Source organism: Drosophila gunungcola (genome assembly GCF_025200985.1).
Source record: "Drosophila gunungcola strain Sukarami chromosome 2L unlocalized genomic scaffold, Dgunungcola_SK_2 000007F, whole genome shotgun sequence".
Taxonomy (NCBI): Eukaryota; Metazoa; Arthropoda; class Insecta; order Diptera; family Drosophilidae; genus Drosophila; species Drosophila gunungcola.
Window position 1 is genome coordinate 1140191 of NW_026453162.1, and position 72089 is coordinate 1212279.

The window sequence follows — 72089 nt, forward strand, 5'->3', positions numbered from 1 at the left end:
TGGTGAGTGGTCCGATGATAGATCCAAAAGCGATTTTGCAGATATTAGATTGCGAGAAATAAAATTTTTGTCACAGCAAAATCAATTAAATCAGGTAGTTTTCTAGGATCTGTTGGCCAGTATGTAGGACTGCCTGGTGAAACGTAGTCCAGTTTGTTGCATGTTTTGATGAGTGCATTATATAGTTGCCTTCCTTTGGGGGTAACAAGGCGGGATCCCCAGTGTGTGTGCTTGGCGTTGTAATCACCTGCTGCTATGAATCGCTCTCCAAGTGAATTTTAGAAGTCCATGAATTGGTCTTCTGAGACTGTAAAGCGGGGTGGGCAGTAGACAGCGGCAATGGCAAGGTTGCTGGTGCCCAACTGTAATTTTATCGATGTAGCTTGCAGATAATTTTTTGCAAACCGTTGGTGAAAGTGGTGTTTGATACGGTCTCTTATTAAGATGCCGGTTCCGCCATGTGCTTTACCATCTGGATGATCGGTGCCGTAGAACGTGTATCCTCGTATTTGAAAGTTATATTTGCTGGTGAGATGCGTTTCTGCTGGCAACATAACGTCGATGTGATTTTCGTTCAGAAATTGAGTTATTTCAGGTATATGCCGTGAAACACCGTTGGCGTTCCACAGAGTTATTCGGAGGCTAGGCATAATTTATTTGGACTGCTGAGCTGCAAGCATTTGTAACAAGATATTTTGGTTTTGCATTAGAGTTTGCATGGTGGTTTTCATGAAGGACATAAATTCCATCATATTTTGTTGCAAAGTTATCATCATAGTTTTCATGTTACTTTGTGGCTGTCCCATGGCCTGCTGTATGTTATCAGTTTTCGGCTCTATGTGAGCTGTGCCTGATCTTAGAGCACTGGCGTAGGAAATGCTGTTGGTGGTAATTGAAGGGCCAAATGATGACCTGGCTGCTTTTGCGAAGAAAACTTCGGGTGTCGTTTGTGATTTCATGTAAATGTTCTGGCGTGCCGTTGTCGCTCTTTGCATCCGACTTTTCATCTCCTTGTAGACTGGACAGCCTCTGTAGTTTGCTGTGTGGTTTCCTTGGCAGTTTACACACTTTTTAGTGAGAGAGTCTCCCTTGTTGGCAGGGCAGAGTTCGGAGCCGTGGCAGTTTCCACAAGCTACACAAACTGACCTGAGGGTGCAGTAAGCCCTGGTGTGTCCGTATTCCTGGCAGTTTGTGCATTGCACTGGCCCGTTCCGTTTGTGCGGCTCTTCTACTGTGATCCTACGGTGCAGAAGGTACTGCAACTTGTAGATCGGGTGCACTGCGTTTTTTTTCAAAGTTCTGCTGTCTGGCTCGACCTCGACCTTGAAAAGTGGTTGCGGCTTCTTGTTTTTGTTCATAATGTTTATAACATTTTTGGCGCAAAAACCGTTTTCTTTTAAAGCCTCTATAATTTCAGAGGGGGTCACATCGGGTTCTATTCCCTTGAGGACAACTTGTAAGCCCTTGCAACTTTTCAGCTGGTACGTGTAATAATTCTTTTTGGCATTGTTTAGGTACTTCGACACTGCTCGGAAATCATCTTCGGTTTTGGTTTGAAGTTTGGTTTCGCTTATATTCCCTTTCATAAGCGGAATAACATGAAAGTTATCCTTCCCGACAAGCTCAACTATTTTATTGACTAGGACGTTGGAGATCTTCTCCCGAATAAAGATAGGTGGGGGCTTAAGTTTCTTTGGGTCTAATTCTTCGTACTCTGTTTCAGGCTCCGCCAGAATGGAAAAATGTATTTTCATTTAATGGCCCGAGTTTTTCAGGGCCTTTGTTGGTACGGTTTATTTTGGGCATATTGCCGTCAGATTTTTTGGGGGGGTTAGCTTGCGCTTGGATATATTAATATCACTCTGGAGCGCATATACTCTACTACTCTGAGTTACTGGTTCTTTGGAACCATATTCAACCGAAGCGGTCTCGATCAAAATAAGACTACCTCTTCATTTCTTAATCTGATCCAATGAACCTCGACCATGAGCTTTTTTTTGAACTTTTCTTATTGGTTAATAGATTTTACTAGTTCTGGCCTTTGTTTTTTGGTTACAAATAATATAGCTTTTTTTTTTTCTACGTTTTATTTGTTTATTCAATCTTCTCTGGAAGAGACTTACAATAAGTATTCAAATCTTAACCTATACTGTATTATAATTGTTAATTGGTTAATGGCCCTAAGTTGGGCAGGAGTGGGCGGTCGGTGCGCTGTAAACGAGAGTGGTAACTGAGCCGCCTGAGCTGCCTGGCTAGTTGGTTTGGATGTATTGATAGACTAGCCTCGTACTTCGAGACTTTACTATCAATTTCTTCTTTAACGGGTTTTATATCCAGGTCCCTGTGGATATTTGCTCTGCGAATATACCAGGGGGCCCCAGTTATTGTTCGCAGTATCTTCGAATGTATTCGTTGGATGATTTCTATGTTGCTTTTGCTTGCGTTTCCCCAGAGTTCAGACCCGTACATCCAAGTTGGCTTTAAACAAGAGTTGTAAATAACTACTTTGAGTTCCAGTGGCAGGGGTGAGCGGGAATTGATGAGCCAGTGGAAACTGTTGGCCTTGAGTTCTAGGGAAATCTTCTTCGCATCAATATGCTTTCTCCAGGTTAGCCACTGCTACTGGGAATGACAGCCGTGTATAGGACCTACAAGATTGGTCCGAGCACACTTCCTTGGGGTACTCCAGCTTCGATTTTTTGGTACGACAGTCTTGATTTTATGAACCAGACCGTCAATCCAAACGCGGTCGAAGGCTTGAGATACGTCTAGGAATAAGGCACTGCAGTATTCCCTGCGTTCAAACGCTGTGCGTATTTCAGTTGTTATACGATTTACCTGTTCGGTAGTTCCGTGCTTTTCCGTGAAGCCGAACTGATATAGGGGGATCGCTCTGTCATTTTGGAGGTGTGTTCTGAGGTGGCACAAAAGCAGTTTTTCAAATAGCTTTGATAGGCTCGGAAGAAGGCTAATGGGCCTGTAAAACGAAGGTTGGGATTTGTCTTTGCCTGGTTTTGGTAATAACAGACTTTTTCCATTGTGTGGGAAAATAGCCCCATTTAAGAATTGAGTTGAATATGGTGGTTATGCTTTTGACTGCGCATAGAGGCAATTAAATTATCATTTTAAGTGTGAGCTTATATATTTTTTATACTTTGTGGTCGTTCTACAAACTGTGGATGTTCAGATAGACAGAGTAAAACAGGCGAGTGGTCAGATGACAGTTCCGCCAGGGTTTCAACATGTATCAGCCTGGACGGCACTTTCCTAGTTACAGCAAAATCGATAATGTCTGGTTTTTTGTTCGGATCTGCTGGCCAGTATGTGGGAGTACCTGGTGAAACAAAATCTGGCTTATGACCGGGTTTGATAATAGCGTTGTATAATTGGCGTCCTTTGGGGTTAATAGGACGAGAGCCCCAGTAGTGGTGTTTCGCATTATAGTCACCGGCAGCTATAAAACAGTTACCCAATGAGTTGTAAAAGCATAAAAAATCACTCTCTGAAATATTAAATCGTGGGGGACAATACACAGCCGATAGGGTGACTGGACCGCTGGTTATGTTGATTCGTTGGGATGTGGCCTGTATGTGGTTGTAGGCACCAGAGGGTGATGCCTAATAGGCTGTTTGATAAGGATTCCGGTCCCTCCGTGAGCTTTGCCGTCTGGGTGGTTGCTCACATAGAAGATGTAGCCAGTGAGATAGAAATGGTTTTTATTAATTAGGCGCGTTTATAGCGTTATAGCATTTTTGTATTTAATAATAAGTAAAAAAATCAAATATATAAGGATTAAAATTAATAATATAAAGATAAGTGATTTTCAGTATTATTAATTTTAATGAAAGGATTTAAAACGTTTATATTAATTAAAGAAAGTTCCGAGTTGTTTGATAACATGTAATCGGGTATTTCATAATTTTTGAAATGGTTCGTAGTTATGTAACTAAGAATTTTGTTTTCCAAATTTATATGTGTAATATTATTAATTTTGGTTGTAACATTAAGTGTAATTAAATATAATTCGTTTAAATGGGAGTTGTTAACAATGTTCTTACCATTTATAAGAACGTCACCATCTTGTGAAATGTCTGTTTTTTTTCTCTTATTTTCTAACAAGTTGATTTCTCTACATTTCATAATCGGCTAAAACAAGTTTTTTCCTTAATTAAAGTGCAATTATTATTAAAAAGTTCGTTCTTAAAGTTAGACATTTCATAAAACATATTTGCGTATTTTGCGACTTGATTGCTTAATACTAGTTTCCAATCGATTTTGGAAATCGCTCTAGCGTGATTTGTATTGCATCTGTTATTAGTTATTGGGTATTTTATTTAAAATATTAAAAGTTCTTTATGCAGTGCGATTTTAGAGACAGAGATGTCCATTAAGTCAGCGATAATTACTGGTTTTTGTTCGTGTTTTAATATTTCCTTGATGTCATCATTGTTTAAAATGTTGGTATTAAAAACGTCAATTTTCGCAAGTGAGATTAAATTTTGTAGATCAAATGTTAATAATCGTAAGCGATGTTTTCGCAGTGGTAAATCTTCATCAATACAAACATTTTTAAAGTCATTAGAAAGACCTTTTATCAGTATAACTTAAGTTAGTTACGTGGAATAAATCTGCGTATGAATCGTACGTCAATACGTCTTGTTATTTTGTTACGATTATTATTATTTGTTAGGTAAAATGTTTTTATATCTAGTTTTAAGTTTGTTTCTTTCCACGTGTTTTTTTTTCATAAACTACCTGTCCTACATTATATACTTTTTCTTTTCTGTTTTCATAAAGTGTTTCTAACATATTCACTTGTGTATTTTTTAAAATTTGAGGAATGTTATCGTGCTCTATTTTATCATATAGTACGTCAAAAGATATTTGCTTCGTTGTAGAATGCTCTGATTATATTCTTGAGCGGCTCGTATTAGTATTTCGGAATAGTCAGTTAAATTAAATTCTTCTTTAATACATCGAGCTAATTTTGTTAATGTAGAATGAGCCCTTTCAACCGGTCCGTTTGAGGTACTGCGACTCGGGTTTGCGTAATGAAAAAGATTTAAATTGGGCCGAAGTAAAGCTCGGTTCATTATCGGTCATTATTACTTTGGGTTGTGGAAATTGTTGAAGAAGTTTCATAACTACTAAAAATTTTGAGATAATACAAGTTATGAAAGTAAGACTTTGCGCGTAATATATATTAGTGTGTAAATTTTCGATATCTTTATTTGGGACTGGGGCTTCTCCAATTGGAATTTTAATTGGGTGTCTGTTATTTTTGTTTTTATTGCAAATTTTACAATTTTTTATATATTCTCTTAGTTTTGTTAGTATGTTTGGCCAATAATACAATCTAATTTTTTCATAATTTTCGTCAAGTCCCCGGTGTGCTCTTCAATATGTTTCTTCGATTAAAAGTGCTCTGTCATCAGAATTTTCCACATCTATAAAAGTCTTCTAAACTATAATGAATGCCTACAGTTAAATTAGGAGGAATATATTCCCTTAAGATTGATATTTCCGGAAGTGTCAAGTTCTATTATATGAATGGTATTTTCGAATATATTAATCGACTCATGTTTGGTATACCTTCCCGTTGGTAATTGCAATTGTTGCTTCAACTGATTGAAGATTTAAGAGTTGACGGGTTTTTTGTATAACATTGTATATATTTTGTATAAAGTATATTTATTCCCTTAAGATATATATCAAATTTCCGGAAGCGTCAAGCTCTATTATATGTCTGGTATTTTCGATTATTTTAATCGACTCATGTATTGTTTACCTCCCCGTTGCTAATAGCAATTGTTGCTTAAACTGGTTTAAGAGTTTACAGGTTTTTTGTATAACATTCTCAAAACTACTCTCTGCTGAATGCTGAGACCGATTCCTTACTGTAAGTTAAGTTGTTGATCTGAATCCTTGATAGGGCGTCTGCAACTACATTAGTTGTCCCTGGCTTATAAATGATTTTTATAGTGAAACTTTCTATGAAAGAGTACCGGCGTTTCATATTAGAATTTTTATCAGAGATTGCAAAATATAATGGTTGATGATCGGTTTGAATTTCAATTCCAATCACTCCATAAAGGTAATTTCTGAGATTTTTAAGAGCCCATTCTATAGCTAAAAGTTCTTTCTTATTAGTTGCATAAACTTGTTCTGGTTTAGATAAGGTTTTTGAAATAAAAGTAATCGCTTTACCTTTTTAAGATAAAACTTCACCAATTGCGACGTCCAAAGCGTAGGTGGTCAGGGTAAATTTTTTATTATAGTCCGGTAGAACTAGAACTAGACAAGAGCATGCACAGCGGATCCTCGACAAGGGGAAAATCAGGGTAGGATGGGTAATCGGCCGCATAAGGCAGAAAATGGAGCCCAGGCGATGCTACAAATGCATGGGAATTGGCCATATGTCTGCTAGATGCCCAGCGTCGGAGGCAACAGCCAAAAACACGCAGGAATCCTGCTTCAGATGTGGCAAGGATGGTCACAAGTACAGAACTTGTATTCAGGGCAAACCGAAATGTATCATTTGCACGAGACGAGGAATAACTGGAGGAGAGGCCGAAGACTCCTGAGTCCTGAGTACCGAAAAGCTCTGAACTGTATACAGCATGGTTAAGGTTCTACAGATTAACCTTGACCACTGCAGAGCGGCGCAGTACCTACTAACCCAGACGGCAAACGAACAACAGGTTGATGTGGCAATAATCAGCGAGCCCTATAAGGCCAAACACGAAGGCGTATGGCAACATAGTGCGGACTGTAGAGCAGCGATTTGGAGCTGCGGGCAGCCTTCTGGATACCTATTGCAAAGGGCATCCAGGGCGGGATACACCAAAGCGATGTTCAGAGGCCTAACCATCTACAGCTGCTACATTGCCCCGAGCGTACGCATTAGCGAGCAATAATTCAGGAGATCGCTGACGACGCACGCGGCAGGTCACCAATCCTCATCGCAGGTGATTTCAACGCATGGTCCACAACATGGGGCAGCGCTAGTACGGCACAGCGGGGAACCATCCTCCTTGAGGCGTTGGCTTCGTTAAATGTTTGCCTACTCAACGAAGGGAAAAGACCAACCTTTAGCAAGTCAGGCCGGGCATCGATTATCGATTTGACCTTCGCCAGCCCAGAACTAACACGTAACTGCGCATGGAGGGTGTCAGTCATCTACACTCACAGCGACTACGCGCTGATAATCACCCAGACAAGACCCAGATTGGCCTCCCCTAGCAGTCGCCTAACGTCCTACAAAGCCCATACCCTTAACACAGTGGCCCTCCTAGCACGCATGGAAGGCCTCTGCGTTACAGGAGACGCTAACACCTGCGCGAAGAACTTAGCCGATAGAGTTAAGGCGGCGTGTGATGCCTCCATGGAAAAAGCCACGAAAGGTCGTAATGGGCGTAGACCAGTTCCGTGGTGGAACGAGGAGATAGACGGAGCGAGGAGAGACTGCCTAGCGGCCCGACGCAGGTGTCAGAGAAGCAGAGGACGCGGAAACCAAGAGCTGAGCGAAGCAACCAATAGGGCCAAGAGAAAGGAGCTGAAAAACGCCATCAAAGCCAGCAAGGCCAGATGCTTCCAGGAGCTGTGCGAAGCTGCGGATGCAGAACTATTCGGGTCTGCATACAGGATGGTCATGGGTAAGCTCAACAGGCAGCCGACCCCTACTGACCACTTGCAGCTTGGCAACATAGTGGCTACTTTGTTCCCCACACAGCCGCCGCCTGGCAAGCCACCGGATTAGGCGATACCGTACTCACTAGCGAAGCCGAAGTACTGGCTGCACTAAGGAAAACCAAGACTGGAAAAGACCCTGGTCCGGATGGCATTCCCAATGCTGCGCTGCACACAATAGTGGCAGCTTACCCGGGTATATTCACGGAAATGTATAACAAGTGTCTCATCCAACGAACCTTCCCCACAGAATGGAAGCGGCAGAGATTAGTGCTCATCCCAAAACCGGGCAAGATAAACGATGACGCATCCTCATACAGGACCCTTTGTATGCTAAATACGATGGGTAAGATATTTCAGCGCATTATATGCACCCGCCTCAAAAAGGAGCTCACCGATCTCGGAGCTTTCTCGGACCACCAGTTTGGTTTCCGGAAGGAAAAAAGCACCATTGACGTGATCCGAGCGGTCACCCAACTGGCTGCTAAGGCAATTGAAGGAGAAAGGTGGATCGACTGCATCCATCTCAAGGATGATGGCCAACACCCGAGGACCAAAGCAGCACAGCAGAAGGATCATAGCCACAGTGGTGACCTCGACCATCCTGTACGCCGCGCCCATATGGACCGAGGCTATGAAGACCGCAACATAAAGTTGCCAGTGCAAAGCTGTCTACAGACGCTGCGCACTGCGCATCACCAGCAGCTTCTGCACGGTATCAGAGGAAGCCGCGCTAGTGATAGCCGGTACAACACCGATAGACCTCCTGGCGGCAGAACGAAGGACAGGAAGTACAGGAAGTATGACCCAGCGCAGCAGCACGATAGAGGCTTGGCAAAGGAGGTGGAACAGTGCGAGCACAGGACGGTGGACGCACAGGTTAATCCCCAGTCTAATCCCTTGGCTGCAGAGAAGACACGGGCAGGTAGATTTCTACCTGACACAGATGATCTCCGGGCACGGATGCTATAAAAAATACCTGTACAGGTTCAAGCACGAGCCGAACCCCTGCTGCGACCACAGCGGCACAGCAAGCATCGAAGACGCGGAGCACGCATTCTTCATCTGCCCCCTATACGCGAGGAACCAAGCCGAAGCTGAATTAAGAACCGAGCGTTTCCTGACAGTGGATAACGTAAATATTACATGTGGAAAACCAGAGGAATTGGGATGCGGTAGCTAATCCGGCCGCTGGCATCCTGAAGGACTTAAGGCGTCGAGAACAGAGTCGACGCAACTAGCAATGAGGACGAGCGGCAACCTGACCGCCATCCGTCCCGCGAAGTATAGCTTTGCGGCGGTCCCGCGGGAACGGAACTTTTCTACTTCTTCCTCTTATGTCTTTTGTATTATTTCTGTATATATTAAAGCTTTTCTTAATAAAAAAAAAAATAAAAAAACACTCAGGAGACACACACACTTACGTAGTGGCTTTTCAGAGGACGAGCTTTTCCGCGCTCTCCAATCAGACACAAATTTCCACCGGCGTAAAGGCTTAAAATAACTAAAAGTTGTATTTGTTTACTGCGGGACACCTCAGGTTGTAGGTACGGTCCACAGACACGACAGGAAGGTTCTATCCAGCCAACAAACCACACTGCTACGCTTGCTACGGGTGGCTAAGCTTGGTGGCCAGAATGTGGGATCCTCTCTCTTCCGCACCCACACAGCAACGCTCCACTCCAGAGCGCCACACGGGCGTTTTTTCGGCAAAACCGAACAACAGCGATCAGCTGATTGCAGTGTTGGATAGCGCCGAGCTAAGCAGTGAGCTTAACATTAAGCGTTCCCAATTGAGCTTTACAGCGGCTGCGAGGGATATCGATATCGGTTACCCGGGATTTTTAAAATAAAGCTTAACCCAACTGAACCACCTTCGCCACTGCCTCCAGGGGTGGATGAGCAAAAAGCCAAATTACCGGCCAATTCCCAACCCCTCAGCGATAGCGGCGCCAGCTCATACGGGGCCCTGGGGACCGAGTCGGAGCGGTATAGCTCCCATCAGGCATAAACCGGGGGAAATCCCGGTTCACCGAGGGACCTCCGACTGGTGGAGGCGATGGACAAGGATAATGGACAGGCCCTTGCAGTTGCAACGGAAATTTCAGATGATGAACCAGAAGGTGCCGCGGTCTCCTACTGGGATAGAGCAGACTTCCGAGGCTCATCCATTGTCAGCGCCCCCCAAAGTAACCGGAACAATTTTCAACATAAGCAGTAATGAGGACGATCAAACCAAGCCGAAAAGAAGTCGGGAACCAACCAGCCCTGAAGAAGCGATCGATGGACCCCATAACAAGCAGCGGGTCCAGAAAAAGATGCTCGACGAAATGAACGCGAAATTCACCGACACGAAGAGTAACGACAAGAAGGTTGTCCGTCATGTCACTCAGGCCACAAGTCGATCGTGCAGGCTATGAAAATTCTGTAAAGCGAAAAAAGTGCCACGCTGGACGAAGCTCACGCAAGGGCCCCGACCGCCTGCGCAACCCAGCAGAAAACATCAGATCAACAGATTAACCTAAATCACTGCAGAGCGGCGCAGCACCTACTAACCCAGACGGCCTCCGAACAGCAGGCTGATGTGGCAATACTCAGCGAGCCCTATAAGGCTAAACACGAAGGCGTATGGCAACATAGCTCGGACGGTAGATCAGCGATATGGAGCTGCGGGCAGCCCTCTGGGGCTGATCAGAGCGATGATCAGAGGACTGACAATCTACAGCTGCTACATTGCACCGAGCGTACGCAATAGCAATTCAGAGCAATAATGCAGGAGATCGCTGACAACACACGCGGCAGGTCTCCAATCCTCATCGCAGGTGATTTCAACGCATGGTCGACAACATGGGGCAGCGCTAGTACGACACGGCGGGGAACCATCCTTCTTGAGGCATTGGCTTCGTTAAATGTATGCCTTCTCAACAATGAGAACAGACCAACCTTTAGCAAGTCAAGTCGGGAGCATACATTTAACACAGTGGCCCTCCTAGCACACATGGAAGAAGGAGGCGTTACAGGAGACGCTAACACCTGCGCGAAGAACTCAGCCGATAGAGTTAAGGCGGCGTGCGATGCCTCTATGGAAAAAGCCGCGAAAGGTGGTAATGGGCGTAGACCTGTTCCGTGGTGGAACGAGCAGATAGACGGAGCGAGGAGAGACTGACTAGCGGCCCCAAGCAGGTGTCAGAGAAGCAGAGGACGCGGAAAGAGCTGAGCGAAGCAACCTATAGGGCCAAGAGAAAGGTGCTGAAGAACGCGACCAAAACTAGCAAGGCCAGGTGCTTCCAGGAGTTGTGCGAAGCTGCGGATGCAGAACCATTCGGGTCAGCATACAGGATTGTCATGGGTAGGCTCAACAGCAGCCGACCCCTACTGACCACTTGCAGCTTGGCCAAATAATGCCTACTTTGTTCCCCACACAGGCGCCCCCCACCTGGCAAGCTACCGGGGTAGGCGATACCGTTCTCACCAGCGAAGCCGAAGTACTGGCAGCACTAAGAAAAACCAAGGCTGGAAAAGCCCCTGGTCCCGATGGCATTCCCAATGCTGCGCTGCACACAATGGTGGCAGCGTACCCGGGACTATTCACAGAAATGTTTAACAAGTGTCTCACCCAACATACCTTACCCACAGGATGGAAGCGGCAAGGATTAGTGCTCATCCCAAAGCCGGGCAAGATGAACGACGACGCATTCTCATACAGACCCCTATGTATGCTAAATACGGTGGGAACGGTATTTGAACGCATAATATGCAGAAAAAGCTCGACGAACTCAGAGCGTTCTCAGACCACCAGTTAGGTTTCCGGAGGAAAAGAAGCACCATTGACGCGATCCGATCAACCCAACTGGTTGCTAACGCAATTGATGGTCAAAGGTGGATAGGCGGCTCAAAAGAGTAGTGCCTCGTCTGCACACTGAATGTCAAGAATGCCTTTAACTCTGACAACTGAAACCTTGCCCTGGAAGCGCTTCATCTTATGGGAATCGCGGAACTGGGAGGGTCAGGCAAGCGGCAGAGGAGGCTGCGCTGTGGGCGGAGCAGCAACAGCCACTGCATCAGCAGCAGACGCAGCAGGAGCAGCAGAAGTCGGTCACGTGGAGGCGGTCGAGGCCATCGCATGGCAACGGACAGCGCCGATGCACCCGCGCGAGACAAGTCCGAGAGAGGCGACGAAGCGGTACGCGGAGGCGGCCGGTCGCGAGGAGATTGAGAAAGCGCGCACGTCGCCCAGGAGCCCATAAAGGTCCTGGAGAAGGGGCCGTGGAAGTGGCCAGCGCCGCTGGAGACGTCGCGGGACGCGGCGCCACCCCCGAAGAAGTGGCCGGCCAAGGTGGCCGAGGAAGTACGATGGCAGCGAGGGAGGACTCGAAGGGACCGCTGGGCCCAACTTATGTTGGCCGGCGAGACGCTTTACCGTATCAATGTAGCATGGGGCTACATATGGCCACAATAATTAGGGCGAAATACACATAAACAACGCCGATTAATTTGGCATCATGGGCATAATAATGGCTGGGCGGGAAATTCAAATTCCACGCGAGGGAGAAAATTAGGGACGGGGACGCCTGGACGATAAGCGGTCGATCGATAGTTGCGATCGATGTGTATAAGAAAATACTGGTTTTCTCAATGAACGGTCACACCGATGCATCCCTGGAATCTTAAGACAACAAAAACGATAACGGCAACAACGATGGCAATGCTGGACCCACTATCGATAAATGCGATCGAGACGTGTTCAGTAGAGTGGCCAGACGACGGGAGTCGGAATATATATTTCAATCACGGGGAATTGCCTGGGCGGGAAATTCAAACGCAGGGCTGTTATGCAGCTTTGTTCTTCGTTTTTCTTATCTCGCTACATTTCTCGCGTTATCTATTCAGCTGAGCTACAGCGAAAACATGTACACAAATTTGAAGTCAAGCTTTTGGCAAGTCAGTTATACAAAATCGCTGCAACTCCGAGCACAGCTAATAAAATCAAGAAATAATTTCAATTGAACTGTAAAGAATAGTTTTTAATATCTTTCGTCTTTTTAAATCCGTCTGTTAAGAACGGGCTTTATCAATTGAATGCTCACTTAATAATGAATTTGGCTTGGCTTACAATTCATATAGCTGCACGAGCAGCGCCTCGGCCAACGCTTATGTATCTAAATATATATGTTAATGTATACGTAAATGTATATAGGCGGCGCAAGCAGCGGCCGCGCATGAGAGAGTGAGAGTGTTATGCTCACATGGTAACCGAATGGTCGGCCGCGCATGCAGACATGCCGACTCAGCATTTAGGATGTGCATAACATTGTTTTGTGGGTCGAATTGGTTTGCACTTGAAGTGCTGGGAATATTCGGACACAAGCAAATGCTACAATGTTGCAGTGATATAAGCGGTACAGTGTGTACCCTATATGTGAGCATACTACATCTCCCTCCTTTTGAAAAATAACGTAATCTATGGAGTTATTTTGTTAATTATTGTGTTAAGTATATTTATATATATATGTTTATAAGTTAGCATATTAGCAATACTTTTTTTTTTGTTATTATTATTATTATTTTTTTTTTTTTGGTTAATATGTAAATATTGGAAAACTTAGTGAAGTCGAAACTTGGAAAATTTATGCGACTATTCCTTATTATTTATTATTATAAATATTTTTTGTGTATTTGTATTCCTATATTTTTATTGTAGTAAAGTAATAATAATTTTTTTTGAAGAGAAAATTTTGATGTTATTTTATTTTTTTTTTTTATGAATGGCCATCCTAAAAAATCTATTCTATAAAAATTTTTAGTCTATTCTTATGAACTGTCTGGGTTTTGTTTTTTGCATTTAAAATTGCTATATTATTATTGGGTTCTATCTTCTTTACCATATATGGTCCTGTATATTTAAAGTCTAGTCTAGTCTGTTCTAATCTAAATTTAGATTCCTTAGCATAATCTTCTATATTATATAATGGTTCTATTCTATCTATGCTATTGAAATGTTTTGGTAAATTTGGAATTTTCCCAAAAACTAGTTCGTATGGACAATAATCATGTGCCATAGAGGGGGTTGTGTTAAAGCAGTATACGAAGTATTGTAGCCATACATCCCAATCTGTTTTATCAACTGAGATGTATGAGCGTATGAACTCGTTAAGTGTTCTGTGGCTTCGCTCCACTGTTCCGACAGTCTGGTGATGGTGTGCAGTAGAATTTATGTTTTTGATATTTAAATTTTTACATAAATCTTCAATTATTGAATTTTTATATTCTGTTCCCATGTCCGTAATGAACGTCTTCATTGGACCGTACTTCAGGATAAAATCTTCAAATATAGCTTTTGCTATTGTTTTTGCACTTGTATTTTGAATCGGTATTGCTACAAGGTATTTTGTTAAATCGCAAATTAAAGTAACTGCGTATTCATTCCCTTGTTCATTCCCTTGGACCGATCGTGTACACGATTACCCTGTCAAAAGCGGTTTGTGGTGTTTCCGTAATGGTTAATGGGGTCTTCGTATGCGTGGTTATCTTCGCTTTTTGGCATTTTAGGCATTTTCGTATGTACTCTGTAATATATCGAGACATACCTTTCCAAAAATAATGTCTTTTGACCTTGGCCAAGGTTTTAGAAATGCCAGTATGACCTCCTTGAATTGGTTCATCATGGTATGTAGACATAATTGCTTCTTTTTCTTTTTCAGAATTTATTAGGGTCACCGGGTTGAGTAGCGCTACTCTCAATGATTTTAATATTTTATTGCCCATTTTCTTGAAATTATCTATTGAAACGTATTCAAAGTTATTTTCCCACGGTGCCACTTTGAGTTGGCTGTTTTGATGTAAACCGGATTGCTTCACAAGCCTTTGGAAAAACTGACCTAGGTCAAGGACTCCATTGGTATATAAATCGCTAGCATCATATCTTGCAGTAAATTTTTTTCCATGTTTAAATAAACATAGCATATTTTTTACGTGCAAGGTCACTACTTTACGTACTTCGTCATTGTTTATGACTCTGATACGTTGGGCTTTGAAGCTTTTTCTATAGATTGCCTAGGCAAGTCTATTTCTTTTTCTCCTGCGCAGGATTTCTGTCTACTTTGATATCTTGTAGTGACTTTATGTAGATTTCCGGCTATATTTTGTAGTTCTTTGATGGTTATTCTTGATAACGCATCAGCTACGTAATTGTCTTTTCCCTTTAAATATTCAACTGTGAAGTTGTATTCTTCTAATTCTAGCCTCATACGTGTCAGTTTGGAACTTGGGTTAGTCATTGAGAACAAGTATGTTAACGGTCTGTGATCGGTTTTGATAATGAAATGTTTGCCATAAATGTATGGTCTAAAATGTAATATTGCCCAATGTATTGCAGCTAGTTCCTGCTCGGTAGTACACTTATTACTTTCTCCATTGGTAAAAGCTCTCGATGCATATGCAATGGGGAGTTGGAGTCCGCTATGGTTTTGAGTTAAAACCGCTCCACATGCTTTCTTACTTGCATCAGTAATTATACAAAATTCTTTACTAAAATCTGGATCTTGTAGCAAAGTAGGTTCCATAAGTTTTGTTTTTAAATATTCGAATGCGTTTTGGCATTCAGCTGTCCATTCAAAAGGAACATTCTTTTTACATAATCGTGTTATGTGCCGTGAATGATCGGCGAAATTTCTTATGAATCTTCTGTAGTAATTGCAGAATGCTACAAAACGTCTTGCGCTGTCTGCATCGTGTGTGACTGGATAATTCAGTATGACGTCATATTTCTTGTCATCTTGAAGTATTCCTTTATCTGTGCACTTATGACCTAGAAAAGTCACCTCATGCATAAAGAATGAACATTTTTGTGGATGTAACTTTAGGTTGTATATCCTACATTTCTCAAAAACGTCTGTTAAATTTTTAAGCATATGTTTTTCGGAGCAACCTATAACTATTAAGTCATCCATATAAAGGAATGCTTTTGAATGTTCAAGTCCAGAGAATGCAAAAGTCATCATTCTCTGAAATGAATTTGGCGCTATTTTTAAGCCAAAAGGTAATCGTGTGAAGCGATACGAGCCATTGCTCGTTGAAAAGGAAGTTATATCCTTTGAGCTTTTTTCCAGTTCTATTTGGTGAAATCCTGACATTAAATCAAGACATGAAAAGTATTTTGCGCGACCTAGTTGATCTAAAATATCATCAATTCTAGGGAGTGGAAATATATCGGACAGTAATTTTTTATTAATCTGACGATAGTCAATTACTAATCGCCACTTTTTTTCTTCGGAACCTGGAGCTGATTTTTTAGGGACAAGCAATAATGGGCTATTGTATTCTGATACTGAAGGTTCGACTATCCCGTCGGTGATTAATTTTCCGACTTGCTTTTGAATTTCGTTCACCTGACCATGTGGGCTTCTATTTTTATGTAAACGGGTTCATCATCTTTCAATCTCAGTTTTTGTTTGTAGAAATTATTTGTCCTAATTGGTTCGGATTCTAATCCGAATAGGTCATTATATTTTTTACATAAATTTGTGAGTTGAAATTTGAATTGTGGGGGAAAATTTTCTGACAATTGGGATAATACAGACTTTTCTCTATTTTCTTTGTTTCCTTCGACTACATCATAGTTCAACAGTGATTCATATGCTAAATTATTCGCACTGACCACTTTATCTTCGTTTTGTGTTGTAGCTATTGTACTTGCTATATAAATTCCGTGCTCAATTTCTTGAGTTGGAATTAATACACTGTCCTCTTTTGAATTTAATTTTATTTTTCTAATGACTTGTGATCTTGCTGGCAGAAGAATTGAGTTATGCCAGAACTGTATTCTATTGGAACATAAATTGGAAATTTTAAATTGTTTGGTCTTATTATAAGCCAATCTTCAGATGGCGAAAAATCTAAATGACAGTTGTTTTTTTAATAAAATCAATCCCTAAAATGCCATCACAAGGGACAGCTAAGTGTAAGTCTACGATATGAAAATCGTGTGGAATTATGTACTTGGTAGTCTGTATTTCAATTGATGTTAAGCCTTTGTATTTCGTAATTTCTTGGCTTATTCCCCATATATCTATTATGTTATTATCTTGTACATTTCGAAATATATCTGAATTTTCTTTTACTATAGAGATTTCGGCACCTGTGTCTACCAAAAAGACAAGTTCTTTTCCGGTAGCCACATGGGTGAATTAGACGAATATATTCTGACTGAGATTAATAGTATGAACCGTTACTTTCTCTACTGTTGAGTATTTAAAGGGGGTTGGGAATTTCCCGAAGTGTCATTGGCTACTCTAACATTGTTTGTATTGTTGTTGTTGTAGCCTCCGCTCGAGTTGCCACGGCCCCTTGAGTTTCCTCTGTAGTTGCCGCGACCATTGTTTTTGTTGGTATTGTTGTAGTAAACACAATTGTTACCACGACCACGAAAATTACCTCTATAACTTCAACGTCCGCGGTTTCCGCCGCGTTGTGAATAGTTATTGTAGTAAAGAACCGAATTTGGTTGTCCAGTTGCTTCTGTGCAACTGTTTACGAATTTTGAAATTACGTCGTTCATTGTGTTGAAGTTGCCGGCTTGCATGATAAGTTTTACCTTATCAATTGTGCAGTTTTTAGTCATTGCTTTTACTGCGTGCTGTGTGGAATAACTTCTTGCTAGTTCTAGTGTTAAGCCGTCTGTTATGTACGCACTTTCTAAAGCTTTCGTCATCTGCTCAATTTCTGATGTGTATTGATTAGCAGTTTTATTTCGTTGCTGTAAGTTCATTAGCTTTGCTGACAATACCTCTACAGTTTCGCCTTTGACGTTACTTTTTAATTTTGCAATTACTTCACCTACCGTTGTTTCGTTACCAATTAGATTTCTGGCTACGCCCTTTAGTTTTGTTTTTATTATAGAGACAGCTAGGCTTTCGTGTTCGCCTTTTATTGACTCTATTATATGCAATGCATCAATGAAGCTGGTTAAGTTTTCTGCTTTACCATCGAAAACTGGTATAAGCTTTGATGCAGTGTTAATGAAGTCGATATTTGTTTGCGCCATTTCGAAGTTGTTGTTCTTAGATATGTTTGCGCTTGAGTCTGAGTCTGAATCTGTTGTATTATCTGCGTTTGATAATAAAACGGCTGGGATAGTAAGATTATTTAAATCTTCTTCCTTAATTTTCGCGTTGAAATCTTCTTGCTCTGTTTGATCTACGCCAGTTGGCTCTTCCAATGTTGATTCTTCATCGGTTTCAACTGTTATTGCGGTATTAAGAATGGTAGGTACAGAGATATCTAAATTGAATTTTTTTTTTATCGATATTAGATTTTCTCTGAGCCTTTTCAAAAATTTTGATACCCTTGACCAATGGTCGTCATTTTATTTTCTTTTTGTCCATGTATTAATATACGCGCCTCGTTAAAACAGTTTATTACTACTTCTGCATGTTTGTTTAATGTGCTTCCTTGAATTGGTCTGTTCTGATTAAGGGATTTGTATGATTTATCGAACTCTGTTTTTATTTTATTTAATTTCGCATACAAATCGTTCCATTCCATGGCAGTATTATCTATGTTATTTTACCATAAGGATCGTGGTTTCACCGAGTATAGAATGGTAATCCACAACCTCTTTCACTGAGACGTATGACAAAGTATTTAGGATTAAACCCTTTATTTTTTTATTGCAAGCAAACAAAAGGCTGAATTCCAAATTGTACTTTTCCATATAGTTATATTGAAATTGTAATGAAGTTTTTATGCAAAGGAGAATGTTTAATGCACGCATTCTAAATTCTGGATCTTTAATAATTATTTCCTCAAGACAGCTATCCAATTCTATAGTGTTAAATGCCATAACTTTAATAAAAATAAAAAAAGTTTGTTTTCAATAGAAGGGTATTAAATTGACCATTCTATCCATTAAATTTGTTTTGTTTTTTTTTTATTTCTCATCTAGATTGTGTGCTCTACTTAAATACTTCTTCTTTAAACATTTATTGTGCAACTTGTATATTTTGGAAACAAAATTTGCGCTCATGATGAAAATGATTATTATTAACAGTACATGCACCCAATATAGGTCAATATTATTGGGTTCCACTTTGTTAATAACGTTAGTAGTGGAGTCCACTGACTTAACGTCTACAATTCCCATTTTGGGTAGATGTACTTTCAATATATAGGTATTATTGTAATTACTATGATTTTCTGCAGAGAATTTATCTATTTTATTGTTATTTATTCATTGAAAGAAATTTTAAATGGGTATACGTAAATATTCCTGTCTTTCATATATTCCTGCCTGGCTTTTAAGACCTGAGAAGCACTCAGCAAAATAACGCCATCAAACAAAAATTTGGGAATTTAATTATTCAAAACTGATTGATTAAATAATTGTCTTCTGGCATAATCGCATAAATTTTATTTTGCTAAAATTAAAGAATAAAAAATTTTGTGTTAATTTTCATATAACTGATTTACAATATTTTGCTCTATATAAACCAATATCAATTATATGTTTTTAGTATATAGCCTAACAGAGGTTAGTATTTTTCGAGCAGCGCTTTCGCGCATCGGCTCGGGTTTAGAAGTATATAATTAAAGACAACTTAGGCATTGGCATAAATGCAGCCCTTGTTGCGTTACTTTGCTTGTTTGCAAAGTATTTTGTCCAGTTCTTTAATGTTTCGTGCGTGTGCTTCCTTCTCCTGCGGGATCGTTGCTATATCCCTGTAGTCCTTCAGTAATCGTCTCTGTTGCAGGACTTTTACCCTTTTTCGACTTCTTTTTCTTTTGTGGATGGGTTTGCTGGACTCCTGTCGTGCCCTGTACTCAGCTATTGTGAGGGGCGAGGTCCATCGTTGGGACACAAGTCTAGGGCCTCTTGTAAGGGATTGGCATCGTCCACATTGGACGGCCACACTTGTTAAGCACTGGCCCTAATTAGCCAAACTCGTCGATTTACGCGATTTGGGGCCAAAATAACGAAAATTACACAGCGCGCAGATACAACAATTAAACCGTCTCACTTTCTACTCGCGCACATGTCACGGTCGCCATGTAAAGAATAGTTTTTAATATCTTTCGTCTTTTTAAATCCGTCTGTTAAGAACGGGCTTTATTAATTGAATGCTCACTTAAGAATGAATTTGGCTTGGCTTACAATTCATATAGCTGCACGAGCAGCGCCTCGGCCAACGCTTATGTATCTAAATATATATGTTAATGTATACGTAAATGTATATAGGCGGCGCAAGCAGCGGCCGCGCATGAGAGAGAGAGTGTTATGCTCACATGGTAACCGAATGATCGGCCGCGCATGCAGACATGCCGACATGCATTTAGGATGTGCATAACATTGTTGTGTGGGTCGAATTGGTTTGCACTTGAGGTGCTGGGAATATTCGGACATAAGCAAATGCTACAATGTTGCAGTGATATAAGCGGTACAGTGTGTACCCTATATGTGAGCATACTACAGAACCTATCGCGCGTTTAATTTATATTTTTAATATTTCTGTTTTCCCCATAAACATTTTGGTGACCCCGACGAGATATTCATTTAATCGGAGTCTGCATGTCGGTTTTTTACATTGTTTAAAATCGTTTAAGCAATAACTTATTTTCGCTGCCGTTTGCTGCATCTCAGTCACAAACACACAAACACTTTATGTGCGCGCTGCCGGCCGGCCGTTTGTTTTTTTTGAGCATTTTCGCGCTGTGAAAGAAGCAAAACTGTGTTGTGCTGGAATATTAAACATTAAAGAAAACGCATTTAATTGTTGTTAAACGCGTATATTGCATACATATATGTATGTTTAAATAGCCGTGTTTCTGTATGGTCACATACATTACCTTGCCAAGTCAATGTTTCTAGGCAAAAATTTCGGTAAAAAGAACAAAAACAAAGTCAAAGTGTCCGTTACGTTGTTGGCGACGCTCGGTGCATTAACATTTGCGCGGCAATAGGCATAGGGTGTTTCCTGCCCTCTGAACCCGGTCAGACAATTAAAAAAAAAATGGATAACCCAGGAGACGCGATTCAGCCTCAAAATGATGCTCCCAGTGACATCAAGTTTTACCGAGCCAAAGTGCGTTCCGTTTTGCGGCAGTTAAACGCAATGAAAGATTACTTAACTGCTGGAGCTACTGAGCAGTTTTATGAATCTGATGTCCTCGCGCGGCTGGAATGGGTGAACTCTATGAACTTGGAATTCGATTCTGCACAGACTTCGCTTGAAAAACTGGACTTTTCGAAATTAGTAAAGATACGCGGTTTGAATTTTCCGCAATCTTAATGGATTTAAAGGCGAAACTAAAACGGACCCTTGCAGCTCTGCGCAAACTGCATTTGCCGGGTTCCACAGTTGCCAATTCTACATCCTTTTATATTATAAACAATGCGAATCTTTCTTTCAGATTTAGGAAACCTCGATTGCCAAATCTAGAGATTTCTTGTTTTCAAGGATCGTACTCAGAATGGCCGGACTTTATTGCAACTTTTACCACGGTCATTGGAAATGATGACAAGCTAAGTGATATTGAAAAATTACAATATTTGAGGTCCTCTTTAGGCGGCGTGGCTTTGGAAACCATACGATCGCTCGAGCCCTCAAATGAAAATTATAAAAAGGCTTTAACTTTACTTATTAATCGATTTAATAATAAAGTTTTACACTTTTAGGCACACGTTCAGGCAATATTTGGTTTAAAAGGTGTCGAGAAGGGATCAGCTAAGGGTCTTCGGGAGCTCAGCGATTGGATGAATTCGCATCTTCGAGCAATCCGTACCCTGGCCACCACACAACAAATTCTGGATGGATTTCTCATTCATATCGTGACACACAAGCTAGATAAAAGGACTCGTGAAAAACTGGGAAGATGATTTGTCAACCTCTGAGCTATCTACCTGGGATGCTATGGAGTCGTTTTTAAAGAAGAGGTGCCGGATGATGGAAAACTTGGACCAAGCTGTGGTAATTCAAACACCACGCCATCGGGTGGGAAAAAGCATGCATAGATATAACCCAAGTGTACTGATTACGTCTGCTACTAACTCAAACCATCCAATTTGCCTATTTTGCGATGCTAGAGATCATTATTTGCCAAAATGCTCCCGATTTCTAAGCTTGAGTTCCAATCCTCGATATAAAAAATGCACCTTTGCCTCAACTGTTTACGCAAAGGCCATAGCTTGCAGCAATGTAAGTCAACTCATTGTAAACATTGTCGCATGAAGCACCATTCATTACTGCACATTATCCCATAGTCATCTATACCATCGACCTCAGATTCATCTCCATCATCCGACCCATCTATAAGCTCTCAGCCATTACCATCGACTTCATCATCACTAGTGTCATGCTCATCTCCATTATCACAACCTAATTACCATTTAACGCACTCTCCACCACAAACCGTAAACACAATGCCAATGAATTACGTGCTGCTTCCAACTGCTATAATCTACGTAAAAAATAGAGTTGGTGCATTTATGCCTTTATTACTACGCGCCTAGCTAGCCAACTTAATTTGAAACTTAGACAATCGCACACACTAATTTCTGGGATAGGGGAATCTTCCATGAACTCTGATATATTCTGGCGCAATCACGGGATGCAAGCTATCGTGCGTCATTCGCAGCTGTTGTAACCCATAGTATCACTGATTACCAGCCAAATATAAATACTATAGGATGGAGGATAGCACCTTGCCCACGCTTCAAAACACCAAGCTTGGTTGGATAGTTTCTGGAGGGAAGCCAAGTATGCTAAATCGCAAATCTGTCTTGGCTGCCATTGCCAAGGATCCTGCTGATCATGCAGATGATGACACACTTGCTGCCGTAGTAAAGCGGTTTTGGGAGATTGAAGACATTAGTTCAGAAAAACCATTGATGCTGGCCGAGGACTTACGATGCGAGCAGCTTTTCAAAGTAAATTGCATTAGGCTGGAGAATGGTCAATATTCGTTTCGCCTTTTATCCACTTTAGGATTCGAATCTTTAGGTGACTCCTACTGTCTGGCCCGTCGTCGTTTTAAAAGTTTGGAATCAAAACTAAATAAAAACCCCAATCTGAAAGCGCAGTATTCGGCATTTTTACAGGAGTACCTCAACTTAGGCCACATGTCTCTCGCATTAAGGGATCCAGAGGTGCCACAATTTTTCTTGCCTCACCATTCTGTTCAGAAGCTTGAAAGCACTACCATTAAACTTCGTGTCGTCTTTGATGGTTCTGCAAAAACTACATCTGGGATAGCTCTAAACGACTTGCTTCTAGCAGGACCAACAATTCAGCAAAAAATCTTTAATATTTTGCTTCGGCTTAGATTTTTTAAAGAAGCTCTTTGTGGAGACATCTGCAAGATGTACCGCTGCGTTCGTGTTTCGTACCCTGATGACTTTTTGCAATGTATAATTTAGCGAGAGAACTCCACAGATAAATTGAGTGTTTATAAACTAAACACAGTAACTTATGGAACCAAGTCGGCTGCCTTCTTGGCTATAAGAGCCATGCATCAGCTCTCTTCGTCATTAGGTAAAGGAGCTACTGGCGCGCGGCCACTTTCCGATCCGAAAATGGTGTTCGAATGAAGCAAGCGCTCTCGAAGGAGAGTCTGATCGCGATAAAGAGCAATTTATTAAATTCCCCGACGGATCAGCTATCGCCAAAGCTTTGGGGTTGGTCTGGGATCCATCTTCGGATAATCTTCTCTTTAACTTTGCACAAATTTTAACAAGTCAACGAGCAACAAAACGGATTGTGTTGTCAAAAATTGCGAAATTTTATGATCCGCTTGGTTTAATAGCACCCATTGTTACAAAATCCAAAATTTTTTTTGCAAAAGCTATGGAGCACTAACATGGATTGGGACGACACTGCCAGAGCCCCTTCTTTCGTCATGTGGGGAGTTGACTTCTCAGTTGTCGATCGTCCAGAACCTAAAATTTCCACTATTCGTAATGCAATCGCAGGCTTCCGTAGAGATGCACGGATTCTGTGATGCTAGCACAGCAGCTTACGGCGCGTGCTTATATTTGCGGTCGGAGGCCAATGGCAACACTGAAGCACATCTACTCTGCGCCAAGTCTAGAGTAGCTCCCTTAAAAGCTTTAACAATACCAAGATTATAACTTTCAGCAGCGTGTTTATTGGCTGAGCTTATCGTAAACGTTAGAAGAAGAATTGCTGGAGCACTCCCTTTGGGCAAATGGACCTCCGTTTCTGCTGAAAGGAGCGTCGAACTGGCCCTCCCTATTAGATGCAGTAAAGAACCTTCCGGAACGACGTTCCACGGCGCTAATTGGAACCGTTGGCACTGACATATCTATCAACTGCAAGTTTCTCAACTCATTCGACAAGTTGCAGCGTGTTTTCGCGTACATTTATCGATTCATTTCAAATTGCAGAGCCAAATCATTACCTTCAACCATCTATCTTACCGTTGACGAGATCAGCTTCGGAACCGTTCTGCTTCTAAGGAGCATTCAACAGGTTCACATAGCGGTGGAGTATGAGGTTCTTAGCCAAGGCAAGCCTTGTCCTCCGAAGAGCAAGTTGATTTCTCTGAGGCCAATACTTAGCCCTGAGGGTTTACTTCGTGTTGGTGGAAGGCTTCAAAATGCGAGCTTGGACTACGAGGCTAAGCATCCGATATTGTTACCCAAGGATCATCCGGTCACCAGAGCGATTATCGTCTATTATCATGAGAAATACTTCCACGCAGGGCCACAGGCGTTGCTTGCTGCTTTACGGCAAAGGTATTGGCCACGAAAGTTCGTGGCTAGCGTCATCAACAAATGCGTCAGATACTTTCGGATGAAGCCTGTGGCTTGGGAACACGTGATGGGTAGCCTGCCAGCAGATCGAGTTCAGCCTAACCCAGCTTTTCACACCACAGGAGTGGACTATTGTGGATCGTTCTATCACAGGTCAGAGGCCCGGAACAAAGCACCCCACAAGTGCTACATCGCCGTCTTTGTCTGCTTTTCGACGAAGGCTGCGCACTTGGAAGTCGTCCAGGATCTCTCAACGAATTCTTTCATTGCAGCTTTGAGAAGATTCATTAACCTCAGAGGCAGTCCACTTACTATTTGGAGTGATAATGCGACAAACTTTGTTGGCGCTAAACGAGAGCTAGCGGAACTGAAGGAGTTATTTTTGAGCGAACCGCACACGGCTTCGATAACTTCTTCCTGCTTAGCGAATGGGATTGATTGGAAGTTCATACCCCCGCGTGCCCCACATTTCGGTGGTCTATGGGAGGCGGCTGTAAAATCGGCAAAATTACACTTCTACCGAATTGTCGGTGCAGCCATCTTAGCCCTTGATGAATTAAGAACTCTTGCATATGAAATTTCTGCCATTCTTAACTCCCGTCCGCTTTGTCCAATTTTAGAAAACGCTGAAAATTTTGAGGTGCTAACGCTAGCGCATTTCCTCAAAGGTTCCAGCTACACAAGGTTTCCTGAGCCTGACGTTACTCATCTTCGCGAAGGCCGGTTAAGCAGTTGGCAAAGAATAACACAAATGCAGCAGCACTTCTGGAAAAGATGGAGCAGAGAGTATTTGTCCCTGTTGCAAGAAAGAAGCAAATGGCGGATCAAAACATCCAACATCCAAATCGGTCGTGTTGTATTGCTTCAGGAGGACAACCTTCCTCCGATGAAATGGCAGCTTGGGTGCATCCATGAAGTCATACCTGGAAAGGACGGCGTCGTCAGAGTAGCTGTGGTCCGGACAGCTACAGGTCTTACCAAAAGGGCCGCCACTAAACTAGCCGCTCTGCCCATCGAATCCCATTTGGTTGGAACCGTGCCTCTCCTAACGGGGGGAGTATGTTTAGAGCAGACCGCCAGCACCTAGTCAAATGCTCATAGGTGTGCGCTGCAAACGCAGGGCTGTTATGCAGCTTTGTTCTTCGTTTTTCTTATCTCGCTACATTTGTCGCGTTATCTATTCAGCTGAGCTACAGCGAAAACATGTACACAAATTTGAAGTCAAGCTTTTGGCAAGTCAGTTATACAAAATCGCTGCAACTCCGAGCACAGCTAATAAAATCAAGAAATAATTTCAGTTGAACCTATCGTGCGTTTAATTTATATTTCTAAACTAAAGGGTGGCATTTTGGTTGTTTTCCCCATAAACAATGAGATTAAAGCTTATTTCAAAAATCTTTTTTGAGTAGCGTGTTATGTGCTCCCTGCGGTTTAAATTAAAAACATATCGCGCAATTGAAGGCAACTTTGTGACTAAGTTTCTAGGTTGTTTGAAATGATTTGCAGGCTTTTAGTTTTATACCTTTTCCAGCGGTTGTAGGGATTATCCCGCAGGCGAATTGGTTTTTTAATTTCCAAGTTAAGCCATGGCTGTAGGGTAGGTTTTTGTGTTTTTGTTCTTAATGGAACACAGTGTTCAAATAACCGTCGAATGTTGGAGTTAAATAATAGAACAACTTCCGGTGGCGAAGTCAAGTCATAAATGTTGTAGGTTGTTTAAATTGATTGAGTCCCTATAAATAAAAAATCGTGTTGAATTGTTAGAAAAAAACTATATGTCATAAATATCAAGTCACGTTTAGAGACGCTGACACACACAACTGGTCATAGAGAAGGATTTTTGACGGTTCACTAACAAAGAAAACATTTAACAAAGAGCTAATGTGAATTAATGTCGACAATGTTCAAATCCACTTTCTGTTTACAGAGAATTCTCAGCGGACTGCTCGCTGTTGCATTATTTGTATTGACCTGCATTAATAGTGGGGTATAAGGTAAATTGGGAAACGCACATAAACAGCAAGAAGATTGTCGAGAAGACAACAATTCTAGTCGGTTCAACCTCAATAGTATCAAGCGACTCAATCAAGTAACTTGGGGTACTGATCTCCAACCATCTCGTGGTTAAATCGAGCTCAGGTGGCTGGGCGAAGAGGTCGAACCTAGATCTACCTGCTAGGCGATACACCTTGCCGACACAATCCAGACCAAGCTTAGGAAGCCTGCGATAAAGGTGCCTGGGCGAACATAGTTCTACCTGCTAGGCGAAACACCTTGCCGGCCCCGACAGTGAGGTTCGCATAACATCCAGAGTCTCTGAGGAGCCGTCATGAGTCAGACACCAGCAGAAGTCGACGACGAAGAGCGACGCCGCAGAAGACAGCGTCGAAAAGCGACGACGCAGAGGATAACGACGAGGAGCAGCAGTAGCGTAAGAGCCGCGAGGCTAGATAATAATAAAAAAAAAATAAAAACCTTTACGACCCCAAGGCAACCCTTGCGTTATCTTTGGTCAATGGCAATCAGCTACTATAAAACTGTGCAACAAGAGAGCACCAACTTCAAAATAAATTTTTACCCACAAAACATTCGGAGTTTAGGTTGCGCCATCTGTCGAACTGCATAGCCAACAATAGAAGCCAGTTCTTTCGTTCTGTCTCTCTACATCAGCGATTACCGGCAGAGCAGCACATATGAATTGAGAAGGCACAAGCTAGATTTGAACGAAAAGAGATTACCAATAGAAAACCTAAAGTACTCCTAAAAACTATGAAAATAAAGAGGTCAGCTGCATAAGAGATGTTATTGACGAAAGCTATTTCGGGCAGCACGAGGGGTACCTTCGGCAACCAGTGCGCTGGATCCAGAGAGGGGGAGAGCAGACTCAGCAGCCGTGATCGCTCTGAGCTTATCAAGCTGCTGGATAAAGTAAATGTCCTCTCTTTCACTGCCCTTCACGTGCACAATCCCACGGCGCGTAAAAACAGCAGCAAGAGATTTCTACTTCCTTAAACGCATGGCTTCTTTAAGTATAAGGAAATTATCTCTCGTGAGCTGCTCATTAACGTGGAAAGCGGCCGGCGATGATGTTGAAATCATCCCAAATATAATCATGAGCGGTATGTTTAGTTTCTTTCTTGTTTTGATTCTTCAACACTTAAATTGGGTATTAAATTATTTGGGAAGAGCACCTGTTTTTCCGCGTAGGCGGATGTGCGGCATGACTGGGAATCATGGAGCCCGATGCAATTACGGAATACAGAATTAAAATTTTTAGATACAATCATAAAACCATGTCTTACTTTTTTGTGGGTTTTTAGGTTCAGCGGATTGCAGCACTCAATCATCTCTCGCTCGTTAGAAATGGACGGATATAGTCTACTCTAGTCTACTAGGAGGATCAACTACATCCTGGACCAACTCCGAGAAGTTAAGTATATTAGCAGCCTTGACTTAAAGGACGGGTACTGGCAGATATCGTTGGAGGCAACCAGGAGGCAGTACACCGCATTCACAGTGCCAGGGAAAGGCCTGTTTCAATGGAAAGTTATGCCTTTTGGTTTACACTCGGCATCAGCAATATTCCAGCGGGCGTTGGACCAGGTAATAGGACCCGAAATGATGCCGCACGCCTTCGCGTATCAGGATGATATAATCGTCATCGGACGGACGCTAGAAGAGCACATGCGGAACGTAAAGGAAGTATTTAGAAGACTGCGAGGGGCGAACCTGAAAGTAAACGCTGATTAGTGTAAATTCTTCAGGAAGGAACTTCAATACTTAGGGCATCGCATTACAGACCAAGGCATCGGGACGGATCCGGAAAAGGTATCAGCGATAGCATTGCTAAAACCACCGGCAACTGCCAAGGAGCTGCGGCAGTATTTGGGAGTGGCGTCGTGGGACAGGCGTTTTTTGCCAGATTTTGCCACGCTAGTGCATCCGCTTCTCCGAAAGTGTGTCAAATGGTAATGGACCGACGACCACCAGCAGGACTTTGAAGCTGTCAAGGCGAGGTTGGTCGCCGACCCAATTTTGGCTGGGTGCCATTCTCACTCAAAATTCCGACCAGGGCGAGCGGGTAATCTCCTATTCCAGCCGGACCCTAAATGGGTTGGAAAAGAATTACTCGGATACTAAAAAAGAATGTTTAGCAATCGTGTGGGCCATAAGGAAATTAAAGCCATACCTGGAGGGATACCACTTCAAATTGATAACAGATCACATGGTCCTGAAGTGGTTGAATAGGATCGAGAAGAATCGGACGGTGGACACTGGAGCTCTAACTATACGACTTCGAAATCGCATACAGGAAAGGCCAGCTGAATATTGTGGCGGATGCACTGTGGCGGCAGCCCATACCTGAAACCTGCCGAATGATGAAAACGAAGCCACCTGGTCAACCGGCGAAACAAGACGAATGTAGCTGGATAAGGGGCATGAGGGGCAAGATAGCACAGAACCCCCAAAAATATCCGGACTATTTAGTGGAGGCCGACCGGCTGTACCGGCACATTCCTCACCGAGCAGGCTACGAGGATGTGGTCGCATGGAAGCTATGCGCACCAATCGGATCAAGGCAGCGAGTCATGGCCGAGAACCATGGGCCGACGGCTGGACACATGGGCAGCCGAAAGACGATCGCAAGGGTGGCAGCGAGGTATCATTGGCCGGGCATGCACCGCGACATTAGGAAATACGTGCGGAACTGCGAGAGCTGCCTCAGGTACAAGCCTAGTCAGCTGCTGGCAGCCGGAAAAATGCTCACACAGATCTCAGAGGAAAGCTGGGCCGATTTCGTTGGGCCGCTTCCTCGGTCGAAGCACGGGAACTCGATGCTTATAGTGCTCGTAGATCGGTTCTCGAAGTGGACGGAAATAGTGCCAATGCGTAGGGCTACCACAGAGACGCTCGAAAAGGCAATCCGGAAAAGGATTGTCTCAAGGTACAGCGTGCCGAAGGTCTTGATCACCGATAACGGGGTGCAGTTCACGAGCAGGGCGTTCAAGCAGTTCTTGACAGAGTTGGGAGTGCGGCACCAGTTCACGCCACAAGAAAATCCCACGGAGAGGGCCAATAGAACGGTAAAGACAATGATCGCCCAGTTTGCCGGACAAGACCACGTGTCGGTGGGAAACGGGGCTACTCGAAAACTATGTTTGCGATGGGGGGCGAGCTGTAGGAATATGATCCCGCATGGGCACGCAAGCTTCTCTGAGTGGACCAGGTATTGCCGTAGCCACGCCTGCAGTGGATCAATGATTACGTGCAAGGCTGCACGTTTAAGGCTGGACAAGACGACATCTGCTAAAGTAAGATGGCAAAGGGTCCGAAAAATTAAGTGAAGAAAGAGCAAATCTGAGAATATTTTTTGAATGCGCTCAATTCTATTAATGTGCAGAAGCCGAAGGGTTCCAAATGAAAGAGGCATAATAAATAATGAATAAAGTGAAAGTTTAGTATAAGGGTCAAAATGCATACTATTTCGCCTAACAAACCCAAACATAGAACATTGGGTATAATATAGTTAAGGTATCCAGAAAAACTAAAATTACAATCAAACAAGACCCCGAGGTCTAAAGACTCACATTGGTGTGGCAAAAGCTGTGAGTACAATGAATAGGGACTTAAAATATCAAAAGTGCGTTTAATATACCTGACGAAATTATTTAGGTTAAGTGGGAGCAAATTATTGACACACCACGCTTTAACGTGGTTCATGTCAGCTTGAAGCAAGCTAGTGTCAGCAACTGAACGGATAGATCTAAAGATCTTAATATTATCAGCATATAAAAGAAATTCAGAGTTCATGATACAGCAGGAAACGTCATTAATAAATATTATAAAAAGAAGAAGACCAAGGGCACTACCTTGAGAAAGGCCTGAATTTGCAACAAACGGGCAAGAAAGATTATCATTAATGTTGACCCGATAGGTCCTCCGATCCAAATATGATATAATTAATTATGCTGATTGGGCGAAATGTAGGGCTTAACACGAAAGGAAAGATGCTTGGTGATAATCCGCTCAAAATGTTTAGATATGTTACTCAATTTGGAAATGGGTCGATAGTTAATGATAAGGCATTTACTACCCGATTTCACCGTGGCTGCTTTCCATTTTTAATATAACACCCCCTGGAAAGTGACAAGTCGAAGATTAATTTTAGAGGCTGACAAAGTGCTGAGACACAATTGTTTAAGAAACAGGGAGAAATCCCATCCAGGTCAGGCTTATTATTATCATAAAAAACGTCCACCGCTTGATGAATATCATTGTAGGACACTGAAAAAATTCCAATATTACGGAGATACGGAATATTATTCAGAGTCTCGAAATGGTTCCAATCACTAAGAGGTTCGAAGTTAGAATTTAAAAATTTTGCAAAGAGATTTGCCACACCCAGCTCAGAGGAAATAGTAATGTTATCTATAGTCATAGAAGAAGTTATAGCAGACAATTTTTTTTTTAATTAACAAACCTCCAGAAAGTTTTAAGATTTTGTTTAAGACCATTCTCAGCATAATATAATAATATAATGTAATGGTTGTACAGAAATTTATATAAAAATTCAAACTCCCGCTTGTGCTGCCTGTATCGTTCCCAGTCAAGAGAGTTACGAGTTGCCAGATATCGCTTGTAATCTGGTAATTGTAAATTTAAAAGCAACGGCATATGATGAGCATCACATTTTGAAATAGGACATTCGCATAGGCTTATAGAATAATTGATTTTAAAATTAACAAAAACTAGATCTTATAATCTATTTAAACAGTTAAAGATTGTGTTTATCTGGGTTAGGATAGGATCTCATGTGGTAAGTGAACATTACTGGGAATTAAATTAGAAGAGTGGGGATCCTGAACGCATAAAATTTTGTCCAAATGCTGTAGTCGCTGTTAGGTGGTATGTATGATGCAATAAATACAACTTTTTTAGATGGCCCATGAACTGAAACGCAAATCTGGTCCAGAAATGAATCCTCATTTGAGAGAATAATATTTTCGGAAAGAAGAGTGCGTCGGACTGCCACAATAACTCCTCCACCTCTTGAATAGTGCGTTTTCTCAGCATCCCTATCCTTACGATAGATCAGGAACTGGTTAGAAACAAAGAACTCGTCATTAAAAAAGTTGGAGTTGAGCCAGGTCCCAACTAAAATTATCACATCAAAGTCGCAGGTAAAAATCATCAAATAAACCAATATATTTTGGAAGTATGTCTTAAGAGAATCTTTCCGGCCAGCTATAGGTGCGTCCTGCCCAGTTTCTGACTGAGGCTTGTAGACTCCACAGATTGCCTTTAATAACGATGAAAGTTTTTCATTTATTTCATCCTCTTCCTGATTTGGCGAAAAATGCATAGGGTTATGCTGTTCCGATGATAAGGTGTATAATAACTCAGGCACGTATGAGCTACAATCAATAGAGTAAGAAAGCAGCCTTGTAGATACTTGCTTATGCAGATAGTGATCTGAGAACAGTAAGAGTAATTGAAGAGATGACCCCAAGAGCTCCCAAACGTCAGATATCCGAAGAGCATCGTCAACGCCCGGCAACAATGAGAATGATACGAGAATGCACCTTAAGAGTTCGATGTCATCAGATCCAGCATGCGAAGAAAAGTTCCAGGTCGGAAGAGCGGCGAAGACTGAAGAGAGGCCAACTCCAAAGAGCGCACTTAGAACAGCATCATATCCAGCTCTTGAGCGATGCTCATGTAAAGTGGACAGATAAGCATTATTATCAAAGCCGAACCAGATACTTGTCGCGAAGTGCACAAGACGGACAACAATTGTGTATCCAAATGTTGTTGTTGGTACGTTTGAAGAGCGCGATCTGAGCATCGAGGAGAATGGTAAACATCGCACAAAGCGGGCGGAGAAAAATGCAGTTGTTCATGTTGGTCCAGCTGGAGAATATCGGAACGAGTGGAAAACGCCTCTCTGAAAAATGCACTGCAAGCAGAAGTCATAGCAGACAGCTGTTGTTGTTGCAAATGAAGTGTAGGCAGATAAAAAGTTGGCTTTAAAAAATTGTCCCGCAACAAAATCAGCGCCAGTAGCGCCAATTACTGGGGGTTTTTTGAAGCTGCCGTAGGTGTTGATGTACGCTGAGGTCCTCCAATAAGTGGGTTATCCACAACAGTAACTTCAACTGGTCTGTCCCTATGAATAAAACGTACTACCTTGACCGATTGAGGCCAAAATTCGCCACTAAAAACAGTGGAAAAATGCTGCTCAGGAACTCCCAACTTATAGTTTATGAATATAAGCGACGAAATGTCCACATCTTTTTTAACCAGACTTTTGCAAGATATAGTATTAACTTCGATATGCAGCTTATCAGACACTTATTTGCACAACTCCTCTGGCTTCGTGGTAGCAGGAAATTTTCCAATGTGAAGATAATTTTAGCTTGGCAGAGCTTGAAATGCATCACACCTAGGGGCCAGTCCAACTAGGCGCTTCTTGGTTTTTGGTTTTATGTTTCTTCTTTTTCATCCTACGCACCGGAACAGAGCTCACAGCAGTAAACTCTAAATTAGAAATTTCGGAACTAGTTGAAGGTGGAATGGGAAACGCTGTAACTGGAGCTGCAGTGGTAACGGCCGTCTTGTTCCGCGGCATAGTATCGACATGACTAGACAAATTCGGCAGGGCATAAAGAAATCTGGTATTTAAAGGCAATTTTTTCCAGTTCAATAACTCTATTGTTGACATTATGGACATCACAGCCATCACACTGCCAGAGTAGGTTTGGCAGGTTCGTTAGCAATTTAATTGCATCCGGCTGCAATTCGACACAAGCAATGTGAAAAGCGCGGCGGCATAGAGAAGAACACCGAATCGCATCGAAACGGCGAAGCTGCGCGGCGGTTACTTCGGAATTGCATTCGAAACAGATTGACATAGCGAAGAATAAAGCAGTTCCGATTGCAATGAGAGCTGACTGAAGACTGATATAAGATATATATAGATGTAGCCAGTAAACATTGTTTTATCGAATAAATAAATAACCTGGCTTGTTTCCCCGCTGCTGCACCGAGTTCTTAAATATTTAAGCCACGCAGGATTTACCCCGCGTTTGTGTCCGAGCCACGTGATTTTTACTTTTTTCCGGAGCACACGACTGCTCCCTGACGCTATCCGCGATCATTCCCCGTCATCGATTCTTTTTAGATTGCCACCCCTTCAAGTATCGAGTACGCACTACGACTATCGATAGTGTTCTGTCAACGTTGCGGTTTGACAGCGTCGTGATCTGGCAAGGTTTTGCGATCTGGTGACGTTGGTCAAGGCGCGAAGTAAATGGCAACTCTTAAGCTTAGATTTAAATCTTGTTAACGTACATTGGTTTCACAGGCGCCCTTAGAACTAGTATAACAACAAAAATACTCCATGGATGTTTCTCTTATATTAATAACCTAATCATAATATCTAATATCTAAATGAAACTTGTGTGCTTCGGGGAACGATGTACCACGGTGAAGCACCGTTATAGTTCTCAATATCTTTGATTGAGCTCTTTAGATTATTTCTAAGTTACTAGTCTAAATTGGCTTAAGGACTGCTTTTTACTCTTTTTACTCCAGTTTTAGTGGTGAACGTGCCTTTATAAGCCAGTGTAGACTTAAGCTTTAGCTTTAATTTCAGTAAATTTCTTTTAGTTTCAATATGCTTACGCCAAGTAAGCCTCTATCCAGGTGAACTCCAAGGTATGTTACTTCAGTTGCTTGTGGAATGTTGTTGTTATTTAATGATAGTGAAGGACAAGTTTGTCTGTTTATGGTAAAAGTGACATGTTTACACTTCTGCTCGATTACATGTATCCGCCAATTGGCAAGCCATTTTTGCAAAAGCACGTGATAAGCTGATGAGTTTTGCGATGCTGTTGCAGGGCATTTAGATCAACTTAGATTGGCAGTATCATCATCAAATGTTGATGTTGTTGTAAGTCTGGTTGTCGGTAGATTTGCTGTGTAAATGATATTAAGTGTTCCATATGCCATAAATAAAACAATAATGAAAGCCAACTTCGGCTTTGCAGCTATTGCAAGAATTAAATATTTTTTAAAATATTAAAATTATGATTTATTTGCGTATATGTTCAAAAGCATTGAAGCTATGATGACACGGACACTGACAATTGCGCTCATTTATATAGACACTTACTAGGGAAAGAAAAAATTAGTTAACAACTCCACGTCACCGGACGCAGACGTGTCAATTAAATGTATGTCAAATGTAAATTGTTTTCTGTTTGTTAAAAATATTAAAATCCTTGTAATTATTATATAGTTGTCCTGAAGACGTTTGCCGAAGTGCAACCGAAATATATTGACAAAATTACCAAAATTGAAATAATTTTGTGTTTTTTTTTCAACATCCTGACCTCGAGCCGGCTAACAATTAAGATACTTTGGAAAGGTCGCCGAAACCAACTATATAAAATAACGGAAGGCACGCCGATAGCATAACACTCCAAAATGGGATATGCGGAAATTAAACGTAACTACTACAAAGCAAGACCAACGATTAACAATTTTCAACTGACGTCAACTAAATTAACCAAGTTAAATACAAACATTAAATTTCTTTTAAAATGTAGGAAGACAAAAATAATACCCAAATTCATAAAAGACAGCACCAGGAGCCACAAATTGTTTACAGACGATAAGGATATACATTTTGACATAAACAAATTACTGGACAAACACACACATTACTACCATATGAAAATATTAAGCTTGCTAATCAAACACAAACATCATATACAAAAAAGACTAATCAAAAAGAGAGAGGATAAGAGAACGATATTACAAAAGCAATTAGACACGAACGACTTCACATCATTTATGGAGAGCGAGCAGAACATTACCAAAAAACTAACAAAAACAACCAAGATGAGACAAATAAAGAAACTAGAAAGACTGCAGATGGAACGGAGCAAAGTTCTAACAGACAACAAAAAAACAGCTGATTGGTTTGTAAACAAAACAGACACCGAATTCCCGCCAGCAATAAAATCACTTTTGGCGAAGGGTCCAAAGTTCGCGCTCCCAATAGAAAAGAAGAAATTCCCTCTCTTAAAATACATTGCGGACGGAGAGGAAATCCTCAAAACTATTATTGACAAAGAGAAACAAGAAGAGGCGCGAACCCAATTCTCTTTGCTTATCAAAGACCACAAAACATCAAACAAAGAAAGTGCATTTGATCGTGCAATACTAGACACAGTGGGACAAACAAGGAGATTTCTTAAAAAAATGACGACATTTTAATATTGACCTCAGACAAAGGTAACAAGACGGTAGCTATGAACAAAGATGACTACAACCAAAAAATGAAGGACATATTAAGAGATATGAACACATACAGGACATTAAGGAAAGACCCCACCTCTAGACTACAAAAAAATAACGAAATTGTGGACAAACTATTAAAAATGGAACTTATCTCAAGGATCGAAAAAAATAAGTTGACAACCACCACAGCTTTACCACCACGAATATATGGACTACCCAAAATTCATAAAGAAGGAACCCCTCTACGACCAATCTGCTCCTCCATCGGATCACCATCCAATGCACTATGCAAATACATAATTGACATATTAAAAAACATAACAATAGACTCCAAATACAACATAAAAAATTCAGAAGAATTCAAAGAAAAAATCAACAACACATATATTGGCGACGATGAAAGATTAATTTCATTTGACGTAATTTCATTATTTCCGAGTATACCGACAGATTTAGCCCTGGATATAATAAAAAACAAATGGACAATAATACAAAAACACAGTAAAATACCGCAAACAATATTTATGGACATAATAAAATTTTGTATTCAAGAAAACAGATATTTCAAATTTTAAAACAATTTGTACACACAATTAAAAGGAATGCCTATGGGATCGCCAGCCTCGCCGGTCATTGCAGAAAAATTAAGACGACCTCCAAGATTACTGACAAAATACGTAGACCTGTTCGCAATCCTTCAAGAGGATGACATTAAAACTACACTGACCATGCTCAACTCTTTCACCAATAATATAAAATTTACAATGGAACTAGAAGAAAACGACCAATTACCTTATTTGGACTCAGTGATAATTAGACGTGGAAATCGATTAAAATTAAAATGGTACATGAAACCAATTGCGTCCGGACGAATCATCAATTTCAACTCCAAACACCCAAAACAAATGATAATAAATACAGCTAGAAGCTGTATACATAGAATGCTCAAAATTTCAGACACGGATTACCACGAAGAGACGACCCAGGAGATAAAATCAATGTTGACAGACAATGATTTCCCAAAACACATAATAAAAACATTATTATCGGAATACAAAACAACAAAACAAAATAGCGTTAAAAACAATAAAAACAAAAAATATATGTCAATTACATACGTCCCGGCATTATCCGAACGTGTAGCGAAATCGGAATGCTACGACAAAGAAAACATAAGTAACGCACATAAAACGGACCACACATTAAAATCTATATACAACAGAACAAAATCAAAGATAAATGAAATTGACAAAAAAGACGTAATATATAAAATACCGTGCAACGGCAACAACAACGAAATATGCAACATGATATATATAGGAACAACAAAATCGAAATTAAAAACTAGACTAGCACAACATAAATCGGACTTCAAAGCTAGACATCATACGAGCGCGCAAAAAACAGCACTCATGTCCCACTGTGCCTAGAGTAATCACTCACCGAACTTCGAAGAGGCGAGAATTTTATCACAAGAACAACACTATGCCAAACGATTCACCATAGAAATGCTACATATCATAAAAACACCTACAGACATACGGATGAACTACAAAACGGACACTGACAATTGCGCTCATTTATATAGACACTTACTAGGGAAAGAAAAAATTAGTTAACAACTCCACGTCACCGGACGCAGACGTGTAAATTAAATGTATGTCAAATGTTATTTGTTTTTTGTTTGTTAAAAATATTAAAATCGTTGTAATTATTTTATAGTTACCCTGAAGACGGTTGCCGAAGTGCAACCGAAATATATTGACAAAATTACCAAAATTGAAATAATTTTGTGTTTTTTTTCAACATCCTGACCTCGAGCCGGCTAACAATTAATATATTTTTATTATTTTTATGGGAGCTATATGCTATAGTCGTTCGATTTTGATGAAATTGAAACCGTAACTCTAAAATAATTAACCATTACTATATGTCGAATAACTAAAAAAAAAAATAATAAAAAACGCAAAGTTATAATTTTTTTATTTATTTTTCCGATTGTTCCTATGGGAGCTATATGATATAGTCGTCCGATTTTATTAAAATTTAAACCGTAATTCTGAAATATTTAACCTTTACTATATGTCGGCCGATTTTGATGAAATTTAAACCGTAATTCGGAAATATTTAAATATATGTCAAATAACCAAAAAAAAAAAATAAATAAAAACAGGAAAGTTATAATTTATTTTTGTTTTTTTTCGACTGTTCCTATGGCAGCTATATGCTATAGTCGTCCGATTTTGATGAAATTTAAAACGTAATTCGGAAATATTTAACTATTACTATATGTCGAAGAACCAAAAAACAAAAAAAAAATTTAAAAACAGCAAAGTAAATATTTTTTTTATTTAATTTTTCGATTGTTCCTATGGAAGCTATATCCGATCCGGCTCGTTCCGACTTATATACTACCTGCAATAGAAAGACAACCTTTGGGAAAGTTTCATGCAGATGGCTTTAAAACTGGGAGACTAGTTTGCGTAGAAACGGACGGACAGACGGACAGACGGACGGACTCACGGACGGACAGACAGACGGACAGACGAACGGACAGAAGAACGGACAGACGGATGGACAGACGGACAGATGGACGGACATGGCTAGATCGACATATGAATTGCGTTCTTAAATACTTTTCCGCAAAATTCAAAGAAATGGTAGGAAGTGCAGCCTACCAGTAGGTCCCAGATCATTTAGGTGGTAGGTAGTAAACCACGTCCATGAGTCAATAGTTCATCTCGGGTGGAAAAAGACATTGGACAAGATGTATGAGTTCTCCGGGCTAGACAATATGTCTAAATATGTCCGAAAATTCGTAAATAATTGTATCACCTGTAAATTGACAATAAAGTTGCAAAAGGGATCAAAAGAAGTATATTATAGTCCAGATTGACGCCTTTACTAAATTTGTTAATTTACACCATACCATAAATATTACCACTGAAATATGTGTCAAAGCAATGAAATCGTCAATATCTATGTTTGGCATCCCAGCAATAATCATAGAAGATCAGGGAAGCAGTTTTACCGTAGCAGTCTTCGGAGACTTTTGTAACATGCAAAAAATACAATTACATTTAATTGCAACGGGAGCCAGCCGTCAAACGGCCAAGTAGAACGAGTAATGAGCACCCTGAAAGGTTTGCTAACTGTCGTAGAAAGTAGTCAGCGTAATTGGCAGGACGGCTTAGGCGAGGTACAATTGGCTATAAACTGTACTGTAAATCGAATTACGAAAGCAAGCCATCTAGAACTATAAATTGGAAAAGAAGCGAGACCTCTGCGAAGAAAACAATAAAGTAGATTTAAGCACTGTAAGCCACTGTAAAAATGCCAAATATGAAAATATGAAAAGAAAATATTTTTTAGAAACAAATGTAAAGTTAAAACTTTTAAGTTTGGTGATTATGTTTTGCTCAAAAACGAAGAGAGGCATCAGACCAAATTAGATAATAAGTTTAAAGGCCCATTCTTAGTGTAAGAGTTAGTTGAAGGGGACCACTATGTTTTTCACTGACTAATAAACGAACATATAATTACGCGCACGAGGCTTTAAGAAAAATGCCTATTTAAGAGATTCCCAGAGAGTAATATGTGTGTAATGAGAGAATAGAAAATGATGATAGCTTATTGGTGGATTTCAATGAAGCAAGTAACGTGGAAGGCGACGTCGAGAATCAGTTAGAGGATTCTAATTAAGATGTGGCATTGATGGACTTCAATGCGAAATTTTTTGCAATCAAACACTTAGATAAACTCTATCCACTAGGTTGCCGTAGGTACATGTTCATGTATTCACCTGGCTATGGTGAGGCGCCTAATAAGTGGTGGATCGATTCCCAGTAAAGGCCCTTCACAAATGAATAATCTAATTAACTAGTAACCATTAGAAAAAGTAACGTGTTAATATGTTTTATTAATTTTATGATCGTTTCAGATGTGGCGGTACCTTCTAATTACTCTTATTATTTTCTTTATAAATTTGTAACACACGAGAACGTGTGCATATCAGGATGGCCTTGTCGGATCTTTAGTTTTGTTTTCGTGGTATTACGTTATTAAAATAAGAATTAATATGAAATGCTGATTTACTTGGAATAACATTTTTACTTAGAATTAAAGCTTATGTTATGATTGCCACTCGTTGCTTTTTATTCCTCCTTCCGAAATTCCTTTCTTTATATTGGTTCCGTTAGTACGAATTACTTCCAGGACGACGTAGTTTTATTATTTTGATGCTTTACTTATTATTATATATTTGACTTAGTTAACAAACTGAGTGTTGTGTGGTATTTTAAACTTTAATGATTTTACAAAGTTGAGTGTGTCTCTGCCTGCCTGCCTGCCTCTCATACCTGCCATGCTTGTGAACTTTGACGACCTTATAGGGACCAAGATAATTTCTTTTCAACTTTAAACCTACACCATACTGAGTACGCTTTATCGCAACTAAGTCATTGACATTGTATTGCTTTTCCTCTTTTCTTTTTGAATCGAAAGCTTTTCTGTTCTTCTCTTGTAAAGCTTGAATGTTGTCCCTGGCTTGTTTGAGTTTCTGTTCACGCTCTTCGTCCAACTCCTCTATCAAAGACTGCTGCACCTGTTTTTTGAGTTCTGCAATGTCAACTTGAACGGGGCTACCTTTGCGCTCCTAGGCTCGATATTGTTTATTAGCTGCTGCACTCTACCCACGTGTTTGTACCAATTTCTTGGATTTTCTAGGCTCATCTTTGACAACATTGGCACAACGATCTTATGCATTCTCTCAACCTGCCCGTTACCCCGAGGTACACCTGTAGCGATCACAGTATTCCTTGAATAATTGCGATGTGAAAGCTGCACCCCGATCTAACAGGATCCTGAAGGGATTTCCAAATATTATGGCCTGCCTGTCTAAACAGTTTAGCACCTCTTCGACTCCAGTACTACGCGTCGGATACAACCAAACGTATTTCGAAGACGCATCGACAACTACAAGATATGATTATATCTTCTTGGTGATCTCCATCGGCCCTACGTGATCTAAGTGATAAGTGACTAAAGGTTTGTCCCCCTTATCGGTATGATCTAGATATCCTATCTTTTTCCCGGATTTTGCGTTAACCAACGTGCACTCCACACAGCTGCATAAAACTTTAGCTACTTTATCCCTCAACTTTGGAAAGAAATAAGATTTCTCCACCAGCTCCTGTGTTTTCATTTCACCTTGCGTATGAGCAATCTGTATATTATCAGTCTTCATTTGAGATGGAACTACAATCAACTATCTGTCTGGGCTATTAAACAATATTTGATTGGCGATGTAATAATCCTCCTGCCCCTTTATTTCAACTAGGTTCCTAATTATATTTGTCCACTCGTCTGCTACCTGAGCTTTCTTCAACTTGTGCATTACACTGAATGTCAACACAAAACAAGCTACTCGAATCAGTGCGTCTACATGCCTCATCTTTGTACCTGATCGGTGTTCTATCTCGTAATCGTAGTCTTGCAGATACATTGCCCACCTAGCCACTCGCAACGGAACTGCTTTATTTTCCATCGTCATGGCGAACGCGTTACAAACTGTGATGATTTTGAACTTCGTTCCAAAAACATTAATTCGCCATTTTGTCAATGCTCCTATGACTGCTAGGACCTCCAACTCGTATGAGTGATATTTTTCTGTACAATGCTTGATTTTTCTACTCATGTACATGACAGGGTGTAACTGTCCATCCTCTGGATCTTTTTGTAGAAGAACTGCCCCAAAACCAAACACCGACGCATCCGTGTGTATTTCTGTAGCCAATCTAGGGTTGTACAGTTTCAAAAATGGTTTGCTAGTCAACGCTGCCTTTAATTGCTCGAATGCTACCTGCTGTAATTCCTTGAACTCAAACTCTACATCCTTTCTCAGAAAATCTGACAATGGCTTAGCTATTACTGCTTATCCATCCACAAACTTCCTAAAATATTATGTCAAACCAAGAAATCGCTGTATGGCTTTTTGATTAAACGGCACTGGAAAGTTTGCTACGGCTTGTGTTTTCTCATCGCTGGATCTGATCGAACCATTTTCGATAATAAATCCTAGAAAATCTACCCTGCTCAGCAAAATTTAACACTTGTTCCAGTTGAATTTCAACCCGTTCTGTTCTGCGACCTTAAGAACTCTTTGCAGCTTTTGTATTCCCTCTACGACATCACTGCTAGGGATGATATTGTCATCCATGTAAGCCACTGCGTCACTGTTATTGAATAGCTCCCTGAGAACTGCCATTATAAAACGCGTAAAAACTGCCGGCGAGTTCGAAATGTCAAACGGCACATACAAGAACTCGTACTGTCCTTCTGTGTAGCAAATGAAGTATACTTTTGGGAGTCGACATCTACCGGAATATGAAAATAACCGTTGGTCAAATCCAGTGTCGTAAAAATTGTCGCTCCCTGTAACTTCTCAATCACGTTGTCCATCTGTATTATAAAATTGTCCCTCACTATTTTATCATTTAATATGCGATCGCTTCTTGCCCATCTTTTTTTTGCCACGAGTACAATCGGAGAAGAGTAATCTGAAGTAGTGGGCTTGATAATCCTTTGTTCAAGCCACTCCTGAACCTGCTCGTCAACTACCTTTTGTTCACTAAAAGCGATACGTCGAGGATGCTGAAAAAGTGGCAAATCATTGCTTAACAAAATCTTTATCTCGACTGGACAATTAACATTCCTAACGTCTACCTCTAGTTTGCTTCCTGCCTGCTCCATGGTCATCATACACAAACTCTGAAATTTATTCAGCAGCTCTGAGCGTGAACTTCCGTTTTTCTCTTTCTCACGAATTTCAAACTTTTGTCCTTTACCGACCCGACTGACTTCGAACCAACTCGGTTCCATTTTTTGTCACTTTCATATCGACACTATCTAGAAGAGTTCTTCGTCCGATATAATGTGGAATTCTACGTTGAGATTGATGCCATCAATCTGCACTGGTATTGTCAAGCTTCCAAAAGTTACAATTTGACTTTCCCCAATTCCTGTCAAACATTTTTCACCTCCTGATAGGTTTTCTACTCCGAGCCTTATAAAAACGTTGCGTCGCAATAAAAACAAGTCTGCTTCCGTATCTACCAATCATTTGAAGGTTACTTTCCCAAACGAAACATTCAACTCCAATCCTGAAGACGTAAACGTGCTTGTTGGCTTCGCCTTGCCTTACACCTGCACTAGATTAGTTGCTTTTCCAGTTTAGCTTCTAGCACGACCTTGCACTGGGCTGCTCAATGTCCTGGCTGGTTGCACCTAAAGCACTTGTTGTCTCTCTTTGGACAATCCTTCTTGATGTGAGACTCATCACCACAGTTAAAACATTTCCTAACTTTCTCAGCTGCTTTCATTGTCTCCTTTTTACCTTTATAAAAGTGAGAGTCATACTTGACGTGCCACGTGTCACCGATCCTCGCATTTTCTGATATGCCTCGATTTGAACTTTCAGCTCCTTTAGCTTCTTGGCTTGATGAAGTAAAGTCTGCAATACCGTCGACAAAGTATTCGATCCAGCTTTCATCGTCTAAATCAATTAGCTTCGCCAATTTGCAGCTATTGGAAAAATTAAATATTATTGAAAACAATAAAATTATCATTAATTTGCGTATATGCTTAAAAGCATTGAAGATATGATGATTTGCAGCTTAATTATTCGATAGTTCCTATGGCAGCTATATGAAAATTAAAAACGAAATTCTAAACTGTCAAATTATTAATAAGTCAAAAAGAATAAAAAAAAAAAAAATAGAAAAATTGCTTAAAAAAAATTTTTTTATTTTTTTATTGATTCCATGGGAGGTATATGATATAGTCGTCCGATTTTGATGAAGGTTAAACCGCAATTCTGGAATATTTAACCTTTACTATATGTCGAAGAACTAAAAAAAAATTAAAAAACCGCAAAGATTTTCTTTGTATTTTTTTCTGTTTGTTCCTATGGGAGCTATATGAGATAGTCGTCCGATTTTTATGAAATTTAAACCGTAATTCTGAAATATTTACCCATTACTATATGTCGAAGAAATAAAAATGTTCGTTGCTACCGGTTTGTTTTTCCGAGTTTTACTTATGTCGACCCTGAATTCGTGAAATTGGATAACTTCGACAATTTTCTCAAAAGCGAAATCCAGTTCTCTTGGCGAAATACTTTCTTCAAAGGGCTTCGACACCTTTCTGCATCTTTGAATAAAACGGAAAAAAACACACGAACACTCTCAGAAGCTTCAGGTGCGACGAAAAGGACTCTATTTTCTGAAGCAAATAATTTGGCTCTGGGCTGACTACTAGATCTAGTGCCGATTTGCGTAGCTCCATTGACTCTACATCAGCCGGCAGTTCGAAATGTCTATTTACAGGCCAATTGTTTTCTGAGTCTAGTAAAAGCGAAGGCCCACCGAACCAAATGGGAGTTGTAAGATCCTCTACGTCACATCCTCGGGACACTATGACTGCTGGGTTGACTTTCGTGGGAACGTGTCTCCAAACAGACAACGACGAGGGATGGGTTTTGATCCAGTGTAAAGTGATCTCGGAGTCTGTCCACAGAAAAACAGTCTCAATGGGACAATTAAGCAATGGCCTGACACGATTATAGAGATCTGCTAAAAGGTGAGCTGCACACAGCTCAAGGCGAGGCAATAAAGAAACTTTCAAACCTTCAGCAGTTTGAGTACGAACGTAGATGCACGCTCCATACGCTCGCATGGAAGAGTCAGCGAAACGATGTATTTGATTCGGGACTTGTGGATCTTTGTTGACGAATCGCGATACCTTAATTTTCGGCAGCTGCAGAAGCGTCGCTTTAAACGTCTCCCACGATGTAAGCAACTGCATCGGTAGCGACTCGTCCCAATCTAATTTTCGAAGCGACAGTTCCTGCAACATCATCTTTGCTTTTGTGACCAAAGGACACAAGAGGCCAATGGGTCGAAAAGTCGAGCAGTCACCGACAAAATATTTCGCTTTGTCGCGCGAAGATCCAGGAAAGAGTCATCCAACGTTGTTTAAAAATGATTTGCGGCTTTTAGTTTTGTACCTTTTCCAGCGTTTGTAGGCATTATCCCGCAGGCGAATTTGTTGTTTTATTTCCAAGTTAAACCAGGTTTTTGTGTTTTTGTTCTTAATGGAACACAGTGTTCAAATAACCGTCGAATGTTGGAGCTCGCGCGGCAGACCTCCTGTCCGGAGCGGAGGTTCCGGAAGAGGAGTGGCCGGCCAAGGTGGCCGAGGAAGTACGATGGCAGCGAGGGAGGACTCGAAGGGACCGCTGGGCCCAACTTATGTTGGCCGGCGAGACGCTTTACCGTATCAATGTAGCATGGGGCTACATATGCCCACAATAATTAGGGCGAAATACACATAAACAACGCCGATTAATTTGGCATCATGGGCATAATAATGGCTGGGCGGAAAATTCAAATTCCACGCGAGGGAGAAAATTAGGGACGGGGACGCCTGGACGATAGGCGGTCGATCGATAGTTGCGATCGATGTGTATAAGAAAATACTGGTTTTCTCAATGAACGGTCACACCGATGCATCCCTGGAATCTTAAGACAATAAAACGATAACGGCAACAACGATGGCAATGCTGGAACCACTATCGATAAATGCGATCGAGACGTGTTCAATAGAGTGGCCAGACGACGGGAGTCGGAATATATATTTCAATCACGGGGAATTGTCTGGACGGGAAATTCAAATTCAACGCGGGGAACTGTCTGGGGGAACGAGATGCAGTTTTGGGAAAGTTCAAGTCTTTCGGGGAACCGTCTGGGGAACAGGCGAACGCAGCAAAGCCATGGGAAAGTTAAAGGACTTTCAGGGCGCAGTCTGCGGGGAAGTTTTACGAGGACAATTTAGGGAAAGCTGAAGTCTTTTGGGGAACCGTCTGGGGATCACGAGGAGAACGAGTTTGGCGGGGAATTTGAACAAAAGAACATCAGGGGCGCTGCAAACGCAGGGCTGTTATGCAGCTTTGTTCTTCGTTTTTCTTATCTCGCTACATTTGTCGCGTTATCTATTCAGCTGAGCTACAGCGAAAACATGTACACAAATTTGAAGTCAAGCTTTTGGCAAGTCAGTTATACAAAATCGCTGCAACTCCGAGCACAGCTAATAAAATCAAGAAATAATTTCAATTGAACTGTAAAGAATAGTTTTTAATATCTTTCGTCTTTTTAAATCCGTCTGTTAAGAACGGGCTTTATTAATTGAATGCTCACTTAATAATGAATTTGGCTTGGCTTACAATTCATATAGCTGCACGAGCAGCGCCTCGGCCAACGCTTATGTATCTAAATATATATGTTAATGTATACGTAAATGTATATAGGCGGCGCAAGCAGCGGCCGCGCATGAGAGAGAGAGTGTTATGCTCACATGGTAACCGAATGGTCGGCCGCGCATGCAGACATGCCGACTCAGCATTTAGGATGTGCATAACATTGTTGTGTGGGTCGAATTGGTTTGCACTTGAGGTGCTGGGAATATTCGGACATAAGCAAATGCTACAATGTTGCAGTGATATAAGCGGTACAGTGTGTACCCTATATGTGAGCATACTACATCTCCCTCCTTTTGAAAAATAACGTTTATTATTTTTTTAGTAATAAGTAATAATAATTTTTTTTGAAGAGCAAATTTTGATGTTATTTTATTTTTTTTTTTTTATGAATGGCCATTCTAAAAATCTATTCTATAAAAATTTTTAGTCTATCCTTATGAACTGTCTGGGTTTTGTTTTCATTGCATTTAAAATTGCTATATTATTATTGGGTTCTATCTTCTTTACCATATGGCCAGTTTCATTTTTTAATAAAACCTGGTCTCCCATTTTTAATTCAAAGTCTAAGCTATTTTTGTCGTATCTATCTTTTTGTTTTTGTTTATTAGTTTCTAGCATTATTCTCGCTCTTTTATATGCCTGTTCTAATCTAAATTTAGATTCCTTAGCATAATCTTCTATATTATATAATGGTTCTATTCTATCTATGCTATTGAAATGTTTTGGTAAATTTGGAATTTTCCCAAAAACTAGTTCGTATGGACAATAATCATGTGCCATAGAGGGGGTTGTGTTAAAGCAGTATACGAAGTATTGTAGCCATACATCCCAATCTGTTTTATCAACTGAGATGTATGAGCGTATGAACTCGTTAAGTGTTCTGTGGCTTCGCTCCACTGTTCCGACAGTCTGGTGATGGTGTGCAGTAGAATTTATGTTTTTGATATTTAAATTTTTACATAAATCTTCAATTATTGAATTTTTATATTCTGTTCCCATGTCCGTAATGAACGTCTTCATTGGACCGTACTTCAGGATAAAATCTTCAAATATAGCTTTTGCTATTGTTTTTGCACTTGTATTTTGAATCGGTATTGCTACAAGGTATTTTGTTAAATCGCAAATTAAAGTAACTGCGTATTCATTCCCTTGTTCAGACTTAGGTAGTGGACCGATCGTGTCCACGATTACCCTGTCAAAAGCGGTTTGTGGTGTTTCCGTATGGTTAATGGGGTCTTTGTTTGCGTGGTTATCTTCGCTTTTTGGCATTTTAGGCATTTTCGTATGTACTCTGTAATATATCGAGACATACCTTTCCAAAAATAATGTCTTTTGACCTTGGCCAAGGTTTTAGAAATGCCAGTATGACCTCCTTGAATTGGTTCATCATGGTATGTAGACATAATTGCTTCTTTTTCTTTTTCAGAATTTATTAGGGTCACCGGGTTGAGTAGCGCTACTCTCAATGATTTTAATATTTTATTGCCCATTTTCTTGAAATTATCTATTGAAACGTATTCAAAGTTATTTTCCCACGGTGCCACTTTGAATTGGCTGTTTTGATGTAAACCGGATTGCTTCACAAGCCTTTGGAAAAACTGACCTAGGTCAAGGACTCCATTGGTATATAAATCGCTAACATCATATCTTGCAGTACATTTTTTTCCATGTTTAAATAAACATAGCATATTTTTTACGTGCAAGGTCACTACTTTACGTACTTCGTCATTGTTTATGACTCCGTATACGTTGGGCTTTGAAGCTTTTTCTATAGATTGCCTAGGCAAGTCTATTTCTTTTTCTCCTGGGCAGGATTTCTGTCTACTTTGATATCTTGTAGTGACTTTATGTAGATTTCCGGTTATATTTTGTAGTTCTTTGATGGTTATTCTTGATAACGCATCAGCTACGTAATTGTCTTTTCCCTTTAAATATTCAACTGTGAAGTTGTATTCTTCTAATTCTAGCCTCATACGTGTCAGTTTGGAACTTGGGTTAGTCATTGAGAACAAGTATGTTAACGGTCTGTGATCGGTTTTGATAATGAAATGTTTGCCATAAATGTATGGTCTAAAATGTAATATTGCCCAATGTATTGCAGCTAGTTCCTGCTCGGTAGTACACTTATTACTTTCTCCATTGGTAAAAGCTCTCGATGCATATGCAATGGGGAGTTGGAGTCCGCTATGGTTTTGAGTTAAAACCGCTCCACATGCTTTCTTACTTGCATCAGTAATTATACAAAATTCTTTACTAAAATCTGGATCTTGTAGCAAAGTAGGTTCCATAAGTTTTGTTTTTAAATGTTTTTACAAAACGTCTTGCGCTGTCTGCATCGTGTGTGACTGGATAATTCAGTATGACGTCATATTTCTTGTCATCTTGAAGTATTCCTTTATCTGTGCACTTATGACCTAGAAAAGTCACCTCATGCATAAAGAATGAACATTTTTGTGGATGTAACTTTAGGTTGTATATCCTACATTTCTCAAAAACGTCTGTTAAATTTTTAAGCATATGTTTTTCGGAGCAACCTATAACTATTAAGTCATCCATATAAAGGAATGCTTTTGAATGTTCAAGTCCAGAGAATGCAAAAGTCATCATTCTCTGAAATGAATATGGCGCTATTTTTAAGCCAAAAGGTAATCGTGTGAAGCGATACGAGCCATTGCTCGTTGAAAAGGAAGTTATATCCCTTGAGCTTTTTTCCAGTTCTATTTGGTGAAATCCTGACATTAAATCAAGACATGAAAAGTATTTTGCGCGACCTAGTTGATCTAAAATATCATCAATTCTAGGGAGTGGAAATATATCGGACAGTAATTTTATATTAATCTGACGATAGTCAATTACTAATCGCCACTTTTTTTCTTCGGAACCTGGAGCTGATTTTTTAGGGACAAGCAATAATGGGCTATTGTATTCCGATACTGAAGGTTCGACTATCCCGTCGGTGATTAATTTTCCGACTTGCTTTTGAATTTCGTTCACCTGACCATGTGGGCTTCTATAGTTTTTTATGTAAACGGGTTCATCATCTTTCAATCTCAGTTTTTGTTTGTAGAAATTATTTGTCCTAATTGGTTCGGATTCTAATCCGAATATGTCATTATATTTATACCCTTGCAGAGGGTATTATAATTTCAGTCAGAAGTTTGCAACGCAGTGAAGGAGACGTTTCCGACCCTATAAAGTATATATATTCTTGATCAGCATCACTAGGAGAGTCGATCTAGCCATGTCCGTCTGTCCGTCTGTCCGTCTGTCCGTCTGTCCGTCGGTCCGTCTGTCCGTCTGTCCGTCCGTTTATATGCAAACTAGTCTCTCAGTTTTAAAGCTATCTGCATGAAACTTTCCCAAAAGTTGTCTTTCTATTGCAGGTAGTATATAAGTCGGAACGAGCCGGATCGGACGACTATAGCATATAGCTCCCATAGGAACAATCGGAAAAATAAATGAAAAAAAATTATAACTTTGCTGTTTTTTAATTTTTTGTTTAGTTCTTCGACATATAGTAATGGTAAAATATTTCCGATTTACGGTTTAAATTTCATCAAAATCGGACGACTATAGCATATAGCTCCCATAGGAACAATCGGAAAAATAAATGAAAAAAAATTATAACTTTGCTGTTTTTTAATTTTTTGTTTAGTTCTTCGAGATATAGTAATGGTTTAATATTTCAGAATTACGGTTTCAATTTCATCAAAATCGGACGACTATAGCATATAGCTCCCATAGGAACAATCGGAAAAATAAATGAAAAAAATTATAACTTTTCTGTTTTTTAATTTTTTGTTTAGTTCTTCGACATATAGCAATGTTTAATTATTTCAGAATTATGGTATAAATTTTATCAAAATCGGACGTCTATAGCATATAGCTCCCATAGAAATAATAAAAATATATAAAATAACTATCTAATAATTGAGCTGCAAATAATCATAGTTTCAATGTTTTTTTTTAGCACATACTCAAGTAAATCATAATTTAAATGTTTTCAAAAGTATTTAATTAATGCAATAGCTGCAAGGGTATATGAACTTCGGCTTGCCGAAGTTTGCTTTCCTTCTTGTTTTTACATAAATTTGTGAGTTGGAATTTGAATTGTGGGGGAAAATTTTCTGACAATTGGGATAATACAGACTTTTCTCTATTTTCTTTGTTTCCTTCAACTACATCATAGTTCAACAGTGATTCATATGCTAAATTATTCGCACTGACCACTTTATCTTCGTTTTGTGTTGTAGCTATTGTACTTGCTATATAAATTCCGTGCTCAATTTCTTGAGTTGGAATTAATACACTGTCCTCTTTTGAATTTAATTTTATTTTTCTAATGACTTGTGATCTTGCTGGCAGAAGAATTAAGTTATTGCCAGAACTGTATTCTATTGGAACATAAATTGGAAATTTTAAATTGTTTGGTCTTATTATAAGCCAATCTTCAGATGGCGAAAAATCTAAATGACAGTTGTTTTTTTAATAAAATCAATCCCTAAAATGCCATCACAAGGGACAGCTAAGTGTAAGTCTACGATATGAAAATCGTGTGGAATTATGTACTTGGTAGTCTGTATTTCAATTGATGTTAAGCCTTTGTATTTCGTAATTTCTTGGCTTATTCCCCATATATCTATTATGTTATTATCTTGTACATTTCGAAATATATCTGAATTTTCTTTTACTATAGAGATTTCGGCACCTGTGTCTACCAAAAAGACAAGTTCTTTTCCGGTAGCCACATGGGTGAATTAGACGAATATATTCTGACTGAGATTAATAGTATGAACCGTTACTTTCTCTACTGTTGAGTATTTAAAGGGGGTTGGGAATTTCCCGAAGTGTCATTGGCTACTCTAACATTGTTTGTATTGTTGTTGTTGTAGCCTCCGCTCGAGTTGCCACGGCCCCTTGAGTTTCCTCTGTAGTTGCCGCGACCATTGTTTTTGTTGGTATTGTTGTAGTAAACACAATTGTTACCACGACCACGAAAATTACCTCTATAACTTCAACGTCCGCGGTTTCCGCCGCGTTGTGAATAGTTATTGTAGTAAAGAACCGAATTTGGTTGTCCAGTTGCTTCTGTGCAACTGTTTACGAATTTTGAAATTACGTCGTTCATTGTGTTGAAGTTGCCGGCTTGCATGATAAGTTTTACCTTATCAATTGTGCAGTTTTTAGTCATTGCTTTTACTGCGTGCTGTGTGGAATAACTTCTTGCTAGTTCTAGTGTTAAGCCGTCTGTTATGTACGCACTTTCTAAAGCTTTCGTCATCTGCTCAATTTCTGATGTGTATTGATTAGCAGTTTTATTTCGTTGCTGTAAGTTCATTAGCTTTGCTGACAATACCTCTACAGTTTCGCCTTTGACGTTACTTTTTAATTTTGCAATTACTTCACCTACCGTTGTTTCGTTACCAATTAGATTTCTGTCTACGCCCTTTAGTTTTGTTTATATTATAGAGACAGCTAGGCTTTCGTGTTCGCCTTTTATTGACTCTATTATATGCAACGCATCAATGAAACTGGTTAGGTTTTCTGCTTTACCATCGAAAACTGGTATAAGCTTTGATGCAGTGTTAATGAAGTCGATATTTGTTTGCGCCATTTCGAAGTTGTTGTTCTTAGATATGTTTGCGCTTGAGTCTGAGTCTGAATCTGTTGTATTATCTGCGTTTGATAATAAAACGGCTGGGATAGTAAGATTATTTAAATCTTCTTCCTTAATTTTCGCGTTGAAATCTTCTTGCTCTGTTTGATCTACGCCAGTTGGCTCTTCCAATGTTGATTCTTCATCGGTTTCAACTGTTATTGCGGTATTAAGAATGGTAGGTACAGAGATATCTAATTGAATTTTTCTTTTATCGATATTAGATTTTCTCTGAGCCTTTTCAAAAATTTTGATACCCTTGACCAATGGTCGTCATTTAATTTTTCTTTTTGTCCATGTATTAATATACGCGCCTCGTTAAAACAGTTTACTACTACTTCTGCTTGTTTTTTTAATGTGCTTCCTTAAATTGGTCTGTTCTGATTAAGGGATTTGTATGATTTATCGAACTCTGTTTTTATTTTATTTAATTTCGCATACAAATCGTTCCATTCCATGGCAGTATTATCTATGTAATTTTACCATAAGGATCGTAGTTTCACCGAGTATAGATTGGTAATCCACGACCTCTTTTACTAAGACGTATGACAAAGTATTTAGGATTAAACCCTTTATTTTTTTATTGTAAGCAAACAAAAGGCTGAATTCCAAATTGTACTTTTCCATATAGTTATATTCAAATTGTAATGAAGTTTTTATGCAAAGGAGAATGTTTAATGCACGCATTCTAAATTCTGGATCTTTAATAATTATTTCCTCAAGACAGCTATCCAATTCTATAGTGTTAAATGCCATAACTTTAATAAAAATAAAAAAAAGTTTGTTTTCAATAGAAGGGTATTAAATTGACCTTTCTATCCATTAAATTTTTTTAGTTTTTTTTTATTTCTCATCTAGATTGTGTGCTCTACTTAAATACTTCTTCTTTAAACATTTATTGTGCAACTTGTATATTTTGGAAACAAAATTTGCGCTCATGATGACAATGATTATTATTAACAGTACATGCACCCAATATAGGTCAATATTATTTGGTTCCACTTTGTTAATAACGTTAGCAGTGGAGTCCACTGACTTAACGTCTACAATTCCCATTTTGGGTAGATGTACTTTCAATATATAGGTTTTATTATATTTACTATGATTTTCTGCAGAGAATTCATTTATTTATTGTTATTCATTCATTGAAAGAAATTTTAAATGGGTATACGTAAATATTCCTGCCTGGCTTTTAAGACCTGAGAAGCACTCAGCAAAATAACGTCATCAAACAAAAATTTAGGAATTTAATTATTCAAAACTGATTGATTAAATAATTGTCTTCTGGCATAATCGCATAAATTTTATTTTGCTAAAATTGAAGAAAAAAAAATTTTTGGGTTAATTTTCATATAACTGATTTACAATATTTTGCTCTATATAAACCAATATCAATTATATGTTTTTAGTATATAGCCTAACAGAGGTTAGTATTTTTCGAGCAGCGCTTTCGCGCATCGGCTCGGGCTTAGAAGTATATAATTAAAGACAACTTAGGCATTGGCATAAATGCAGCCCTTGTTGCGTTACTTTGCTCGTTTGCAAAGTATTTTGTCCAGTTCTTTAATGTTTCGTGCATGTGCTTCCTTCTCCTGCGGGATCGTTGCTATATCCCTGTAGTCCTTCAGTAATCGTCTCTGTTGCAGGACTTTTACCCTTTTTCCACTTCTTTTTCTTTTGTGGATGGGTTTGCTGGACTCCTGTCGTGCCCTGTACTCAGCTATTGTGAGGGGCGAGGTCCATCGTTGGGACACAAGTCTAGGGCCTCTTGTAAGGTTGGTGCGTCCCTTTGCTCAACAGGAGCAGGTGCCTCCCACGCCGGTGCTGGTCATCGCACATGCTAATTACTGTTGATTTTTTTTTTCTTCGATTTCGATTGACGATTTTCGAGGGCGGCTCTGGAGAACCTAATTTCAGACAGCCGAGGATTAGGGATCCGCATCGTCCACACTGGACGGCCACACTTGTTAAGCACTGGCCCTAATTAGCCAAACTCGCCGATTTACGCGATTTGGGGCCAAAATAACGAAAATTAGATGCAGATACAACAATTAAACCGTCTCACTTTCTACTCGCGCACATGTCACGGTCGCCATGTAAAGAATAGTTTTTAATATCTTTCGTCTTTTTAAATCCGTCTGTTAAGAACGGGCTTTATTAATTGAATGCTCACTTAAGAATGAATTTGGCTTGGCTTACAATTCATATAGCTGCACGAGCAGCGCCTCGGCCAACGCTTATGTATCTAAATATATATGTTAATGTATACGTAAATGTATATGGGCGGCGCAAGCAGCGGCCGCGCATGAGAGAGAGAGTGTTATGCTCACATGGTAACCGAATGATCGGCCGCGCATGCAGACATGCCGACATGCATTTAGGATGTGCATAACATTGTTGTGTGGGTCGAATTGGTTTGCACTTGAGGTGCTGGGAATATTCGGACATAAGCAAATGCTACAATGTTGCAGTGATATAAGCGGTACAGTGTGTACCCTATATGTGAGCATACTACAGAACCTATCGCGCGTTTAATTTATATTTTTAATATTTCTGTTTTCCCCATAAACATTTTGGTGACCCCGACGAGATATTCATTTAATCGGAGTCTGCATGTCGGTTTTTAACATTGTTTAAAATCGTTTAAGCAATAACTTATTTTCGCTGTCGTTTGCTGCATCTCAGTCACAAACACACGAACACTTTATGTGCGCGCTGCCGGCCGGCCGTTTGTTTTTTTTGAGCATTTTCGCGCTGTGAAAGAAGCAAAACTGTGTTGTGCTGGAATATTAAACATTAAAGAAAACGCATTTAATTGTTGTTAAACGCGTATATTGCATACATATATGTATGTTTAAATAGCCGTGTTTGTGTATGGTCACATACATTACCTTGCCAAGTCAATGTTTCTAGGCAAAAATTTCGGTAAAAAGAACAAAAACAAAGTCAAAGTTTCCGTTACGTTGTTGGCGACGCTCGGTGCATTAACATTTGCGCGGCAATAGGCATAGGGTGTTTCCTGCCCTCTGAACCCGGTCAGACAATTAAAAAAAAAATGGATAACCCAGGAGACGCGATTCAGCCTCAAAATGATGCTCCCAGTGACATCAAGTTTTACCGAGCCAAAGTGCGTTCCGTTTTGCGGCAGTTAAACGCAATGAAAGATTACTTAACTGCTGGAGCTACTGAGCAGTTTTATGAATCTGATGTCCTCGCGCGGCTGGAATGGGTGAACTCTATGAACTTGGAATTCGATTCTGCACAGACTTCGCTTGAAAAACTGGACTTTTCGAAATTAGTAAAGATACGCGGTTTGAATTTTCCGCAATCTTAATGGATTTAAAGGCGAAACTAAAACGGACCCTTGCAGCTCTGCGCAAACTGCATTTGCCGGGTTCCACAGTTGCCAATTCTACATCCTTTGATATTATAAACAATGCGAATCTTTCTTTCTGATTTAGGAAACCTCGATTGCCAAATCTAGAGATTTCTCGTTTTCAAGGATCGTACTCAGAATGGCCGGACTTTATTGCAACTTTTACCACGGTCATTGGAAATGATGACGAGCTAAGTGATATTGAAAAATTACAATATTTGAGGTCCTCTTTAGGCGGCGTGGCTTTGGAAACCATACGATCGCTCGAGCCCTCAAATGAAAATTATAAAAAGGCTTTAACTTTACTTATTAATCGATTTAATAATAAAGTTTTACACTTTTAGGCACACGTTCAGGCAATATTTGGTTTAAAAGGTGTCGAGAAGGGATCAGCTAAGGGTCTTCGGGAGCTCAGCGATTGGATGAATTCGCATCTTCGAGCAATCCGTACCCTGGCCACCACACAACAAATTCTGGATGGATTTCTCATTCATATCGTGACACACAAGCTAGATAAAAGGACTCGTGAAAAACTGGGAAGATGATTTGTCAACCTCTGAGCTATCTACCTGGGATGCTATGGAGTCGTTTTTGGAGAAGAGGTGCCGGATGATGGAAAACTTGGACCAAGCTGTGGTAATTCAAACACCACGCCATCGGGTGGGAAAAAGCATGCATAGATATAACCCAAGTGTACTGATTACGTCTGCTACTAACTCAAACCATCCAATTTGCCTATTTTGCGATGCTAGAGATCATTATTTGCCAAAATGCTCCCGATTTCTAAGCTTGAGTTCCAATCCTCGATATAAAAAATGCACCTTTGCCTCAACTGTTTACGCAAAGGCCATAGCTTGCAGCAATGTAAGTCAACTCATTGTAAACATTGTCGCATGAAGCACCATTCATTACTGCACATTATCCCATAGTCATCTATACCATCGACCTCAGATTCATCTCCATCATCCGACCCATCTATAAGCTCTCAGCCATTACCATCGACTTCATCATCACTAGTGTCATGCTCATCTCCATTATCACAACCTAATTACCATTTAACGCACTCTCCACCACAAACCGTAAACACAATGCCAATGAATTACGTGCTGCTTCGAACTGCTATAATCTACGTAAAAAATAGAGTTGGTGCATTTATGCCTTTATTACTACGCGTTTAGCTAGCCAACTTAATTTGAAACTTAGACAATCGCACACACTAATTTCTGGGATAGGGGAATCTTCCATGAACTCTGATATATTCTGGCGCAATCACGGGATGCAAGCTATCGTGCGTCATTCGCAGCTGTTGTAACCCATAGTATCACTGATTACCAGCCAAATTTCAATATAAATACTATAGGATGGAGGATAGCACCTTGCCCACGCTTCAAAACACCAAGCTTGGTTGGATAGTTTCTGGAGGGAAGCCAAGTATGCTAAATCGCAAATCTGTCTTGGCTGCCATTGCCAAGGATCCTGCTGATCATGCAGATGATGACACACTTGCTGCCGTAGTAAAGCGGTTTTGGGAGATTGAAGACATTAGTTCAGAAAAACCATTGATGCTGGCCGAGGACTTACGATGCGAGCAGCTTTTCAAAGTAAATTGCATTAGGCTGGAGAATGGTCAATATTCGTTTCGCCTTTTATCCACTTTAGGATTCGAATCTTTAGATGACTCCTACTGTCTGGCCCGTCGTCGTTTTAAAAGTTTGGAATCAAAACTAAATAAAAACCCCAATCTGAAAGCGCAGTATTCGGCATTTTTACAGGAATACCTCAACTTAGGCCACATGTCTCTCGCATTAAGGGATCCAGAGGTGCCACAATTTTTCTTGCCTCACCATTCTGTTCAGAAGCTTGAAAGCACTACCATTAAACTTCGTGTCGTCTTTGATGGTTCTGCAAAAACTACATCTGGGATAGCTCTAAACGACTTGCTTCTAGCAGGACCAACAATTCAGCAAAAAATCTTTAATATTTTGCTTCGGCTTAGATTTTTTAAAGAAGCTCTTTGTGGAGACATCTGCAAGATGTACCGTTGCGTTCGTGTTTCGTACCCTGATGACTTTTTGCAATGTATCATTTAGCGAGAGAACTCCACAGATAAATAGAGTGTTTATAAACTAAACACAGTAACTTATGGAACCAAGTCGGCTGCCTTCTTGGCTATAAGAGCCATGCATCAGCTCTCTTCGTCATTAGGTAAAGGAGCTACTGGCGCGCGGCCACTTTCCGATCCGAAAATGGTGTTCGAATGAAGCAAGCGCTCTCGAAGGAGAGTCTGATCGCGATAAAGAGCAATTAATTAAATTCCACGACGGATCAGCTATCGCCAAAGCTTTGGGGTTGGTCTGGGATCCATCTTCGGATAACCTTCTCTTTAACTTTGCACAAATTTTAACAAGTCAACGAGCAACAAAACGGATTGTGTTGTCAACAATTGCGAAATTTTATGATCCGCTTGGTTTAATAGCACCCATTGTTACAAAATCCAAAATTTTTTTGCAGAAGCTATGGAGCTATGCCAGAGCCCCTTCTTTCGTCATGGGGGGAGTTGACTTCTCAGTTGTCGATCGTCCAGAACCTAAAATTTCCACTATTCGTAATGCAATCGCAGGCTTCCGTAGATATGCACGGATTCTGTGATGCTAGCACAGCAGCTTACGGCGCGTGCTTATATTTGCGGTCGGAGGCCAATGGCAACACTGAAGCACATCTACTCTGCGCCAAGTCTAGAGTAGCTCCCTTAAAAGCTTTGACAATACCAAGATTAGAACTTTCAGCAGCGTGTTTATTGGCTGAGCTTATCGTAAACGTTAATGAAACCATAGGTTTTGATTGCAGCTTTCACTGCTGGTCGGACTCGTTTATTGTGTTGACTTGGATTCGGTAGCCTCCCAAGGGAGTTCAACGTATTTGTGTCTAATAGAATCGCGAAAATCCAGGAAATGACGAAAGGAATGGCTTGGCATCATGTTCAAATAGACTTAAATCCGGCGGATGTGGTATCGCGAGGATGTACCCCCAAAGAATTGCTGGAGCACTCCCTTCGTCGTCGAAGTGGCCCTCCCTATTAGATGCAGTAAAGAACCTTCCGGAACGGCGTTCCACGGCGCTAATTGGAACCGTTGGCACTGACATATCTATTAACTGCAAGTTTCTCAACTCATTCGACAAGTTGCAGCGTGTTTTCGCGTACATTTATCGATTCATTTCAAATTGCAGAGCCAAATCATTACCTTCAACCATCTATCTTACCGTTGACGAGATCAGCTTCGGAACCGTTCTGCTTCTAAGGAGCATTCAACAGGTTCACATAGCGGTGGAGTATGAGGTTCTTAGCCAAGGCAAGCCTTGTCCTCCGAAGAGCAAGTTGATTTCTCTGAGGCCAATACTTAGCCCTGAGGGTTTACTTCGTGTTGGTGGAAGGCTTCAAAATGCGAGCTTGGACTACGAGGCTAAGCATCCGATATTGTTACCCAAGGATCATCCGGTCACCAGAGCGATTATCGTCTATTATCATGAGAAATACTTTCACGCAGGGCCACAGGCGTTGCTCGCTGCTTTACGGCAAAGGTATTGGCCACTTGGAGGCCGAAAGTTCGTGGCTAGCGTCATCAACAAATGCGTCAGATACTTTCGGATGAAGCCTGTGGCTTGGGAACACGTGATGGGTAGCCTGCCAGCAGATCGAGTTCAGCCTAACCCAGCTTTTCACACCACAGGAGTGGACTATTGTGGATCGTTCTATCACAAGTCAGAGGCCCGGAACAAAGCACCCCACAAGTGCTACATCGCCGTCTTTGTCTGCTTTTCGACGAAGGCTGCGCACTTGGAAGTCGTCCAGGGTCTCTCAACGGATTCTTTCATTGCAGCTTTGAGAAGATTCATTAACCTCAGAGGCAGTCCACGTACTATTTGGAGGGATAATGCGACAAACTTTGTTGGCGCTAAACGAGAGCTAGCGGAACTGAAGGAGTTATTTTTGAGCGAACCGCACACGGCTTCGATAACTTCTTCCTGCTTAGCGAATGGGATTGATTGGAAGTTCATACCCCCGCGTGCCCCACATTTCGGTGGTCTATGGGAGGCGGCTGTAATATCGGCAAAATTTCACTTCTACCGAATTGTCGGTGCAGCCATCTTAGCCCTTGATGAATTAAGAACTCTTGCATATGAAATTTCTGCCATTCTTAACTCCCGTCCGCTTTGTCCAATTTCAGAAAACGCTGAAAATTTTGAGGTGCTAACGCTAGCGCATTTCCTCAAAGGTTCCAGCTACACAAGGTTTCCTGAGCCTGACGTTACTCATCTTCGCGAAGGCCGGTTAAGCAGTTGGCAAAGAATAACACAAATGCAGCAGCACTTCTGGAAAAGATGGAGCAGAGAGTATTTGTCCCTGTTGCAAGAAAGAAGAAATGGCGGATCAAAACATCCAACATCCAAATCGGTCGTGTTGTATTGCTTCAGGAGGACAACCTTCCACCGATGAAATGGCAGCTTGGGTGCATCCATGAAGTCATACCTGGAAAGGACGGCGTCGTCAGAGTAGCTGTGGTCCGGACAGCTACAGGTCTTACCAAAAGGGCCGCCACTAAACTAGCCGCTCTGCCCATCGAATCCCATTTGGTTGGAACCGTGCCTCTCCTAACGGGGGGAGTATGTTTAGAGCAGACCGCCAGCACCTAGTCAAATGCTCATAGGTGTGCGCTGCAAACGCAGGGCTGTTATGCAGCTTTGTTCTTCGTTTTTCTTATCTCGCTACATTTGTCGCGTTATCTATTCAGCTGAGCTACAGCGAAAACATGTACACAAATTTGAAGTCAAGCTTTTGGCAAGTCAGTTATACAAAATCGCTGCAACTCCGAGCACAGCTAATAAAATCAAGAAATAATTTCAGTTGAACCTATCGTGCGTTTAATTTATATTTCTAAACTAAAGGGTGGCATTTTGGTTGTTTTCCCCATAAACAATGAGATTAAAGCTTATTTCAAAAATCTTTTTTGAGTAGCGTGTTATGTGCTCCCTGCGGTTTAAATTAAAAACATATCGCGCAATTGAGTTGAAGGCAACTTTGTGACTAAGTTTCTAGGTTGTTTGAAATGATTTGCAGGCTTTTAGTTTTATACCTTTTCCAGCGGTTGTAGGGATTATCCCGCAGGCGAATTGGTTTTTTAATTTCCAAGTTAAGCCATGGCTGTAGGGTAGGTTTTTGTGTTTTTGTTCTTAATGGAACACAGTGTTCAAATAACCGTCGAATGTTGGAGTTAAATAATAGAAGTTGTTCCGGTGGCGAAGTCAAGTCATAAATGTTGTAGGTTTTTTAAATTGATTGATTTATAGTCCCTATAAATAAAAAATCGTGTTGAATTGTCAGAAACAAAATTATATGTCATAAATATCAAGTCATAGAGAAGGATTTTTGACGGTTCACTAACAAAGAAAACATTTAACAAAGAGCTAATGTGAATTAATGTGGACAATATTCAAACCCACTTTCTGTTTACAGAGAATTCTAAGCGGACTGCTCGCTGTTGCATTATTTGTATTGACCTGCATTAATAGTGGGGTATAAGGTAAATTGGGAAACGCACATAAGCAGCAAGAAGATTGTCGAGAAGACAACAATTCTAGTCGGTTCAACCTCAATAGTATCAAGCGACTCAATCAAGTATCCAGACTGATCGATTACATGCTATCGTTCAAGACCCACCTAGCGTATGCAGCCAAAGCATCCAGATCGACTGCATCCATCTCGTGGTTAAATCGAGCTCAGGTGGCTGGGCGAAGAGGTCGAACCTAGATCTACCTGCTAGGCGATACACCTTGCCGACACAATCCAGACCAAGCTTAGGAAGCCTGCGATAAAGGTGCCTGGGCGAACATAGTTCTACCTGCTAGGCGAAACACCTTGCCGGCCCCGACAGTGAGGTTCGCATAACATCCAGAGTCTCTGAGGAGCCGTCATGAGTCAGACACCAGCAGAAGTCGACGACGAAGAGCGACGCCGCAGAAGACAGCGTCGAAAAGCGACGACGCAGAGGATAACGACGAGGAGCAGCAGTAGCGTAAGAGCCGCGAGGCTAGATAATAATAAAAAAAAATAAAAACCTTTACGACCCCAAGGCAACCCTTGCGTTATCTTTGGTCAATGGCAATCAGCCACTATAAAACTGTGCAACGATCCCACAACCTCTCTGAGCTAGCCGCACGTTTACGTAGCGAGTTAAATATTTAAGAAATCAGGTCGCTACAAACTTTCCTGTCCGCTTTAAAAATAAAAAAAACAAGAGAGCACCAACTTCAAAATAAATTTTTACCCACAAAACATTCGGAGTTTAGGTTGCGCCATCTGTCGAACTGCATAGCCAACAATAGAAGCCAGTTCTTTCGTTCTGTCTCTCTACATCAGCGATTACCGGCAGAGCAGCACATATGAATTGAGAAGGCACAAGCTAGATTTGAACGAAAAGAGATTACCAATAGAAAACCTAAAGTACTCCTAAAAACTATGAAAATAAAGAGGTCAGCTGCATAAGAGATGTTATTGACGAAAGCTATTTCGGGCAGCACGAGGGGTACCTTCGGCAACCAGTGCGCTGGATCCAGAGAGGGGGAGAGCAGACTCAGCAGCCGTGATCGCTCTGAGCTTATCAAGCTGCTGGATAAAGTAAATGTCCTCTCTTTCACTGCCCTTTACGTGCACAATCCCACGGCGCGTAAAAACAGCAGCAAGAGATTTCTACTTCCTTAAACGCATGGCTTCTTTAAGTATAAGGAAATTATCTCTCGTGAGCTGCTCATTAACGTGGAAAGCGGCCGGCGATGATGTTGAAATCATCCCAAATATAATCATGAGCGGTATGTTTAGTTTCTTCCTTGTTTTGATTTTTCAACACTTAAATTGGGTATTAAATTATTTGGGAAGAGCACCTGTTTTTCCGCGTAGGCGGATGTGCGGCATGACTGGGAAACATGGAGCCCGATGCAATTACGGAATACAGAATTAAAATTTTTAGATACAATCATAAAACCATGTCTTACTTTTTTGTGGGTTTTTAGGTTCAGCGGATTGCAGCACTCAATCATCTCTCGCTCGTTAGAAATGGACGGATATAGTCTACTCTAGTCTACTAGGAGGATCAACTACATCCTGGACCAACTCCGAGAAGTTAAGTATATTAGCAGCCTTGACTTAAAGGACGGGTACTGGCAGATATCGTTGGAGGCAACCAGGAGGCAGTACACCGCATTCACAGTGCCAGGGAAAGGCCTGTTTCAATGGAAAGTTATGCCTTTTGGTTTACACTCGGCATCAGCAATATTCCAGCGGGCGTTGGATCAGGTAATAGGACCCGAAATGATGCCGCACGCCTTCGCGTATCAGGATGATATAATCGTCATCGGACGGACGCTAGAAGAGCACATGCGGAACGTAAAGGAAGTATTTAGAAGACTGCGAGGGGCGAACCTGAAAGTAAACGCTGATTAGTGTAAATTCTTCAGGAAGGAACTTCAATACTTAGGGCATCGCATTACAGACCAAGGCATCGGGACGGATCCGGAAAAGGTATCAGCGATAGCATTGCTAAAACCACCGGCAACTGCCAAGGAGCTGCGGCAGTATTTGGGAGTGGCGTCGTGGTACAGGCGTTTTTTGCCAGATTTTGCCACGCTAGTGCATCCGCTTCTCCGAAAGTGTGTCAAATGGTAATGGACCGACGACCACCAGCAGGTCTTTGAAGCTGTCAAGGCGAGGTTGGTCGCCGACCCAATTTTGGCTGGGTGCCATTCTCACTCAAAATTCCGACCAGGGCGAGCGGGTAATCTCCTATTCCAGCCGGACCCTAAATGGGTTGGAAAAGAATTACTCGGATACTAAAAAAGAATGTTTAGCAATCGTGTGGGCCATAAGGAAATTAAAGCCATACCTGGAGGGATACCACTTCAAATTGATAACAGATCACATGGTCCTGAAGTGGTTGAATAGGATCGAGAAGAATCGGACGGTGGACACTGGAGCTCTAACTATACGACTTCGAAATCGCATACAGGAAAGGCCAGCTGAATATTGTGGCGGATGCACTGTGGCGGCAGCCCATACCTGAAACCTGCCGAATGATGAAAACGAAGCCACCTGGTCAACCGGCGAAACAAGACGAATGTAGCTGGATAAGGGGCATGAGGGGCAAGATAGCACAGAACCCCCAAAAATATCCGGACTATTTAGTGGAGGCCGACCGGCTGTACCGGCACATTCCTCACCGAGCAGGCTACGAGGATGTGGTCGCATGGAAGCTATGCGCACCAATCGGATCAAGGCAGCGAGTCATGGCCGAGAACCATGGGCCGACGGCTGGACACATGGACAGCCGAAAGACGATCGCAAGGGTGGCAGCGAGGTATCATTGGTCGGGCATGCACCGCGACATTAGGAAATACGTGCGGAACTGCGAGAGCTGCCTCAGGTACAAGCCTAGTCAGCTGCTGGCAGCCGGAAAAATGCTCACACAGATCTCAGAGGAAAGCTGGGCCATAGTATGCGCCGATTTCGTTGGGCCGCTTCCTCGGTCGAAGCACGGGAACTCGATGCTAATAGTGCTCGTAGATCGGTTCTCGAAGTGGACGGAAATAGTGCCAATGCGTAGGGCTACCACAGAGACGCTCGAAAAGGCAATCCGGAAAAGGATTGTCTCAAGGTACAGCGTGCCGAAGGTCTTGATCACCGATAACGGGGTGCAGTTCACGAGCAGGGCGTTCAAGCGGTTCTTGACAGAGTTGGGAATGCGGCACCAGTTCACGCCACAAGAAAATCCCACGGAGAGGGCCAATAGAACGGTAAAGACAATGATCGCCCAGTTTGCCGGACAAGACCACGTGTCAGTGCGAAACGGGGCTACTCGAAAACTATGTTTGCGATGGGGGGCGAGTTGTAGGAATATGATCCCGCATGGGCACGCAAGCTTCTCTGAGTGGACCAGGTATTGCCGTAGCCACGCCTGCAGTGGATCAATGATTACGTGCAAGGCTGCCAGCAAAAATGTCATCCAGGATAAGTAACGCTTGTATTTTCCTACGTTCTTCAAGGCTAGAGAGATGGACAAGACGACATCTGCTAAAGTAAGATGGCAAAGGGTCCGAAAAATTTAGTGAAGAAAGAGCAAATCTGAGAATATTTTTTTGAATGCGCTCAATTCTATTAATGTGCAGAAGCCGAAGGGTTCAAAATGAAAGAGGCATAATAAATAATGAATAAAGTGAAAGTTTAGTATAAGGGTCAAAATGCATACTATTTCGCCTAACAAACCCAAACATAGAACATTGGGTATAATATAGTTAAGGTATCCAGAAAAACTAAAATTACAATCAAACAAGACCCCGAGGTCTAAAGACTCACATTGGTGTGGCAAAAGCTGTGAGTACAATGAATAGGGACTTAAAATATCAAAAGTGCGTTTAATATACCTGACGAAATTATTTAGGTTAAGTGGGAGCAAATTATTGACACACCACGCTTTAACGTGGTTCATGTCAGCTTGAAGCAAGCTAGTGTCAGCAACTGAACGGATAGATCTAAAGATCTTAATATTATCAGCATATAAAAGAAATTCAGAGTTCATGATACAGCAGGAAACGTCATTAATAAATATTATAAAAAGAAGAAGACCAAGGGCACTACCTTGAGAAAGGCCTGAATTTGCAACAAACGGGCAAGAAAGATTATCATTAATGTTGACCCGATAGGTCCTCCGATCCAAATATGATATAATTAATTATGCTGATTGGGCGAAATGTAGGGCTTAACACGAAAGGAAAGATGCTTGGTGATAATCCGCTCAAAATGTTTAGATATGTTACTCAATTTGGAAATGGGTCGATAGTTAATGATAAGGCATTTACTACCCGATTTCACCGTGGCTGCTTTCCATTTTTTAATATAACACCCCCTGGAAAGTGACAAGTCGAAGATTAATTTTAGAGGCTGACAAAGTGCTGAGACACAATTGTTTAAGAAACAGGGAGAAATCCCATCCAGGTCAGGCTTATTATTATCATAAAAAACGTCCACCGCTTGATGAATATCATTGTAGGACACTGAAAAAATTCCAATATTATGGAGATACGGAATATTATTCAGTGTCTCGAGATGGTTCCAATCACTAAGAGGTTCGAAGTTAGAATTTAAAAATTTTGCAAAGAGATTTGCCACACCCAGCTCAGAGGAAATAGTAATGTTATCTATAGTCATAGAAGAAGTTATAGCAGACAATTTTTTTTTGAATTAACAAACCTCCAGAAAGTTTTAAGATTTTGTTTAAGACCATTCTCAGCATTGAAAATGTAATGGTTGTACAGAAATTTATATAAAAATTCAAACTCCCGCTTGTGCTGCCTGTATCGTTCCCAGTCAAGAGAGTTACGAGTTGCCAGATATCGCTTGTAATCTGGTAATTGTAAATTTAAGAGCAACGGCATATGATGAGCATCACATTTTGAAATAGGACATTCGCATAGGCTTATAGAATAATTGATTTTAAAATTAACAAAAACTAGATCTTATAATCTATTTAAACAGTTAAAGATTGTGTTTATCTGGGTTAGGATAGGATCTCATGTGGTAAGTGAACGTTACTGGGAATTAAATTAGAAGAGTGGGGATCCTGAACGCATAAAATGTTGTCCAAATGCTGTAGTCGCTGTTAGGTGGTATGTATGATGCAATAAATACAACTTTTTTAGATGGCCCATGAACTGAAACGCAAATCTGGTCCAGAAATGAATCCTCATTTGAGAGAATAATATTTTCGGAAAGAAGAGTGCGTCGGACTGGCACAATAACTCCTCCACCTCTTGAATAGTGCGTTTTCTCAGCATCCCTATCCTTACGATAGATCAGGAACTGGTTAGAAACAAAGAACTCGTCATTAAAAAAGTTGGAGTTGAGCCAGGTCCCAACTAAAATTATCACATCAAAGTCGCAGGTAAAAATCATCAAATAAACCAATATATTTTGGAAGTATGTCCTAAGAGAATCTTTCCGGCCAGCTATAGGTGCTCGCGTATGTGGCACCGCAGAAGAAAGATTGCAAGAATAAGTTGCATACAGAATCGCTGAACCAGAAGCGTCCTGCCCAGTTTCTGACTGAGGCATGTAGACTCCACAGATTGCCTTTAATAACGATGAAAGTTTTTCATTTATTTCATCCTCTTCCTGATTTGGCGAAAAATGCATAGGGTTATGCTGTTCCGATGATAAGGTGTATAATAACTCAGGCACGTATGAGCTATAATCAATAGAGTAAGAAAGCAGCCTTGTAGATACTTGCTTATGCAGATAGTGATCTGAAAACAGTAAGAGTAATTGAAGAGATGACCCCAAGAGCTCCCAAACGTCAGATATCCGAAGAGCATCGTCAACGCCCGGCAACAATGAGAATGATTCGAGAATGCACCTTAAGAGTTCGATGTCATCAGATCCAGCATGCGAAGAAAAGTTCCAGGTCGGAAGAGCGGCGGAAGACTGAAGAGAGGCCAACTCCAAAGAGCGCACTTAGAACAGCATCATATCCAGCTCTTGAGCGATGCTCATGTAAAGTGGACAGCTAAGCATTATTATCAAAGCCGAACCAGATACTTGTCGCGAAGTGCACAAGACGGACAACAATTGTGTATCCAAATGTTGTTGTTGGTACGTTTGAAGAGCGCGATCTGAGCATCGAGGAGAATGGTAAACATCGCACAAAGCGGGCGGAGAAAAATGCAGCTGTTCATGTTGGTCCAGCTGGAGAACATCGGAACGAGTGGAAAACGCCTCTCTGAAAAATGCACTGCAAGCAGAAGTCATAGCAGACAGCTGTTGTTGTTGCAAATGAAGAGTAGGCAGATAAAGAGTTGGCTGTAAAAATTGTCCCGCAACAAAATCAGCGCCAGTAGCGCCAATTACTGGGGGTTTTTTGAAGCTGCCGTAGGTGTTGATGTACGCTGAGGTCCTCCAATAAGTGGGTTATCCACAACAGTAACTTCAACTGGTCTGTCCCTATGAATAAAACGTACTACCTTGACCGACTGAGGCCAAAATTCGCCACTAAAAACAGTGGAAAAATGCTGCTCAGGAACTCCCAACTTATAGTTTATGAATATAAGCGACGAAATGTCCACATCTTTTTTAACCAGACTTTTGCAAGATATAGTATTAACTTCGATATGCAGCTTATCAGACACTTATTTGCACAACTCCTCTGGCTTCGTGGTAGCAGGAAATTTTCCAATGTGAAGATAATTTTAGCTTGGCAGAGCTTGAAATGCATCACACCTAGGGGCCAGTCCAACTAGGCGCTTCTTATTGGTTTTATGTTTCTCCTTTTTCATCCTACGCACCGGAACAGAGCTCACAGCAGGAAACTCTAAATTAGAAATTTCGGAACTAGTTGAAGGTGGAATGGGAAACGCTGTAATTGGAGCTGCAGTGGTAACGGCCGTCTTGTTCCGCGGCATAGTATCGACATGACTAGACAAATTCGGCAGGGCATAAAGAAAACTGGTACTTAAAGGCAATTTTTTCCAGTTCAATAACTCTATTGTTGATTTCGTCAACTTTAGAGTGAGAGTCATTATGGACATTACAGCCATCACACTGCCAGAGTAGGTTTGGCAGGTTCGTTAGCAATTTAATTGCATCCGGCTGCAATTCGACACAAGCAATGTGAAAAGCGCGGCGGCATAGAGAAGAACATCGAATCGCATCGAAACGGCGAAGCTGCGCGGCGGTTACTTCGGAATTGCATTCGAAACAGATTGACATAGCGAAGAATAAAGCAGTTCCGATTGCAATGAGAGCTGACTGAAGACTGATATAAGATATATAGATGTAGCCAGTAAACATTGTTTTGGCGAATAAATAAATAACCTGGCTTGTTTCCCCGCTGCTGCACCGAGTTCTTAAATATTTAAGCCACGCAGGATGTACCCCGCGTTTGTGTCCGAGCCACGTGATTTTTACTTTTTTCCGGAGCACACGACTGCTCCCTGACGCTATCCGCGATCATTCCCCGTCATCGATTCTTTTTAGATTGCCACCCCTTCAAGTATCGAGTAAGCACTACGACTATCGATAGTGTTCTGTCAACGTTGCGGTTTGACAGCGTCGTGATCTGGCAAGGTTTTGCGATCTGGTGACGTTGGTCAAGGCGCGAAGTAAATGGCAACTCTTAAGCTTAGATTTAAATCTTGTTAACGTACATTGGTTTCACAGGCGCCCTTAGAACTAGTATAACAACAAAAATACTCCATGGATGTTTCTCTTATATTAATAACCTAATCATAATATCTAATATCTAAATGAAACTTGTGTGCTTCGGGGAACGATGTACCACGGTGAAGCACCGTTATAGTTCTCAATATCTTTGATTGAGCTCTTTAGATTATTTCTAAGTTACTAGTCTAAATTGGCTTAAGGACTGCTTTTTACTCTTTTTACTCCAGTTTTAGTGGTGAACGTGCCTTTATAAGCCAGTGTAGACTTAAGCTTTAGCTTTAATTTCAGTAAATTTCTTTTAGTTTCAATGTGCTTACGCCAAGTAAGCTTCTATCCAGGTGAACTCCAAGGTATGTTACTTCAGTTGCTTGTGGAATGTTGTTGTTATTTAATGATAATGAAGGACAAGTTTGTCTGTTTATGGTAAAAGTGACATGTTTACACTTCTGCTCGATTACATGTATCCGCCAATTGGCAAGCCATTTTTGCAAAAGCACGTGATAAGCTGATGAGTTTTGCGATGCTGTTGCAGGGCATTTAGATCAACTTAGATTGGCAGTATCATCATCAAATGTTGATGTTGTTGTAAGTCTGGTTGTCGGTAGATTTGCTGTGTAAATGATATTAAGTGTTCCATGGGCCATAAATAAAACAATAATGAAAGCCAACTTCGGCTTTGCAGCTATTGCAAGAATTAAATATTTTTTAAAATATTAAAATTATGATTTATTTGCGTATATGTTCAAAAGCATTGAAGCTATGATGACACGGACACTGACAATTGCGCTCATTTATATAGACACTTACTAGGGAAAGAAAAAATTAGTTAACAACTCCACGTCACCGGACGCAGACGTGTCAATTAAATGTATGTCAAATGTAAATTATTTTCTGTTTGTTAAAAATATTAAAATCGTTGTAATTATTTTATAGTTGTCCTGAAGACGGTTGCCGAAGTGCAACCGAAATATATTGACAAAATTACCAAAATTGAAATAATTTTGTGTTTTTTTTCAACATCCTGACCTCGAGCCGGCTAACAATTAATATACTTTGGAAAGGTCGCCAAAACCAACTATATAAAATTACGGAAGGCACGCCGATAGCATAACACTCCAAAATGGGATATGCGGAAATTAAACGTAACTACTTCAAAGCAAGACCAACGATTAACAATTTTCAACTGACGTCAACTAAATTAACCAAGTTAAATACAAACATTAAATTTCTTTTAAAATGTAGGAAGACAAAAATAATACCCAAATTCATAAAAGACAGCACCAGGAGCCACAAATTGTTTACAGACGATAAGGATATACATTTTGACATAAACAAATTACTGGACAAACACACACATTACTACCATATGAAAATATTAAGCTTGCTAATCAAACACAAACATCATATACAAAAAAGACTAATCAAAAAGAGAGAGGATAAGAGAACGATATTACAAAAGCAATTAGACCCGAACGACTTCACATCATTTATGGAGAGCGAGCAGAACATTACCAAAAAACTAACAAAAACAACCAAGATGAGACAAATAAGGAAACTAGAAAGACTGCAGATGGAACGGAGCAAAGTTCTAACAGACAACAAAAAAACAGCTGATTGGTTTGTAAACAAAACAGACACCGAATTCCCGCCAGCAATAAAATCACTTTTGGCGAAGGGTCCAAAGTTCGCGCTCCCAATAGAAAAGAAGAAATTCCCTCTCTTAAAATACATTGTGGACGGAGAGGAAATCCTCAAAACTATTATTGACAAAGAGAAACAAGAAGAGGCGCGAACCCAATTCTCTTTGCTTATCAAAGACCACAAAACATCAAACAAAGAAAGTGCATTTGATCGTGCAATACTAGACACAGTGGGACAAACAAGGAGATTTCTTAAAAAAAATGACGACATTTTAATATTGACCTCAGACAAAGGTAACAAGACGGTAGCTATGAACAAAGATGACTACAACCAAAAAATGAAGGACATATTAAGAGATATGAACACATACAGGACATTAAGGAAAGACCCCACCTCTAGACTACAAAAAAAAATAACGAAATTGTGGACAAACTATTGAAAATGGAACTTATCTCAAGGATCGAAAGAAATAAGTTGACAACCACCACAGCTTTACCACCACGAATATATGGACTACCCAAAATTCATAAAGAAGGAACCCCTCTACAACCAATCTGCTCCTCCATCGGATCACCATCCTATGCACTATGCAAATACATAATTGACATATTAAAAAACATAACAATAGACTCCAAATACAACATAAAAAATTCAGAAGAATTCAAAGAAAAAATCAACAACACATATATTGGCGACGATGAAAGATTAATTTCATTTGACGTAATTTCATTATTTCCGAGTATACCGACAGATCTAGCCCTGGATATAATAAAAAACAAATGGACAATAATACAAAAACACAGTAAAATACCGCAAACAATATTTATGGACATAATAAAATTTTGTATTCAAGAAAACAGATATTTCAAATTTGAAAACAATTTGTACTCACAATTAAAAGGAATGCCTTTGGGATTGCCAGCCTCGCCGGTCATTGCAGATATTGTAATGGAAACACTCCTGGACAACATGTTAGAAAAATTAAGACGACCTCCAAGATTACTGACAAAATACATAGATGACCTGTTCGCAATCATTCAAGAGGATGACATTAAAACTACACTGACCATGCTCAACTCTTTCACCAATAATATAAAATTTACAATGGAACTAGAAGAAAACGACCAATTACCTTATTTGGACTCAGTGATAATTAGACGTGGAAATCGATTAAAATTAAAATGGTACATTAAACCAATTGCGTCCGGACGAATCATCAATTTCAACTCCAAAACAAATGATAATAAATACAGCTAGAAACTGTATACATAGAATGCTCAAAATTTCAGACACGGATTACCAGGAAGAGACGACCCAGGAGATAAAATCAATGTTGACAGACAATGATTTCCCAAAACACATAATAAAAACATTATTATCGGAATACAAAACAACAAAACAAAATAGCGTTAAAAACAATAAAAACAAAAAATATATGTCAATTACATACGTCCCGGCATTATCCGAACGTGTAGCGAAATCGGAATGCTACGACAAAGAAAACATAAGTAACGCACATAAACCGGACCACACATTAAATCTATATACAACAGAACAAAATCAAAGATAAATGAAATTGACAAAAAAGACGTAATATATAAAATACCGTGCAACGGCAACAACAACGAAATATGCAACATGATATATATAGGAACAACAAAATCGAAATTAAAAACTAGACTAGCACAACATAAATCGGACTTCAAAGCTAGACATTATACGAGCGCGCAAAAAACAGCACTCATGACCCACTGTGCCAAGAGTAATCACTCACCGAACTTCGAAGGGAAGGAAAAAATTAGTTAACAACTCCACGTCACCGGACGCAGACGTGTCAATTAAATGTATGTCAAATGTAAAATGTTTTCTGTTTGTTAAAAATATTAAAATCGTTGTAATTATTTTATAGTTGTCCTGAAGACGGTTGCCGAAGTGCAACCGAAATATATTGACAAAATTACAAAAATTGAAATAATTTTGTGTTTTTTTTCAACATCCTGACCTCGAGCCGGCTAACATTTAATATATTTTTATGGGAGCTATATGCTATAGTCGTTCGATTTTGATGAAATTGAAACCGTA

The 72089-nt window shown here is 40.5% G+C and overlaps 2 protein-coding genes across 2 annotated transcripts; both read left to right on the forward strand.

Moving 5' to 3' along the window:
• The first annotated feature begins 22369 nt into the window (after positions 1-22369).
• Positions 22370-23809, forward strand: LOC128253205 (uncharacterized). Its single transcript, XM_052981436.1, has 2 exons — positions 22370-22609; positions 23651-23809. Exons 1-2 carry the CDS (start codon positions 22370-22372, stop codon positions 23807-23809), a joined length of 399 nt encoding a protein of 132 aa, XP_052837396.1.
• Positions 23810-56469: 32660 nt separating this feature from the next.
• LOC128253206 (uncharacterized) lies at positions 56470-59989 on the forward strand. Its single transcript, XM_052981437.1, has 3 exons — positions 56470-56709; positions 58041-59322; positions 59383-59989. Exons 1-3 carry the CDS (start codon positions 56470-56472, stop codon positions 59601-59603), a joined length of 1743 nt encoding a protein of 580 aa, XP_052837397.1. The 3' UTR covers positions 59604-59989.
• Positions 59990-72089: the final 12100 nt, after the last annotated feature.

Coding starts and splice junctions, on each gene's coding strand:
- LOC128253205 (XM_052981436.1), top strand. CDS start 22,370: ATGGAGGATAGCACCTTGCCCACGCTTCAAAACACCAAGCTTGGTTGG. Junction 22,610..23,650: donor GATGCGAGCAGCTTTTCAAA/GTAAATTGCATT, acceptor ATGCAATCGCAG/GCTTCCGTAGAGATGCACGG.
- LOC128253206 (XM_052981437.1), top strand. CDS start 56,470: ATGGAGGATAGCACCTTGCCCACGCTTCAAAACACCAAGCTTGGTTGG. Junction 56,710..58,040: donor GATGCGAGCAGCTTTTCAAA/GTAAATTGCATT, acceptor TGTGTCTAATAG/AATCGCGAAAATCCAGGAAA. Junction 59,323..59,382: donor TCTTAACTCCCGTCCGCTTT/GTCCAATTTCAG, acceptor ATTTCCTCAAAG/GTTCCAGCTACACAAGGTTT.